Source organism: Rosa chinensis, chromosome 4, assembly GCF_002994745.2.
Source record: "Rosa chinensis cultivar Old Blush chromosome 4, RchiOBHm-V2, whole genome shotgun sequence".
NCBI classification, from domain to species: Eukaryota; Viridiplantae; Streptophyta; class Magnoliopsida; order Rosales; family Rosaceae; genus Rosa; species Rosa chinensis.
In genome coordinates this window covers 5,557,488-5,629,204 of record NC_037091.1, presented here as the reverse complement: position 1 = coordinate 5,629,204, position 71,717 = coordinate 5,557,488, and the positions used below count along the sequence as shown (strand labels likewise).

General features: G+C 41.0%; 5 protein-coding genes across 6 annotated transcripts; 4 read left to right on the top strand and 1 right to left on the bottom strand.

Moving 5' to 3' along the window:
- Positions 1–18,202: 18,202 nt before the first annotated feature.
- Positions 18,203–20,394, bottom strand: LOC112197976 (transcription factor bHLH92). The gene is made up of 3 exons (XM_024338960.2): positions 19,992–20,394; positions 19,622–19,906; positions 18,203–18,457 (listed from the first exon to the last, which is right to left on the bottom strand). Exons 1-3 carry the CDS (start codon positions 20,319–20,321, stop codon positions 18,371–18,373), a joined length of 702 nt encoding a protein of 233 aa, XP_024194728.1. The 5' UTR covers positions 20,322–20,394; the 3' UTR covers positions 18,203–18,370.
- Positions 20,395–51,339: 30,945 nt separating this feature from the next.
- On the top strand, positions 51,340–53,361 carry LOC112197833 (DNA-directed RNA polymerase subunit 7-like protein). Of its 2 annotated transcripts, none has more exons than XM_024338719.2 (2): positions 51,340–51,514; positions 52,511–53,361. In XM_024338719.2, exon 2 carries the CDS (start codon positions 52,699–52,701, stop codon positions 53,263–53,265), a length of 567 nt encoding a protein of 188 aa, XP_024194487.1. In that variant the 5' UTR covers positions 51,340–51,514; positions 52,511–52,698; the 3' UTR covers positions 53,266–53,361. The 2 variants fall into 2 exon arrangements, with proteins under 2 accessions (XP_024194487.1, XP_024194488.1); XM_024338720.2 differs by lacking the exon at positions 51,340–51,514 and adding an exon at positions 51,540–52,140.
- A 7,891-nt stretch (positions 53,362–61,252) lies between these two features.
- LOC112196071 (DNA-directed RNA polymerase V subunit 7) lies at positions 61,253–63,447 on the top strand. The gene is made up of 2 exons (XM_024336354.2): positions 61,253–61,436; positions 62,674–63,447. Exon 2 carries the CDS (start codon positions 62,688–62,690, stop codon positions 63,216–63,218), a length of 531 nt encoding a protein of 176 aa, XP_024192122.1. The 5' UTR covers positions 61,253–61,436; positions 62,674–62,687; the 3' UTR covers positions 63,219–63,447.
- A 1,187-nt stretch (positions 63,448–64,634) lies between these two features.
- LOC112196730 (DNA-directed RNA polymerase V subunit 7) lies at positions 64,635–65,272 on the top strand. The gene has a single exon (XM_024337137.2). The coding sequence runs from the start codon at positions 64,742–64,744 to the stop codon at positions 65,270–65,272; it is 531 nt and encodes a 176-aa protein (XP_024192905.1). The 5' UTR covers positions 64,635–64,741.
- A 1,226-nt stretch (positions 65,273–66,498) lies between these two features.
- Positions 66,499–68,235, top strand: LOC112200824 (UPF0481 protein At3g47200). Its single transcript, XM_024341833.2, has 2 exons — positions 66,499–66,635; positions 66,729–68,235. Exon 2 carries the CDS (start codon positions 67,002–67,004, stop codon positions 68,154–68,156), a length of 1,155 nt encoding a protein of 384 aa, XP_024197601.1. The 5' UTR covers positions 66,499–66,635; positions 66,729–67,001; the 3' UTR covers positions 68,157–68,235.
- The last annotated feature ends 3,482 nt before the right edge of the window (positions 68,236–71,717 follow it).

Below are 71,717 nucleotides of genomic sequence, written 5' to 3'. Positions count from 1 at the left end.
TAAATGAAAGCTCAAAACGACGTCGTTTTGAGTTGCTATCGGGAAAGAAAAAAAAAATCACGTTGCACGATCTTCTTCTTCCCCAGATTCATCTGGTTTGCACTTTTCTGCCATTTTGAAGTGGCTTCCTTCAGCCAACATATATAAATTAAGGTAAAGAAGAAAAACCCAGTCTAGGCAAGTACCTAAGCTCGCCTATATGTGGATCCGCCCCTGCACACATTTAGTGAAAAAGTGATCGGCACTCAAAAGAAGCCATCTTGCCAAAACCTAAATTTAGTAAAAAAAAAACTAATTCGCCTTCAAAGAACCAATCTTGAATCCCATACATGAAAAACCCAACCAAAACCCTAGTGAAAAATTGCATTCCAGCCAAATGGAAGTCTCTAGTCGTCTTCGAAAACCTGCTGGCAGCGACGGCGGCAGTGGTGACGGTAAATCCATGGAATTGGGAAAACTGAGAGATTGGGAAACAGATTTAGGAACACTCGAGAGAGTTTGGGAAATGGGAAGCGGATGCTGAGCGAGGGTTTGATAAATCTCAGAGTCTTGGAAATTTGGAATACAGAATGTTTCGCGTTAATTGTGAGCCGGCTTTTACTGCCTTTTTTTTTTTTCAATAATAGAAATTTCATTTAATCTCTTTAATTTTAAATTTTTAAGCAATTTAATATGTCGTTATACAATTTTCTCTATTACTTACACGTGTGCAAGTTAGTTGCACCTAAAAACTTAAAACTCACCGCTTCCCTCATCTTTTAGTTCAAGTTTCTCCCACATTATTCCACAGCAGAGTCTAATCAATCTATCAATTCTTTCTCCAGCCATTGATGCGTTCATCATAGGCACCAAGTTTACCAAGCCTTATTTTGGAGCCACTGCTTACCAAGAAAGGTAGTTCTTCTTATTCTTGCTCTGTATGCTTTTGAATCTGTGTATTGTTTTTGTTCTGTATATCGTTTTGCTCTGTATGCTTTTGAATCTGTGTATTGTTTCTGTTCTGTATATCGTTTCACTGTTCATTCAACAATACCCCTTCCCATTTTGCTTTACTACGTATAGATATAAGTAGATGAACAGATAATTCTCGCCTTCAAATCCTTTAAAATCTTCCATCAAATTTCGTTGCTTTTGTTAAGGTTTGAAATGTTGGAATCTATTTTTGAAATGAGCAGCAACTGAGGGAAGATGTATATATTGAAGTGATAAAACATATCATATCACTTACAAATAGCTAATATTGAGCAAAATTGTTTTCTTTTTTTTCTTTTTAAAAAAAAGGATCAAAGGGTTTCATTCCTGCCCTCATGGTGACTCGAACCCATGACTTCGTACATAGGTAGTGGGTGCTCTAACCACTGAGCTAACAACACTTTGTTAATATTGAGCAAAATTGTTATATCAATAGCCATATTTCATAACTTTCCGAAAATTTTCAATACATGTATAGGAATTTCGGAAAGTTATGAATTTTTTTTTTTTTTCAATGTTTTACAAGATAATAATTTACAAAGAAAATATTCATCAATCATGCATCATTGTACGATTTTTAAGTAACTTTTATTGGGTGAACTTCAACTAATAAGCATAATGAACGCTAACTTATCAGCCTGGCATGTATAACTCCCTTTTTTATTTAATTTCAAACTAGACTCCCCAAGCCATGTAAAAGTTTTTTTTTTTTTTTTTTTTTTTGAGTAAAATGAGGTCAACCTTTTATTGAAATTGAAAGATTACAACGATATGATGCAAAAATGCATCAACAATGAAAATAAACAATATGAAGGGAAAAGATGCAAAAGTTGCATCAAAAATACAATAAAATATTAATAAAGCAAGAGCAGCAACGTCAAAATGCATAGCTGATTTTACACCACGGATTGCAGCCGTGTAATGAATTAAGTAGTCAGTGATTTGACTACCAATGCGCAAATTGACAAAAGTCAATTCGGCGCAGAACTAAGGGCAATCTTCCACCTAAAGATCAATGCCGGCCAAGATTGTCAGAACATGGCCGTGTTGGCAGATGATCTTTCACGAACAAATACCAAGGACTTGGGTCTCGAATCCAATACCAGTAGCGCCTCGGGGTCCGAAGCCATTCTAGTAAATAACAAGCAACCCAACAAAAATAGTGGGTCACAGTCCAAACCCCACCTAGATCCCCAGATCCGGATCCGTCTGTGCAGTCCATGCCAGAATCGGACCTTCATGGCAACCACTTCATTTCGACCTTCGTTTCCTCTGCCTACGACGCACCACCTGACCACCATACGACTTATCATCCCACATCACTGATCCGGGAAAGTCGATGGCCTGACACAAGCACCACCATCCATATATACTGCTACTGCGTCGGAGATCATCAATTCATCTGAGAAAGTCACACAGCACGAACCTGCAATCTGGCAGCAACAGTGATGGATCCTAACGATCCGGTTGGAAGACAACCTCCTCCATGATCATTTGCCAACCAAATGAGCCCCTGTCTTGCCGGTAAGCCCACACCAAAACAACCTCCGCCGTTTAAGAGCAGCATCCCCTTGAAACCCAAACACAACACTAACCTATCACCATCGAAAAAGGCGAGGGCAAATAGAAATAGGCCAAAGCCTGAAGGAATCTCTATGAATGGAGGAGGTTGATAAGAGCATTTTTATGCGATGTTTTAATAATTATTTCCTCATATTTTACTTAGTTATTTCCTTAAATAAATAAATTTTAATTTAGTTTTTATTTTCTAGGTACATTGGAATAAATGGAGAAGAAATGAGCTTAAATGAAAACACATGGCGAAAAGAGAGGAGTCCTAATGGCACTAGGAAACCACATGGCTTGAAGATGACGTTGGAGATATTATTGGGGGATTAAATCTGATTTTGCCATGGGAAATTATGGAGTTAATGTCAAAAATCAAGAGAGGATCAAGGATAATGATGTCATGGAGAAATTTAAGGGAGAAAATGTCCAAAATGAGTCCGGATACATTGTCTAGGTTCATGCGTAGATATTTGGCCGAAAATTGTGAATAAAATCAGATTAAATCATGGGAAATTTGGCAACAATATATTAGGGATTGATTTTGGAGCTTTTTGATTGGTTGGATGACACAACAGAGCTGACGTGGCGCTACGTGATTGGTCGAAGCTATGTGGTGCAACCAGAAAATTCTTTGGAAATTAAATTCATAAAGCCTTGCCTTCCAGCCTCCTCTCTATACGTTTTAGACAACACCGACAACACCACGACACCACCACAACACACTACAATACCACCACACCATCACACCACAACAACACCTCTCTCCCTCAATAAATAAACATCAGAAAAATTCTCTCCATTCTCTAGTCTTCAGAAGCTCTGCATCTCAACCAATGAGGAGGAGAAGTCATGCAATACATCAAGATCCAATCTGCCATCCACCCTTGGGTCGTCCCTAGAAGGTTGCTTGCTTTCAAGGATCTTCGAGTTCTTCGTCTCAAGGTCATGTCATCCATCTTTCACGGTGTATTTCATACTTTCTTTTGTTTTCCTTTGTTTGATTTTGTAGAGTTATGAATTCTAGTTAACATGACGTTAAGGGCAAAGTTTAAGCCCGTTTATATGTTTTGAAATAAAATTTTGATTTCTATATGTTGATTTATATGTTGCTTATGTGAGATTGCTTGATTGATTTTGTTTTACAGAAAACTTTTATATGTATGCGTTCTTTGGTGGCCAACTTAGGATATATGCATGTAATTGGAGCTAATTTAAGTAGTGAAAGCTTTGGACAAAAGTCGAAATCAATTAAAGAGGATTGCAAATAGGTGAACTTATTCATAACTAGGTTGTGCACTTTGGTTGACATCCTTTCTTTGTTCTTAATGCGCTGAATGTGTTCTTGATTAGCTAGCTTTCTAGACTATGATTGCATGTTCAATAGGATTGATTTAGGTGCTTTCACTTAGATTAATTATTCAAGGAAAGTAAAAAATGGGAAATCGTTTGCTTTCTAACGTTTCACATGGTCAACTTGTTTCTCATGACAGATCAACTATAAGAATTGTGATTGGATTTCTTGCATATGATTGTGGTTTTGATCTTTATTCCTTGTGTTCCACCCTTGTATATGTGTTTTTTTATTTTCTTTCTTTTATTTATTTTAATTTTCAATACTCTAATTCTTAAATCCCCCTTTTATTTAGTTATTTGTATATATTTTGTAAATATTATACTTTGTATTTATTTTGATTCTTTATTTGTTTTATAATGACAGGTGTACCCTCAATCTCTGGAATAGAACGATCCCTATTTACCGTATACTAACGATGACATTTTCAGGGTTAAATTATACGCTTACTTTTAGCGTATCAGAGGTATAGGACGACGGAGCCAAGAACGGCGCCGCTCCACAAACCCTAGCACATAGGGCTTTAAAGGAGTTAATTTAATAACGCTAGGTAAACAGAATAAAGAAAACGGTTATTGAAGAGAGAAGATAATGGAAGAGAAAAATGGGGTGTAAGATTTTTTTTGTTTATGTTTCTTAATAGAAATATATTTTGTAATTGTCATAATTTCCCTTTTAGTTTAATTAACACTCAATTTTTTTAATTTTTTAAGATCATAATTGCCTTAATTTAGTTTTGACTAACAACATCTCTTCTCTTAATAATAGTATAGATTCATACATCCAAAATGGAACATGCATGAGAATTTCAAGTATTTGTCACACCCTTTCTTTGTGCTCAATTCGAGTATAATAGGTATGTGAAGCATGAAAATATGTACGGAGGGTGTATTGTATTTGAATTTGTGCAGACTTTTTTTAAATGACAGACTTTTTGAAAAGTCCACAGACTCTTTAAAAAGTTGATAGACTGTTATGGATTTCTTAAAACCATTGATTTTAGCAATAGACTTTTATTGATTCATGAAAATCTATATACTTGTGAGGGTTCTTTTTGAATTAAGCATTGACTAGGCCAAAATCAGCCCAATAATTGATTAATGGGGGGATTTTTGTGTGTGATTCAGATAATGAACAGAGCTTGCAGCGTGAAGCGTGGTGTGGGAGCTAGAAACACACTGCGGTGAGAGAATTTGGGGATTTTTGAATTTGGTTTTCTGGGAGATAAGCTTGTAAGGGAGGTTTGGGAGAGAAAAGGGGCTAAGAGCAGGGTTTTGTGTTTGGGGGCTTGGAAGCTTGAAGAATTGGGGGTTTTTGATGCTTCTAAGTTTTCTGGGTTGTTGCTTGATGATCATTTCAGTTCCTGATCTCTCCTTTTATAGGCTCAATTGGAGGGGTATTATGGTGGCTCAAGTCCTTTGGTTTTCTGGGTAAGATGCTTCTCCTTTAGCTCATGCAGGATTTCTGCCTTAAAATTTGGGATATCAGAGCTTACTTGAGATATGGAGTCTTGGAAAAAGGGGAAGATCGTTCCAGCCGCGCGCAAAGATTGCAGCAGAAACAGCTGCGGTGACAGAAAATCTGGAACGAGGTTGAAGGGGAAGCTAGGGAGTTGTGAGCTCATCGCTCAAGGGGGAAGGAGGAAGGGGGAAGGGGGAAGGGGATATTCACTTACCGGTTGGAAAGTTTCCTTCTTGCCAATTGACAGGGAAGATCGATGTTTCTCCTGGATCATAGGGTCGAGTAGTGTATTTTAAGAGCTGCGGGAAAAGGAAAGGAAGCTAGAAGAAAGACGGGGAAGGATGGACTATCTTGTTTCTTTTGGGTTTGGGCTTTTCTTTGGGCTTTGAGTTTTTGAGGGAAAAAGGTTGACCCAAATTCTACATTCACCAATTCGCTATTGATTTAAATTACCGGGCTTGGATCTCGAGCCCAAGACCGAGACCACCGATGACATTAAATCAATAGACGAGCACTATATGTTTCCGTGACCTTCCACACCATACCCACTTCTGCAAGCCCCAAAAAATGCGCGGATGTGGCTTGGGTCCACGTCTAGGGTGCGTTTGCTTGGCGAATCTAAAGTCGAGGGACGGATATAAAATTCTATAGTTTTACAGAATTTTATACAAATTGCGTGTTTATGCTAAAATATGTCGCGATGACATATTTATTTGTCGTGTGATTTTTCAAGTACCAACATTAGCCCCCTTGATTATGTGGGCTGCTTGAAGCGTGAAGCGGGCCGCATAATCAAAATGTGGAAAAATCAGCCCCGCCTACAATTTATAAGGTGGGTTAGCATGAGAGGCCTGCTCTTTCCTTTTCCTTTTCTTTTCTCTTCTCTTCTTCTTTGAACAATAACGTGTAAAGGCTCCACAGTTTCGCCTCTCTTCCCGCTTAAGGAGGTGTTGAACTCTTCGCGTCCTGCTTGACACTTTGAGCTCGCATTCTTCAAAGATTCCAGAGATTCTTGAACCCACTGAGCTTTCGGATTCGAGGTATTCATTTCCCCTCTTTCGAAACCCTAAAATTCTTCTCTTTGTCTTCTTTTCTTTTCTACAGCGTGTAACTTTTGCTTTCCTCCTCCTACTGCGGGGAATCACGATTCTTTTTCTGCTGTAGGGGATAGATTTTACACTTCTTCCAATTCGTGGATTTGATTGCATGATCCTTTTCACCTAAGGTAATCTTGAATCATTGGGACTGTTGAATTGGGTAAAATTTTTGTTGAATGGCCTATGCATGTAGATGGGTTATGGGTCATTGGGATGTCTTGTGATGGCTTGAACTAATTTCGGTATTGAATCGATCTTCACTCTTGCTGCAGCTTGTGTTCAATTCCTCCTTGCGGTGATTGACTCTGTTTTTTTTTTATTATTTTTTTTTATTGCTGCTTGTTTGTGCCCAGCCTTCCTCTAACGTGACCTTGGATTGACCTCACTTGAGCTTTTTTATTTTGCCATCTGATCCTATCAACTTGATGAGCTGCGATTTTGTTTCATGGGTAGTGATGCAATGCTGCAGAAGGCTTCACAATTGACTTAAAACAGCAATTTATCTTTCCCCCTTTTTTTGTGTGTTGCGTTTGGTTGCATAGCGTCTCACCTTTACCGGAATTACCGCAGCTGAATATCTCATAGGAAGATTTATGGTCCGCCTGCGTTACGAACCCTCTTGTCTTCTTTCTTGGATTTAGTTTCCTTAAGATCACCGCAGCTAACTCTCTCTGTAAATACATATGTATAAGTATATCGTGCCTGTGAAGCTCGTATTATAAAAAAAAAGGTGTGTGGTTTTGGCTTGAACGTTTATGTGTGTCAAACATTGCTTGAGATTGCTAGATAAGTGAATATGTGCCTGGAGTTTTTTTTTTTTGAAAACACAGTTTCTCTATCATTCATCTCTCCTTGTTTTTGTTTAGTCACATCAGTCGATCAAACCCTTCTTTTTGTTTTTGTTTTTTATTTTTTGTGTTGCTTGCGTATATTTGTATGCGCGCATCATGTGTCTGAGGTTGATACTATGAAGGGAAAAAGGTATTTGCAGCTTTACCTTGGGATAGGCATGTTTATGCTTGGAGCTGATCAAGAATAGCACTCTATTGTCTGTTCGTTTTGTCTTTTTTTTTTTTTTCCTCTTGCATGGGCTAGCTTATTAGGATACATCAGTTTTGAGCAAGGCGTGAATATGTCACATTTTGGCTTGGCTTGTGTATTGCTTGGCTGCCATCTTTCTTTTTGCATTTCGATTTGTTTCCTGCTTTAGATGTTCCCATTCTATTTTTTTTTAATTGGGGGAAGTAGCTGCATGCATCGGTGTGCGGGGTTGTGTTTGCTTGGTTGTTATAATTTGCTTGAAAGCGATGCACCGATGATGAATTTACCACGATATATTACAGTGATGTGACATATTTTGGCATGGTGTTGCATGTTTCGTTAGTGTATGATTATGCTTGGCATTCTGCTTGCTTGTTGGTGTCGGATAGGGGTTGCCATGTATTAGAAAACCAATTGCCATTGCTCACAGGTGTTACACTTTTTATTTTGCAGGAAGGCTTTCTTTTGTTTGCAATGGCTCAAGCGTCTGAGTCTTCTCAACCTGTCGAACTTCATGACCGCCACTTCTCTTTGGAGGATGGTCTAGTTCCTACTTCCACCGCGAGGAATTGTGAAGGTAGCCCAGAGGAGGTATCTCGTGAATTTTCTGGGCACTTTGTTTCTCCCAAGTTCATATCCAGGTTGCTCATTGAGAGGGGAGAGTACCCTGCAGTGCCTATATGTTTCCAGTATCCTTCGAGGACCACTACTGGTTGGCCGGAATGGGTCAGCTTTGAGGTACAACAGGAAGAGTTTGAAGAGGCCCTTATTGGTGCTGGAGTGAAGATTTCACTGTTTATTTCTGGCTTTTGTGAGGTTTACAAAGATGACATTTGCCTTCGCCATGTGGTACGAAGATGGAGCCCTGAGACTCACACGTTCATCTGTTCTTGGGAGGAATTTACTCCTTCTCTGGAAGATGTCTGCAATATTATGAGAATCCCGATCATTGGAAATGGTAATCCCTTCAGGATAGAGCTGAATAAGGTGCAGAAGAAGAAGTTGCAGATTCTGGAAAAGGGTGCTCATGACTTTAAAGAAGTGTTCCGTTTTTGTAACTGGGTGAGACACTTTTGGGGCTCGACGGATGGAGGCAAGTTTAGGCATGGTGCAGGCTTTGAATCTGGCTGCCGGGTGGAGGCCATGTTTGCTTACTAGTTGAGCAGGTTCATCTTTGCGGATTTTCCCTATGAGAACGTGCAGCAGCGAGTCTTCCCATTGGCCATTATGCTAGCAGCCGGTACTTGTTTCCCTCTTGCTCCTCTCTTCCTTGGTCATCTATATAGGAAGCTTGATCAAATTTCTAAGGATGACAAAGAAGGTGCGGGGCAGTATGGCATTGACTCTTTAGTATCTAGCTTCTTCCTTCAAGTGTTTGTATGGGAGAGATTCGAAGGTTCGGCTGTGGAACCTGTAACTCCTGAGTCCCTTCATCAACTTGAGGGAGGTAAAAGAGACTTCAATCTAGTAGGATTCCCGTTGTGTTGTAGATGGTTCAGAAGGAAGGCCAAGAAGGGTGCATTTAGGCCTGCTGTTTTGGATGACATTAGGCAGTTCAATTTCAGACCATATTTTACTGCTCATGGCTTCCAGGCATTTCCTTTCTTTTATCCAGAGGGTAATTCATCACCGTTCTTGGAATCGGTTGAGTTGCGTCTTGCCACTAGTGCGCAGTCCATAATAGCATGTGGCGATTTCTTTGACCCTGTGATGGAGAAGTATTCCCCTCATAGAGTTAAGAGGCAGTTTGGCATCGACCAGGATGTGCCATTGCATCTATCTCACGATGGACATCTTGGGGACTGCATCATGGGTTTCACTCGGATAGATGGTATTTCTTGTAGGGTTATGCTCTCAGATAGTCTCGGGAAGAAGGACTGTGTTGGCTCCCCTACATCAACGTTCTTGAGGTTTTGGGAGTTGCAGCGGTGCGAGTTCAGGAGGTTTATTCAGACTGGTGGGACTAGGTTGTGTCCGAAAGCCAATAGTGAGAACAAGAGACTACTTCATAGTAGCACTGTCATGGGTGTCATGTCTAGACTTATCCTTCCATATACTGAGGTATACTCGAATGACATAGAACCTATGGTTGGTCATCTTAAAGGTAGGGATGATTTAGAGGTGGACTTGACAAGAACAGAGGAGGGTGACAAGTGTGCAACAAAAGGCAAAGTCAGGCCTTCCGAGAATAGAGAAGAAAGTAAAAAGAAGGTTTGCCGCTTCAAACCTAAGGTGGCAAAGGATCGCATCCCTCCTCCAGTAGTCAAAAGTGCCTTTGGTGTTAGAGTGATACTGCCGTCGAGTTTAGCTGATGGAAAAGGGAAGAAAAGGAAAGCCGCTTCTTGCTCAAGACCTAGTGGAGCTACTAAGCAAAAGGTTACAGTTGATGCCTCACCTGCTGTCCGCAGGCGGAGCTCTCGCGTTGCTAACATGAGTTTTTCTAAACCTAAACTGTTGTCTAAGGGTGCTGCTCATGTTGATCTTAGTGACGCGCCAAGTGACGACATCGAAGGTAGCCCGCTTAGTGATAATGTCAGTACACATGAGGAGAATGAATCTGATACTTATGAGGGAGAGACCTGCGATGACAGTAGTTAGGTATCCTTTTCTGGCACGATCTTCTTCTTCTTCTATTTTTTTGGCTGCATGACGTGCGATTTACTTGGTGTTTTCCTTTCCTAATAGGCGGAATCCCTTGGAGATGAGGATGATCAGGTGAGTTTATATGCTTGGGAATTATGTGTAATTTTGTGTGAGGATACTTGCTTCTTTGCATGTTGCATGTTGCTACATGACCTTGGTATTTGCTCTTGGTGTGGTCTCTATGCTTGAATAATAACTTGTTGCTTTGCAGGGTAATCCAACCGTAGCTTTAATGGAAGAGGATAGCTGCGGTGATAACTAAGTATGCTACCAAACTTAGGCCTCTGTACTCTTGCATGAGTTATTATTTTTTGTTTGTGTAGAGGTTGAGTTGTTGCCTTGCAGGGAGCTCATGCTACTATCTCGATGGAGAATCACGAGCATAATGTTAGTGGGATACGTGACCAAGGCTTTCTGCATGTTTTCTCTTCTTCTTCTTCTCTGTTTTTTTTTTTTTTTGGTAAACATTTCCCTTGCAAGTGCCTTGTTAGGTAGCTGGTGTTAGTGCTCTAATGAAGGAATCTGCTGTAAATGTCTGTCCTTGTGCAGATAATCGTAACAAGCAGGGAGGAGAGTTTTTCTCTCAACCCTAGTTTGTCTACGGCCTCCTTGCCTCCCTCAACAATTTCTTCGTCCCCTTCTCTTCTCGTCTACTTTCTCATTGACTATGGCCTCCATTGATGCAGTAACAGCGAGCTTTGCAGCCTCGCTTGCTCTTGCTGAAGGGGGTCGTGCCCCAGATCTGGGGAAGATTGGTGGAGGTCCTGTACGCAAGTCCACCGTGACCGCGACAAAGGGTAGCGCGCTGCCCTTATACCATCAATTCGACAAACGATCAGATGGATCTATTTTCTTTCACCGGGATCAAGCGAGCGTTGATCGCTGTTTGGGCAGGGTTGTCAGCTCAAGGGATCTAATATAGCTCTGGGATCCGGGTCCTAGATGGTGGCTTCGCTGTTTCCTTGCGGCCCTGTCATTGATGGGGATGGTAGTGGTGTGGGGCTGTGCACACGTGAGGCTGACGACGGAGGATATGCTGTGTGTCGTGACGGGGTTTGGTGGTCGGCTAGCGTGGTGGTTGACCACGGCGCCGTTCAGTGAGGCTACGTCGGAGACGCAGACGAGGTCAGTGCTGATGGCCGCGCAGAGATGGCGTGATTGGATGCCAAACAGAAGTTGGGTGTCCAGATCAAATCTAGCAAAGGCTTTGGGTTGCTGTTGGGTTCAGATCAGAATCCATTCAATAGGCTTAACCTCTCCAGGGGGATGGATTTGGGACCCAGGAGATGCGATGATGTTGTTCAATTCTCCTGTTTTCTTTTCACTGGGGATGCTGGTTTTACTTTCCGGTAGACTGTTCCTTTCTACATTCTATAAAGAGTCTCAGTACATTCACGCTGTGAGTACCACAATTGCGTGCCTTGGCGAGCAGTGTGTTTTAGGCTGGGACGAGTCTAGATTTGATTGGTTGACCGATTTCTAGCATGCTCAGATTGCAGATTCTAATGGGTTGATCTACAAATCTCAAGGTCGTGACAATAGTTATATTGTTGGTAATTATCTTGAGGAGGCTGAGGATTTACCTTTAGTTTCTGCTAGGTTTCCTATAAGTGTTTCAGAGTAATGTTCTATTGTACATGGACAAGTTATTGGTGTAGTACACCTTCTAATTTGTTCTACTTTAGCTCTAGGGTTAAGTCTTTCTTGGCCTTTGTATGCTCCCCATTGGGATGCCCTCATGAGCGATTTCTATCGCTAGTTCAATGAATTTCCTTTCCTCAAAAAAAAAAAAAAAAAAATCGTAACAAGTAGGTGCGCAAAGTTGTGAGTTGGTATAGCATTATTTGGTGTTGATTGTAGTGAGTTTAGTATTGCATTTTTTTTTGACATTCTGCTTGTATGTGATTTGTTAGGACATCGGTATAAATGATTTGGTGAAAGAATCTGCTGTCGACGATAGTCTTTGCGAGGATGACCATAATGAGCGGATACATAGTGTTCTAAATTGTTATTGCACTACTTGGCACTGACTGTGGTGCCTTTAGCCCCCATGATTATGTGGAGTATGGGAAGAGATAGACAGTGGAGTATGGGAAGAGATAAACAGAGTCCACATAATCAAGTTTTGCTGCGCGTTTCTTGTGAATCTTTCACTCTTCTTTTTTTTTTTTGTAGGGTGGATCATTTTTGTTGATAGTTGGAGGGACATCATTTTAGCCCCATCTCCCTGAGACAGCACTGGGGGACGAAGGCGTTACTGCTGCAATCCTGGTTAGTATAGGGGTTCCGCTGTGCATTGCCTCCGCTTGTTCTCTCGCTCTTTGACACTGAGGATCGCTTGAGTATCACTATTGATGATATTGCGCTCCCATTGAGCCGTATCCGATCTTCATTTGAGGGTGGGAAAGTTCCTTCAGTTCATGGTTCCACTCAAGTTTGCTGAAAGGTATGGTGGAGGCAGCTTCTCTAGCTTGTTTTAGAAGGAAAGAGCTCTCGTCAGAAACAAAAATTGATTAAGGAGTTTGGTTATGTATTGCATAGCATGGAGATTGATGAGCAATTCGAACAGAAGATTAGACTATGCTTTGGTGTTTTCAAATCAATCCCTTGCTTGAGATTCATTGTTCGACTAAAACTTCTGGTTAGCCTCTATAAGTACACTTGCTTGTATCCATCGATTGCATTGAATAATTAGGATTCTTTTTGTTAATTGTATATGGCATGACTCATGAAGTGGTCTCAATATCTCTCCATGAGCTGGTTTGTGACTAGTTGCTTTACTTCGTTCTACTCATGACTTGATTGCAAGAACCATGCTATTTGCAATAACACTAGTTCCAGCTACAGTGACTTGTAGACTTGTGAATTCTATGGGTGCATAAATGAATTCTTTGAGTATGAAAATGCCTTTTGCTTAATATTTAGCATATGAGCATAGATCTTTGCTTGCCTAATTCACTGCATAGACACTCTGTTTAAGAGCAATTTTGTAATTTTGTTGTGGGTGGCAATTGAAGACAAAACATAGCAAGTGTAGGGTAATATTTGTGGAAAACTGCGGAAAAAGGTTCTGAGATTGAGTTAAAACTCTTAAATTCTGGAGTTTGGACATGGATTTGGTAAAGTTTAAGCTGGGTTCTGATGATAAATATGTATGTGTTCACCACCGCAGTAAACATAGTAAAAAGCCTTGGTTCAAGGAAAGGTTTAAATGTCAATTTTGGGTTTGAGTTGATATGGTATGCTGTTGAAAAACATTGTGTCTAAAGGATTGAATTTGTGGATCTCATATTTTGTTACTTGAAGTGGTGACTTCTCCATGGTAGAGGACATAATTAAGTCATTGAAAATGGCAAATGCCATGCATGAACTTGACTACTGGTAAGTGTACTAGCATGACTACAAGGATAAGACTCTAGTATAATATAGAATTTGTGTATAGGGGTTTTGTTCGGTGTGGTAGTAAAATTTTGGGTATAATACTAATTATTATGGTTTGATAAGACCTGCAATAATGATCTTGGTTTGGCATCATGCCTTATTTTGTATAGAGTTGAGTGTTGTGATCAATGTTAAGGTTTAGGTTCTTGAGTAGAATGGTTACTGCAGTGGAAGTTTTGGCTATGGTAGGAAGCTTTCTATCGTGGTAATGAAAATCTTAGACATGACTGGGAGTTGCTAGGAGAAAGAATAATCAAGAATACAGATCATAGTATTAAGACTAGCATTGGTTCTTTGGCTCGGGGAAAGACTTGGAATACAAATGTCATCTTGACATTAGGATCACTTAGCCATGGTGGAAAACATTGACCATGGCATATCCATGAGTCTGGCTAACATAATAGCTTGAGAGAGATATCAGCTTGTTGATATTATGTCTACCACACAAAAGAGGGGCATTAATTCTGAGGTGTTGGTTTAAAAAAGATATGGAACTACAATATATGATGATCACATGAATATATTGGGGACTAAAACTTCATAATAACCCTGAACAAGATCACCATTAGTTAGCCCCCAAGTGTCATAGCATATTATTTTGAGATACTGATTGTTTTCGACTGTGATGATGATCAATACTGTCTTTTGCTTGGAGTTGGCTTGATTGAGTATTGATTCCTCGCTCTAATGGTCTTGGCTTGATTGAGTATTGCTTGTTGCTTGATTGAGTACTTTTCGACTGAGTATTCCCCGCATGCTTTAATCGTTTAATGTGTTTAGTATGTGAAATCAGCATAGTCTAGCCGATAAGCTTTGGGAAGGAGCATGAATGGTTTGACTAGTTCTTTATCCTTTGCATTTTTTTTCTTTTCCCTATTCAGTATACTACTGCATCAGTACGAGAACCTTTCCCTCATGAACTCCTTTTCTTTTTGTTTCATATCCTGAAGAATAACAAAGTGATTGGGGGGGGGGGGGGGGGGGGTGTTCATTTTGCTTGATTAGAAATACAAATTAATTTGGCATGAAGCATGTATATATGATTGGCTTTATTGGATCCATACTATGCATCTACTTGGTACTAAAATAAGTGGATAATGAAGCGCTTTCATCAGAGAGCTGGTATTTTGCTACAATACTAGTGGAATGAAAAATATGGTTTGAAAACGAATTGCGGTGTAAAGTGAATATTAGAAAACAAAAATATCTGTAGCAGTAAGACAAACTTGAAACATGGATTTATCCTAACATAAAGTGATGTGGCTATGGCAGGTGAGGCTATGGTTTATTGAAGCTTTTGGTGGGCAAAGAAGGAATGGATTTTAGCTTTTGAAATTTGGTTGGAGATCTTCTGAAGTCAAGAACATCACTGAAGTGATGGAGGAGTAAAAATAGGGATCTAAACCAGCCTCCAATAGAGTTGATCACACTCTGGGATCTAAACCCAAGGATGTAAATCATAAATTGAGAACTTCCTATCCAGTACATCCCTTACACTTAAAGGGATAGATAAAATTAGTGACAAAATTCATTGGCTTGTATAAAGAAATTTGGTTTGACGCCCAAAATATCTCTCCTTGGTTATTGTAGTGAAAACTTGTACTATGCAATAAAGTTAGTTTAATAAAGCCTTGAAATAGTTGGCCTGTTTGATTTGATATCAAGCTTATTTTAGTTTGAGCTTGAATGGTTTGATTACTGCAAGTAAGGTTTTGGCAACTGCGGTGAGAGCTTTAACTCTGATGGTTGATGTTTTAGTTGGAGTTTTGACATCAAGCTTATTTAGGTAAAAAAAAAAGGAGGAGGTTTTGGTTACTGCAATGGGAGTTTTAGCTGTGGCATAATCTGCTTTGGCTTGAGGAGGCTTGTAATAAGGATTTTGCAAACTATAGTGGAAGTTGTTACTATAGCTTGATTTTGGTAATGGAATGAAATATTTAACTGTAGTTGTGAATACTTGAATACTTCCTTTTGGGAATGCTAGAATGCAGAAAATCATGAATGGATTAAGTCTTCGCTTTGGCATGAACATAAATTGATGGTTGTGGTGATCAAAAACTGAACCTTCTTCTAGATTTATTCAAAAAAGGCATGTATCTATAGACCACAAGCATGTTTGCTTGTCTATATATATTGAGTATAATAGTTTAACAAGTGGCCTTGCTAATTGCACAGAACATGGTCAAGCATGGATTCAAATAGCCTTGATTTTGAAAATCAAAGACTACTTGCTACAGTGCCTGGCCACCAATATAAATTCTTGTTTCCAGCTTCCATAGTTAAATTCTCGAGTCTTCAACTGAATATGTAATTGTACTGAGTACAACATATTAACAGGGAACCTCTGCCAATTGCATCGAACAATAATTGTGAATAACAAGAGCATACTTCGATTGAAGAGTTGCAGGACAAACATATTATCTGAATCACAACCTAGTCCCCAGTGGAGTCGCCAAAATGTGAGGGTTATTTTTGAATTAAGCATTGACTAGGCCAAAATCAGCCCAATAATTTATTAATGGGGGGATTTTTGTGTGTGATTCAGATAATGAACAGAGCTTGCAGCGTGAAGCGTGGTGTGGGAGCTAGAAACACACTGCGGTGAGAGAATTTGGGGATTTTTGAATTTGGTTTTCTGGGAGATAAGCTTGTAAGGGAGGTTTGGGAGAGAAAAGGGGCTAAGAGCTGAGTTTTGTGTTTGGGGGCCTGGAAGCTTGAAGAATTGGGGGTTTTTTATGCTTCTAAGTTTTCTGGATTGTTGCTTGATGATCATTTCAGTTCCTGATCTCTCCTTTTATAGGCTCAATTGGAGGGGTATTATGGTGGCTCAAGCCCTTTGGTTTTCTGGGTAAGATGCTTCTCCTTTAGCTCATGCAGGATTTCTGCCTTAAAATTTGGGATATCAGAGCTTACTTGAGATATGGAGTCTTGGAAAAAGGGGAAGATCGTTCCAGCCGTGCGCAAAGATTGCAGCAGAAACAGCTGCGGTGACAGAAAATCTGGAACGAGGTTGAAGGGGAAGCTAGGGAGTTGTGAGCTCATCGTTCAAGGGGGAAGGGGGAAGGGGATATTCGCTTACCGGTTGGAAAGTTTCCTTCTTGCCAATTGACAGGGAAGATCGATGTTTCTCCTGGATCTTAGGGTCGAGCAGTGTATTTTAAGAGCTGCGGGGAAAGGAAAGGAAGCTAGAAGAAAGACGGGGAAGGATGGACTATCTTGTTTCTTTTGGGTTTGGGCTTTTCTTTGGGCTTTGAGTTTTTGAGGGAAAAAGGTTGACCCAAATTCTACATTCACCAATTCGCTATTGATTTAAATTACCGGGCTTGGATCTCGAGCCCAAGACCGAGACCACCGATGACAGTAAATCAATAGACGAGCACTATATGTTTCCGTGACCTTCCACACCATACCCACTTCTGCAAGCCCCAAAAAATGCGCGGATGTGGCTTGGGTCCACATCTAGGGTGCGTTTGCTTGGCGAATCTAAAGTTGAGAGACGGATATAAAATTCTATAGTTTTATAGAATTTTATACAAATTGCGTGTTTATGCTAAAATATGTCGCGACGACATATTTATTTGTCGTGTGATTTTTCAAGTACCAACAATACTTTATTATGAATGACTTCTACAGATTTCTTAGGATGTACAAAATATAAACAAAAAACAAAGCCCAAACACAAAACAAAATAATAACTTGTTGTCTCTTTAATGCTCCAGTATCTTCTAATAGAAATTGACTCAAATAAATAATTGTTAGTCTGTCTAGGAGTTTGTTCTCATTCCTAATCTCCCAACAACATAAATATACAATATAGATCACTTGATGTTTATGGTTAATTATTCTCATCAATTTTGTTTTCGCCGATTAACATATATTGTAGCAATATTGGTCAATGTCTTGATCTATAATCAATCAATTGAAATTCAATTGTTCAACCTTTTTTTGAACCATAATATAAATTCAAATTAATGAGAATAATTAATTAATAGGATAAAATTTAATATGGTTCAAGATCTTAGGGTTAGACCACAATACTTGAGTTTTAGGTTTTCATAAATCATTTTTATTGCTATTAGGGTTCGAAGTGTCACAATTGAAAAAAAAAAAAACAAAGCAAAACAAAAATCACATTCAACAACTACAATGAACATGTTGGGTATAAAAAAGGTTGATATCATAAAAGATTAGAGAAAAGACAAAAAATTAGGAAACAGAGATGATGAAGGAAACAGAGAGAAGAACTTTGATAGACTTTTTTTTTTTTTTTTTGGAAGAGGAAACTTTGATAGACTTTTTGAAATCTTTGGTTTGGAGGCTGGAAAATTATTGGAGTTTGGTATGTATAGTTAACACTACAAAGTCTATGATTATCCATGATTTTCTAATTTCATAAGTATGAATGATATTTTGAATACCTCTGTACTTTTATTCATTTTTAAAAGTACTAATTGAATACCCCTAGATTTTGGTGGAATTTATGAAGTCTTTAAAAATCATAATTGAATACCTCAAGACTTTCATGGACTGTTAAAAGTCTATATTGAATACACCCAGACTTTTAAATTCCATAAATTTCTTTAAAACTTCCACTAATTTCATATACAATACACCCCGTAGATACTAGTCAAGTCAAATTCGTGGCATTAATATAGTTGAAAATCGTCAACCTAGGAGAAACAATTTGACCCATTTATTTTCCAAAGGACAGATATGCTCGTTCGACCTTTATACATTTTTCAACGTGGTGCCAAAGAAGCTGTCTAGCAGACTAGCACAATAGCCCTCTTCTCCTTTACCTTCCTGGAACTGAAGAAAGAAGTTTCCTCTCAACTTCATATAGTGTTTCTTGCATCGCGGCTTCTAGCACTGTGGCTCCGATCTGTCAACATTGAAAGAGACTTTTAGTATTCTTTACAAGAAAGCTAGTGAAGGACCTAGCGTTTTTTTGTTTTAAGTATATTCAATTGGGATTAAGACTTGTTCTCTTAGTATACATCTAATCCATGCAGACACCATTCTTTAGTTGTCATTCTTGGCCAAGACATAAATATGGTCCATCCCAAATTAAATAAGGAAGTCCGTACCATTTGAAAATTTTGGGATTTTGGTTTTATTCATTTGATTTAGGGTGATATATTCAAATTTTTTGGTTGCGACTACTAGTCGATCTTGACCTAATCCTCCCTTGAACTGTTTGTTCATTTGTTTTTGTTGAATTCTCAATCATATTGAGATCTAACTCATGAGAAAGACAAATAAAGTTAAACCCCCGATAATTGATGAAATTAAGAATGGATCTGCTCATATGAGGAGAAATGTAAGAAACTGAAACTTAAAGAATATACACACACACACATACAGATTCTATACAGAGTGGAGCTCCGCTTTGAAATTAACGTGTGAAGTTCGAGCTTGGGTCACTTTTAAGTCGTATATCCACATCTCGACCGTTCAGTTTTTAGTTACTAGTGTATAGATCATCTATGCAAATTTTCAACCAAATTGATAATCGTTAAGGCATTGATAACTGCTTTAAAGCTAATACGGTTCAGGTTGACAGATTCAATCTGTCCATTGGTTTAAGCGAGTTAGATACCTTAACGATCATCAATTTGGCTGAAAATTTGCAGAGAGGATCTATACAGTAGTACCTAAAAACTGAACGGTCGAGATGTGGATATGCGATCGAAAAGTGACCGAAAACTTGAACTTCACATGTTAATTTCAAAGCGGAGCTCCGCTCCGATCTAGATAAAATATGTATATGTGTGTGTCTATATATATATATATATATATATATATATATATATATATTTAGTTAGAGGGCACAACAATTAACTGGTCTTAGGATTTTTATTGTACGGAAATTCTGATTTTCGAGTTCACGTCATCTGTTCCTAAATATGACTCCTCCATTTTGTTCTAGCATGCACTACAAAGAACAAGAACCAAGAAAAAAACAAATACAGAAAGTGTGAATTAAGCTACTATATAAATGGGTTATGCTTGTGCGTATGTGTGTGGAGGGAGAAAGAGATGAGACCTTAGATTCAATTTCCACTTCTGCAGAAAACTCATACGGAGAGAAAAATGATTGAATATTTCTGGTCTTTAATCCCAAACTTTTCAAGCACTTAAGAACCTCCAGCATAGAATCAACTCCTGAAGTAGGATTGGCTACCCTCAATCTAATCCTTCTCCACGTCACTGATCTCTTCTTGCCCAAAATCGATTCGAGCTCCATGTTCCACTTTCTCAGCTCCTCCTTTTGCCTCTCCAGCTGCTGAATGTTCCTGGTCGCCATTTGCACAATCCAATTCTTATCACTCTGCGAAAGAAATCAACCCAAAAAAAAATTGAATTTCCTGTCGTAATTAAACCTCTTTCATTTTCTAATGCAATTGCTTACATACCTTGGTTCCATTAGGCAGCAAAGAATGCAAGGCAAAATAGCTCTGCTTCTGCTTCTCCCTCCTCATTCGCTCATTGATCATGTGGCGAAAACCCTTGTCCTTGCCGTGCTCCTTCTCTCCGATTTCGATCCTAGCCGTCGAAGGTGGATAACTCTTCCTCAAGAACCGCACCATCCTCTTGTTCATGTTCATGGAATTAGACCCAGAATTAGTAGGCTTGCCTGACTCAGGAGCTTCAGTGTAAGGCACAAAGGCGCTTGGATTCAGTACTGGAGGATTTTCATACCATAAGGAATCACCCTCCAATGCCTCCAAAATAAACCGGTCCATCTTCTTGTTCTTGGTTTCTCTACTGCGCTGTGCTCTCCGTGTGTGCGGGAATTTCAAATTCCAGAATGTGCGGTTACTATATATATACATATGGTGATATAGCTGTCTTCACGAACTGGGTTTTCGTATGGTCTGATTAAACAAAATGCATTTAACACGTGGTCAAATACCTGCATTTTGGTCAGAGGGACTTCCCAGTCATCAGACTCGGTTAGTCGGTTGGGTGCTGCAAAGGCTACACGATGCGAGTGGGACATGGTCTCTTTGGATTCCTATGTCCGTCAATTTAATATCGACCTCTTTTGTTTTTTTCCTCTCGATATTATTTGTGGCACTTGATAGATCAATAAATGAGTGGTTCATAATTTTTGTATCAAAAATTAAATTATTGAGAAGACCAACTCTTCTTCAGTATCAAAATCTATGCATGACGACCTAGTGTAAAAGTTTCCTTTATCATTTGTGATTGTGACAATACTAATTTTTTTGTTTGATATTAATATGGGTATTTTTTTTTTATTAATTTGAGAAATGCTAAAAAAAGAAAGTTGGATTTTACAATCGTTGTTGAGATGGTATTTACATATATTTCATAGGTATAAGGAAAGTGAAATATCCCTTAAATATTCACGATCAGTGAGATGTAAAGTCAAATAAGATCGAATATCAAAAGTCAACAATGCCACAAAGAAATTATATTTGGACATTTAGAAGAAATGTTAAATATCAAAATTTCAAACATAAGAACAGAAATGTCAGAGCTCTCCTTACCATATAAAAAGAATCAACAACTGTCAATATAGAGAAAAAAACAAATTATATGATGAAACTGGAGTGAAATGGAAAATTGTCAAGAGGAATGAGTGTAACTAATTACCTATGCTTGTTCCAACTAAGAACAATGGAGCCTTGGGATGTCTACGATGATGATGATTACTGACTTCTCGTACATCATCATTCATTAGTCCATCAACAATTATAAGTGATGAAGTCCGAACTCAGTGATTGGAACTCCACCAAGTCCTATATGGTTGCTAGCAAGTAGCAACTGCATTCCAACCCAACTTGGATGCGTTAAGAGTAATTGACTTGTCTTCTATGAGGAGAGTTAGAATCACTAGTAGTTGGTCCCGGAAACTTCAAGAATTGGAGTCGCATCATCTTTAGGCATAGAGCTGACTACCCAATGTCAAGCAATAGTCACTACTAGCAAAACAACAATTACCCACGGATTTTAATCTGTGGGTAATAAGACTTTTACACACGAACATCAGTGTGTGATAGCCTTTACACACAGTACACGCACAGATTGGTGTTACCGTGCGGTTTGGAGGGGGGGTAATGCTTATCTCACACGGATTATGTTGTCCGTGTGAAATACTAACGTGGGCCCCACTATAATTCCATAAATCTAAATTACCGGAATGGAACGCAATCCGTGTGAACAACTATTCTGTGGCAAATGTGTAAACTGTATTTCACACGGATTACTGTGCGGGATATAACTCACACTGATTTCTGTGTCAAAACTTATAACTATTGCCACGGATTTCCGTGTGAAATTCTTATACCCTAACTCTCACTGATTTCTGTGTGTAAAAGTAACAGCATATTAAAAAAAAAAAAATTCTGCAATAAATATACCACAAATATTTACAATAAAATGAACAAATCCACAACTCAATCGAAAATATTAAAACTTTACATTCATAACAAGATATTCTTTACATTTCACAAATGCACAAATATATGAAACTCCACAATTCACACAAAATTACATAAAGAAAGAAAATCAAAACTACATATTTCACAGTTTAACCCCAAAATCCGATCAAGGTTAGGCCTTTTCATCCATCCCAATTGTACATTTGAAGAGATTATTGCCCAAAGCTCCTACTCTGTTCTAAAGGAATCATCTCTGAAACTTTGTGCACCAGGTAGCACATCTGCTTAAAGAGGTTGGCCATTTCCTCACAGTGCCACGAGTTAAGGCAGTGAAAGGAGAAGTACTTCTGCATTTGATGACTGTCACTTATCAAATCCTTGCTTGACAACAAAAAGCCCATTACTTAAAAAAGAATACCACGGTTCACAAGAGACTTGAAAAAAGAAAATCAGAACAAAGATCAAGGACTCATCATACTAAAGAAGTATCAGAAGCTATTTAATAGCTATTAAAGGGTATGCTACAGTTCATAGAGTTGACAATTCGACCATGATTTGAGAATGAAGGCAACAATCACTCTTTACTCAAGTAATGCCAACACTAGCATACAGTCAAATTAAAGATGAATTAGAAGTAATCTCAGGCAACCAAAACTAAACAAAAGTTCCATACATGCGTCTGAGAGTTTTGAATAAATCATTGTCACTTCACTGTTTTCAAGTCAAAACGTTAACCAACTATGAAGGCACTAACTAATATAGTAAGGCAAACTCGTAATGAGAGAATCGGGCATTAACAATTTCGTTCTCACACTGTTTTCACTAGAGGAGGAGGAGGTCGGAGGAGGTCATCGCATTTTCGTAATGAGACCGGATGATGCACTTTCATAACTAACAGAATCACCAAGATAAGCCAGTAGAGCATGCAAGAACTGAAGAGGCACTGCCTGCACAATACACCTTCAAGAATTAGGAAGGAATCATCAGTAATAAGAGAGCGTATGCCTCGGAAAGTAGCATGAGAAGAAAACAAATTTAAGTAAAATAAAGGCAATAGATGGCATTGAAACTCATACAGAGGTAGTACAGGAAGACAATTGGGCAATGCCACATAAATGGAAAAACCGAGTGCGAATGACATACTTTCATATCCATATACCAGCTTTTGGCAAATAAAAGTAAGTGCAAACAAACACTATTTTATAGCTCTTGTCGTGTTCCAGGCAATCATCCATTTTCTTTCATAACACATAATCTATGCATTACAATGAATCATACAACAAAATGGAATAGGAAACATAAAGCCCCAATTGGTTGGTGGAAAAATTTGGCAATTTTCAAAGGGCAGATAAATCGAAAGGAAACACAAGCACAAGATAACAACCTGTATCTACCCCTTAATAGACTCCAAAATCATCACCAGGAAGGTCATGAACTTTTTCCTGCATTCAAACATGAACTTTATAAGTTACCGAGACATATGAGATAACAAGTAAAAGCAGGACACTTCTACCTCTACAATATCACAAAAACAAACTCATCTATAGTTACATAATATCAACCAACGTTTAAAATTCCTATAATCCTCCTATCATCCAACTTTACTGAAAGTGTGAAAAAGTGGCCAGCAAGATCTGACCCTTGATACGCTTTGAGCAAGCGCATAATTTAACCCTGAAATGTCATTAGTAGTACGTAATAAATAGGGATCGTTCTATTCCGGGGATTGAGGGTACACGTGTCATTGTCAAACAATTAAACAATTAAAATTAAAACAAAGTATAATATTCACAAAGATATTCACAACTATAAACATTGTACACGAAAAAGGGGGGATTTTGTTTTTGGGTTTTCGAAAATAAAACTAAGTTAACAAAACAATTAAAATGCAAAAACATAAAAATACGAATGGAATGAGAGAACAAAGATCAAAATCGAAACATATGATTAAAATTGACTCAAACCCTAATATTGTTCATCTAAGTCATGAGAAAGGAGTTGATCATGTGAAACATTCGAAAGCAAATGAATTCCCATTTTTTACTTTTCAATGCTAATTAACCTAAGCGAAAGCACCTAGATTAATCCTATCAAACATGCAATCAAACCCTAGAAAGCTAGTCAATCATGTCATGTTTAACGCATTACACATAGAGAAAGGCTATCAACTCAAGTGTACAACTTAGTATGGAAAAGTCCACCTAATTGCAATTCTCTTTAATTAAATTCGATCTTTATACAAAACCTTTACTACTTTGATTCAAGTTTACACAAAACGAAAAGTCGATTTCATGTTCTTAAACCTAGCACCAATTATATCGAAACCCTAAGTGTTTGCAACCACATAAGATTAAAATACAAAAGTTATCTATAACGCAAATTTAATTAAACAAACCCACATACGCAACTCTCGAATCACAATAATATGAATCTGAAAATTCTCAATTAATCATAAAAATTCCAGAAATTAATATTTGTTCAAACACATATGTCAACTAGTTCATAACCAACGAAATTCAAAGCAAAGGTTACAAAGGAGAATCGGATTACACCGTGAGATGGAGATGGTGATGAACGATTGATGTGGTGGTCTCTTGAATCTCGAAAGCAAGCTTCAAGGTTGGAGATGGATGATGGATGCTCACGGCTATGCTTCTTCTCCCTTGGCCTTGCTTGAACTCGTGGAGATGACTAGAGGATGGAGAAACTCACAGCTATGCTAAGAAGATTTTCTGATTTTTTTCTAAAGTGTAAATTGTATGGGGGAGAGGAACCCTTCTCAACGTCAAAGAGGTGGGTATATATAGGAGCACGGCTAGGGTTCACAAAGCAATCAGAAATTTCCACATAGCTTCCACCAATAGGAATTCGCCAAGTAAGCTTTGTGATGTGGTCCAACCAATCATAGAATGCCAAGTAAGCCTTGTGATGTGTTCCAACCAATCATAATTCTCTAAAATACCTCCCTAATATTTAATTGCTGAATTTCCTTGAAATTATTCTGATTTTCTTCATGAATTTCGGCCAACATTCCTTTAGGGAATTTAGGGATGAATCTGGACGCCTTTTGAGCTTTTCCTTGGTGCACACATATTTTCCTTCCATAAATATCTCCCTTGAATCTCTCTTTGCGTCATCTCCTTGATTATTTCTGATTTTCATGTTGGCAATCACACCAATTTACTCCTCCAACAATATTTCTTTCCATAAAAATCTCCCAAGAAAATCTCCTTTGATTTATTCCACGTGAAATTCTCAATCAATCACCTTAATTCCCACGTTGTCACCTTGTTTTTCCTTAAGTATTACATGGCAAATTTAATCCCCAAGGAAAATATATTTTCCTTTTTTTAAAACAACTCTTCCTTGATTCTCTCCTTGCCATGTCATCTTCATGAAGCTTCTCGTTCCATTTATGAACTCAATTCAGCTTATTTATTCCAAAAACCTGAAAATAGAAGCTTTCTAAAATAAGAAATGGAAACTTTCTTAAACTAAAATGGAAACTTTCTAAAAATGGAAAATAGAAACTACAAAACGGAAACTTTCTACAATTAGGAACTTTCCCATTCGAAGAATGGAAACTTTCCTAAACAGAGTTTTATTAAGGAAATAACACAGAAAATATAGGGAAATAACAGTTAAAATGTCGCATTAAAATGCTCCTATCAAATTCCCCCACACTTAGCTTTTGCTAGTCCCTTAGCAAAATCACAAAAAGACTCAACTAAGACTCAACGAAAATTTAAAGACTCTACACAAACAATGACTCTATTGCCCTTCAACTTTTTGTCTCAACAATCTCTTACTTTCACAACACCAAGATTAGCACTCCACCAAGAATCAATGTTTAAGCATTCGAGAGTTAATTGAAACACATAATTTACATATTGAAACACATAATTTACATATACACAAGTAGGACTTGGTTGGAACAATGGTGATGGTTTCTGTTAAGCATGCTTCAAACAAGTATGATTCATATCCTCACAAGGTATATCCACTCTTTCTTCTCTCAGAATTCAAGGCAATGCTTAAAAGCTTATAATCACTCAATTATATGTGGGAGAAAATATTTTGAGGCAATCAAATAGCTCACATATATAAGAAATGAAAAGCACTTTGTGAATATAATTTTTTTTTTTTCAAAAGATCTCATGAAGGATATCAACTACTTGCACTGATGGACCCAAGCCATAGGTTCAACTCTTATAATTCATCTCCACAGATCAAAGGCTGTCCCATCTTAAGGATCAAGAAGGTCTTATCAGAGGTTGTAATGGGGCTAAGGCTCAAGGTTTTAAGAAATGAAAGGTAAGGATTTAACAAAGTGCCCTAAAAACCTAGCAGAGCTCATGCTGATGTAGAGACTTCTAGAAATCCACCAAGATATATCAAAACGTCCCATCCCATAGAGGTAATGTAAAGAGGCCAGATGTCTTCATTTTGGGCCCTAACTTCACTCTAAACTTCCTTTGAACTCTGGTGAATTGGACAAAGGCCAAATTTTTCATTAGTGGGCCTTCAATTCAAAACAATCTCCAAACTCACCAAGTATGGGGGACTAAAATCCATAGATATATTTTTCTTTTTCTTTTCTAGCCGTACACATTTTCCTTTTTCTTCTTTTTTTCACGGCTTTCACATATTTTTCTCTGTATGGACAAGTCTACCCCCACACTTGAACATTCACCTCTTCTCAATCTTCATTCTCAATGCCAAATCCTTAAGTAATGTCCCAAAAGATAGCTCCACTAAGTTTTTAGAACAAAGGGTAGGAGTGTAGCTATACTAAGGTTTAGGGTTAAGGATTTTAAGGGTAATGAAAGAAAAAGCTTAATGTAGGCTCAAAAGGGTTAAACTAGGGGAGTCCCACGACGGGCACAAAAGGGGACACATGATTATTTGGCAATGGTGGTAATTCCTAGGGTGCCTCTATCATTTCCAGAATCAGGGTCATATATTGACAAACGTCTCAACATGTACAAGAGTGAATTCTAGCATTCTCTAGTCCATCAAACTTAATCTATGGCAAGTAATCAATCAAATGAAAGAATAATGAGATCATCAAAACATCGCTAAGAAAATAAGAATATATTTTTCATTTATCACTCCAAGAAAAAGGACATGGGCTCAATATCTCACATGGGCTTTTATGAATCAAAACTCATCTTAACATGCTCATATTCTGTACCAAGGTTACGAAATCCATATCCACTACTCATGCACACATTTTTCATATATCTCAATTAACCAAAGAATACCATGTTAAAATCATCTCAACATTGTGATCCTCTTTTAGCCATAATTTCGGAGATATAAGCTCATCCTAGACAGTTGAAAGGGCATCCTAAGACTCAAAAATAAAAACAAAGGACTAAGACTCAATAAATAAAAGCAACGAAATTTTTTTTTTTTTGACATTTTTTGATTTTTTTGTATTTTCCAATATATATGACTCAAAATAAAAAAACGAAAGTATAAATCCCTTCCCCCACACTTAAATATTGCATTGTCCTCAATGTAATCAATCATAAGCATGCAATGAAACAATTAAGCATAGATAGAAGACATTCACGAAAACAAATCCTAAAACAAAACAAAGAAGAAAAATTAAAAATATAAAAAGAAATAGGGAAAGAGAAAGCAAATCTGCGTTTGAAGACTCATTCACAGCTGCTTCTGAATTGGGTTGCCTCCCAAGCAGCGCTTGAGTTTAACGTCTTTCAGCCAGACGGAATAGAAATTAAAAAGTTAGTAACTATAATTAACAAATATTTAGAAAATATATAAACAAGTAACTATGAATTACAAAATACAAGTATAATTAACAAGTACATTGTACATACGACACAAGTTAGGTATACAAGTGAGTAAAAAAAGAAAAGCACGAAAAATATTTACACAAGTGTTTTTTTTTTACCTTAGTGTATCACAACATTTTGTTACATTTTCTTTTGTCATAAATATTATTGATATCAAATCTAATTCCAAGCGGTAAATCAAGTTGGACATGCGGCCCAAGTATAGTCGTCTAGACACAAAGTCCCTCTTACATCCTTTGGGCAACCTTACTGAAATGGCCAGGTGGGGGAGGACGAACACGAGAGGAAAAATCCATTTTGGCATGAGCTACTCCCACATAGTGGTTTAGGCCCATTTGTAAGCACTTCTGGATTCAAAAACCCGTCATGAACGTTGTCCCCTTTCTAGACACCATTCCACATAGGCTATACTTACTAAGATGAAAAAGGTCCTAAGTGTGAAGACAGTTCAACAAGTGTTAATAAAGGCTGCCCTCAACCTTAAGGGACCTGAACTAGGCACCAATAAGGGGTTAAGGCCAATATTAACAAAAGAGACTTCACCTATTCCATTCAATTTACAACTTACAATTAAAAACTCGTGTTCAACAATATAAAAAAACAACCAAGTTAATTTTAAACTAAGTTTCAACAATTTATATACAATAATTATAAACAAAAACAAGTGATTTTTCAATCCCCGGCAACGGCGCCAAAAATTGATACGCTTTGAGCAAGCGCATAATTTAACCCTGAAATGTCATTAGTAGTACGTAATAAATAGGGATCGTTCTATTCCGGGGATTGAGGGTACACGTGTCATTGTCAAACAATTAAACAATTAAAATTAAAACAAAGTATAATATTCACAAAGATATTCACAACTATAAACATTGTACACGAAAAAGGGGGATTTTGTTTTTGGGTTTTCGAAAATAAAACTAAGTTAACAAAACAATTAAAATGCAAAAACATAAAAATACGAATGGAATGAGAGAACAAAGATCAAAATCGAAACATATGATTAAAATTGACTCAAACCCTAATATTGTTCATCTAAGTCATGAGAAAGGAGTTGATCATGTGAAACATTCGAAAGCAAATGAATTCCCATTTTTTACTTTTCAATGCTAATTAACCTAAGCGAAAGCACCTAGATTAATCCTATCAAACATGCAATCAAACCCTAGAAAGCTAGTCAATCATGTCATGTTTAACGCATTACACATAGAGAAAGGCTATCAACTCAAGTGTACAACTTAGTATGGAAAAGTCCACCTAATTGCAATTCTCTTTAATTAAATTCGATCTTTATACAAAACCTTTACTACTTTGATTCAAGTTTACACAAAACGAAAAGTCGATTTCATGTTCTTAAACCTAGCACCAATTATATCGAAACCCTAAGTGTTTGCAACCACATAAGATTAAAATACAAAAGTTATCTATAACGCAAATTTAATTAAACAAACCCACACAAGCAACTCTCGAATCACAATAATATGAATCTGAAAATTCTCAATTAATCATAAAAATTCCAGAAATTAATATTTGTTCAAACACATATGTCAACTAGTTCATAACCAATGAAATTCAAAGCAAAGGTTACAAAGGAGAATCGGATTACACCGTGAGATGGAGATGGTGATTAACGATTGATGTGGTGGTCTCTTGAATCTCGAAAGCAAGCTTCAAGGTTGGAGATGGATGATGGATGCTCACGGCTATGCTTCTTCTCCCTTGGCCTTGCTTGAACTCGTGGAGATGACTAGAGGATGGAGAAACTCACAGCTATGCTAAGAAGATTTTCTGATTTTTTTCTAAAGTGTAAATTGTATGGGGGAGAGGAACCCTTCTCAACGTCAAAGAGGTGGGTATATATAGGAGCACGGTTAGGGTTCACAAAGCAATCAGAAATTTCCACATAGCTTCCACCAATAGAAATTCGCCAAGTAAGCTTTGTGATGTGGTCCAACCAATCATAGAATGCCAAGTAAGCCTTGTGATGTGTTCCAACCAATCATAATTCTCTAAAATACCTCCCTAATATTTAATTGCTGAATTTCCTTGAAATTATTCTGATTTTCTTCATGAATTTCGGCCAACGAATCCTTTAGGGAATTTAGGGATGAATCTGGACGCCTTTTGAGCTTTTCCTTGGTGCACACATATTTTCCTTCCATAAATATCTCCCTTGAATCTCTCTTTGCGTCATCTCCTTGATTATTTCTGATTTTCATGTTGGCAATCACACCAATTTACTCCTCCAACAATATTTCTTTCCATAAAAATCTCCCAAGAAAATCTCCTTTGATTTATTCCACGTGAAATTCTCAATCAATCACCTTAATTCCCACGTTGTCACCTTGTTTTTCCTTAAGTATTGCATGGCAAATTTAATCCCCAAGGAAAATATATTTTCCTTTTTTTAAAAAAACTCTTCCTTGATTCTCTCCTTGCCATGTCATCTTCATGAAGCTTCTCGTTCCATTTATGAACTCAATTCAGCTTATTTATTCCAAAAACCTGAAAATAGAAGCTTTCTAAAATAAGAAATGGAAACTTTCTTAAACTAAAATAGAAACTTTCTAAAAATGGAAAATAGAAACTACAAAACGGAAACTTTCTACAATTAGGAACTTTCCCATTCGAAGAATGGAAACTTTCCTAAATAGAGTTTTATTAAGGAAATAACGCAGAAAATATAGGGAAATAACAGTTAAAACGTCGCATTAAAATGCTCCTATCAACCCTCATGAAAATGAAACTCAATTGGATTTTGTGCATTTCCAAACGTTCAAACAATTGATCCTATATATATACAGAGGGAGACTAGCTATTATTTGCAGAGGCTCAGATTAGAACTGAAACTCAATTAACATATACATACAAGATAAGTTCATATTAGAACTGAAACAAATTGAGAGGAAAATCAAACTCCAGGAGCTCCTCAGGTGTCAACTTCGATCCAAAACGTTCTGCACAAACAAGTCACAATAACAGTATTAGTGAATTGGACAAAATGGGTGATTCATGATTCAATCAGATTAAGAAGAAGAAGGTAATAAGAGAAGAAGAAGAAGAAGAGGAAGAGGAGGAGAAGAAGACGGAGAGGGAGACTGGAAGAGAGAGATACCTGGAGGTCGGGGACGGGAGACCGGATAGGCGGGGACGGAGAGAGTCAGAGACGGCGGAGTTGAGCCCTACCAAGCCTGTGGCTGGATCCGCCCCTGAACTCAATGACGTCGCCGTAGTAGTCGTTGACGAAGTACTCGAGGTCATCGTTCTGGAAATACGCCATTGAAACCTAGACACACAAACCTTCCAATTTCTCAAAATTCACAGAGAGAGGGGGAGCTGGGGGTGGAGGAGCAGAGAGAGGGGAGGCGGAGAAGAGGGTGGGGGAGGGGGCAGTGGGTGGAAGAGATGAGAGAGAGGGAGACAGAGGAGAATTCGATTCGGAGGAGGCTTTTCAATTTACCCAATCTGGTTTTAAGCAGCAGTGATGCACGGAAATCTGTGTGTTTATAATATTTCACACAAATATCCGTGTGAAATACATTTACATTTGTTACAGATATCTGTGTGAATTTACTTCAATAACTCAATAGCTTCAGATTTGGATCAATTTGCTGGTTATAAGAGGAATTTCCACGGAAATCCGTGTGAAATACATTTATCTTTACCACTATTATCCGTGTGTATGTACCTCAGTAATCCACGGAAATCCGTGTGTAATACTATTAGGGGAGGGAAATTGAATTTGTTCCAAAAAAGTGAGCGGGAAAAAATTTGCCACGAAAATCCGTGTGAGATACATATATATTTACCACTGATATATATCTTGGTAATATATAACTAGTCATGTTAATTATTGTTTATACTGAATTCTGTCTCTATTCTATTTTTTCACACATAATTTAGTAGCTAATTTTTCTTTTCACACAGATATCCGTGTCTACATTTCACACAGATATTTGTGTGTTGCTCATTTCACATAGAATTCTGTATTAAAAACTTATTGTAACGGAATTCTGTAGCTAATATAGTTTTTCACACGGAATTCTGTAGCTAATGGTTCTTTTCACACGGATTTTCGTGTTAACATTTCACACAGATATCCGTGTGTGTTACTCATTTCACACAGATGTCTGTACCAAAAACCGGTCAACCCTTTAAACGAGTCTACTTCCCTAAGGGGAGCCGATCCTTGAGGAGATAAAATTTCAGAAAATTTTACATTAGTTGATATAGCTTCTACCCATGAGAGCATGAGAGTTTACAAATCAAAAAAATAAGTTACGAGCGATCGGTTATGAGCATATTAGTTTTATGTAGTATTTAAGGTTTATGGTTGACCTACTAGATCGAAACCCAAACGACGACGAAAATTGCTGAAATTTTGAACACAACCATTTATTCTTATCATGATAACATCCTACGATCGATTTTGATAAAGTCTATTTCCTATGCATTGTTGCTTATGGAATGTATACTTTTCATTATAACTAATAAACTAGTTATACCACATTAGTAGACATATAAGAATTTTGTGCAATCCAAAAAATAAAAATTGAAAATTGATAAATTTGACATTACCCATATATTTATAGCGTATTAATAGGTATAGTGTAAAAAAATTAACTCAATCCGTCGTTATTTCAATATCAAATAAAGTGGTTAACCTTATATACACCTATACTTGCCTAAGGGGAGTAAAACCACGAGGAGATAAACTTTTCAAAATTTTTACATTATTTGGTATACCACATATTCATGAGAGTATGAGAGCTGACAGATCAAAAAAATAAGTTGCGAATGAGCGGTTATGAGCATATTAGTTTTATGTGGTATTTAGTGTTCATGGTTGATCTAGTAGATTGAGACCTAAACGATAACAAAAATAGCAGAAATTTTGACCATAACTATTTATTCTAATCATGACAACATCCAACGGTCGATTTTGATAAAGTCTATTTCCTCCACATTGTTGCTCATGGAAGGTATACTTTTCTTTACTAAAAACTTATTGTAACGGAATTCTGTAGCTAATAGAGTTCTTCACACGGAATTCTGTAGCTAATATAGTTTTTCACACGAAATTCTGTAGCTAATGATTCTTTTCACACGGATTTCCGTGTTAACATTTCACACAGATATCTGTGTGTGTTACTCATTTCACACAGATGTCTGTACCAAAAACCGGTCAACCCTTTAAACGGTTCTACTTCCCTAAGGGGAGCCGACCCTTGAGGAGATAAAATTTCAGAAATTTTTACATTAGTTGATATAGCTTCTACCCATGAGAGCATGAGAGTTTACAGATCAAAAAAATAAGTTACGAGTGAGCGGTTATGAGCATATTAGTTTTATGTAGTATTTAAAGTTTAGGGTTGACCTACTAGATCGAAACCCAAACGACGACGAAAATAGCTGAAATTTTGAACACAACCATTTATTCTAATCATGATAACATCCTACGGTCGATTTTGATAAAGTCTATTTCCTACGCGTTGTTACTTATGGAAGGTATACTTTTCATTATAACTAATAAACTAGTTATACCACATTAGTAGACATATAAGAATTTTGTGCAATCCAAAAAATAAAAATAAAAAATTATAAATTTGACATTACTCATCTATTTATAGTGTATTAATAGGTATGGTGTAAAAAAATTAACTCAATCTACCGTTCTTTCAATATCAAATAAGTGGTTAACCTTATATACATATATACTTTTTCACACGGAATTTTGTAGCTAATTGTTCTATTCACACGGATATCCGTGTGAAAAGGTTTTAGTTTTTACACAGACATTAGTTATTGTTGTTTATTCACACGGATTTCTGTGTGTAGTCTCATTTTCACACGGAAATCCGTGTGTATTACTCATTTCGCACATAAATCTGTATCAAATACTTATTATAACGGAAATCTGTCCCTTCGTAATTCACATAACAAACAAAATTAATGATCCCGAAATAAACTAATTTCCGATTTTCACACAGAAATCAGTGTGAATTGATCTGCACACAGATATCCGTGTAAAAATATTTTATCATTTACACAGACATCTGTTACTATTGTTTATTCACACGGATTTCCGTCGATATTGTTATTGTATAAATCACTGTGGGGGTCAATTATGTTCTTTTCACACAGATATCTGTATCAAATACTTATTGTAACGGAAATCCGTCCCTCGGTAATTCACATAACATAAAAAATTAATTATTTCGAAATAAACAAATTTATAATACGTACAGAAATCAGTGTGAATTGATTTTCACACAAATATCAGTGTGAAAATGTTTTAGTTTTTACACAGATATCTATGACTGTTGTTTATTCACACGGATTTCCGTTGATATTGTTATTGTATAAAATATTGTGGGCCCCATTATGCTCATTTCACACGGATTTCTGTCAGTATTTCTATTTCACACGGATATCTGTGGCTTTTAACTACAGTAAATCCGTGTGTGTTGTTATTTTGCTAGTAGTGAGTACCTGTGTACCACCGTCGGCTAGAAGAAATAGTCTTCTTCGTTACGTAACAAATATGGATTCAGCTTCTCTACTAGAATTCATTTTGCTAGGATCTGCTTGGATAACACTCTCAGCTCGCCACGTGTTACTGATTCAATCTAAGGGCTATAATGCTTACAACACAGAAAGCCATAACTTCACTAACGATCTCCAAATAGTTCTTTAACGTCAACACTGAATCGAACAAGAAGCTCCTCGCATCTCCCTCTCTCTCTTCACCCAATTTCCTCCTTCCCCTTATCGGACCCCCCTCATCATCTAGTCGTGAACTGAAGCCGAGTCCGATCTCTCGACTCCTCACATCTCCCTCTCTCTCTTGGCCCAATTTCCTCCTTCCCCTCATCATCTAATTGTGATGAATCGAACACGATCTCTCGACTCCTCACATCTCCCTCTCTCTCTTGGCCCAATTTCCTCCTTCCCCTCATCATCTAATCGTGATGAATTGAACACGATCTCTCGACTCCTCACATCTCCCTCTCTCTCTTGGCCCAATTTCCTCCTTCCCCTCACCATCTAGTCTTGAAAAATTTAAGAATAAGTTATTGTGTCAATGACTTGTTAGGAGGTGGCGATCCAAGTTTTCGTTTCTTGTGTTATGTTGTTCGTTTGATTTGGGTGTATTTCAATTTATTGGATTTGGGCGTGTTTTGTTGGAGGTTGTAGGAATGAATTCTAAATTGTTTTGCTGATGCAATAGATCGAATTTGAAGATGACTACTTTGTTGATGTGTTTTCTCAGGTCTGTTATGATTACCCTTTTGTTTGTTCTGCATATTGTTAGTATTTTCCATCTGTATTAAGCATTTTATCATCTGAGTTGGTATGTTTTGAGGGAGTTTCATTGTTGATTGATGGGTAGAGTGTGGGAAAAATTATGCATTTGTACGCCCTAAGCTTTGATTTGGAGTAGGAGGGTATCATTGGTGTGAAGTAGAGGAAAGATTGGAAATTTATAAGGATTTGGTACAGATGTTGTAATTTTACCAATTTTGAAACTTTTGGTCAGACTAAGAGAGAAAATGCTGAAATTGGTTTGTAAGTTATGGAGCTAATGTTATTCATCTTCACCTTCAAGCTATGAAGCTAATGTTGTCTTGCATTTAAAAATCATGAAGTCTATAAAGCTAATGTTACTCATCTTCCCGTTATCAGGTTTATCATGCTCATGTTGTCAATGACAATTTGTACAAGAAGCCATGTTGTTGCAGGACTCGCATTGATCTGTACAATGAAAGATCCCGTGAAGGAATGAAAATTAGAGCACCACATCTTGGTTAGGATAGGGGAGTGGAGTTGATGATGTTAACAAATTGGAGCTAATGTTATTGTTGAAGGCTGTTGGGTTTTGGTGAAGGTGTAAAACTTTTACTTTTGGCCATGACTCCTATTTGGAGTAAATTGTTAAGTTCCTATGTATGAAAAGGTTGTGCAGGACTCCAATTTGGAGTGACTTAATATGAAAAGTTTCTATGTATGAAGAAATTCTGCAGAGTATATGAGAATTTCATTTTTTTTATCTTAACTTGGCAAATGACGAGCCATGTTATTCAAAGTTCTCAAGCTTCTTTAAGTAAAGTACTTAGCTTTGTCAATTGGTGTACCAAAGCAGCAGGTTTGAAGAACAAAAATTCCAGTTTTAAGTGATTGCCTCCTTGTTAAGCTACTGAATATGAACACTTTGAAACTCAAAAGTGGCTAACCAAAACTCCCATACATACACAACAAATTGAGCAGAAAACTAAAAACTGATGGTCAAATTACTCAAGTTCTGCAACTTTCTGCAGAAAACTAAAACTTGTACAATTCATTATCCAACTCCCTAAACTAAAACTTGTACAGTTCATTATCAAACTTGTATAGTTCTGAACTTTCTGCAAAAAACTAAAACTTGCACAGTTCATTATCAAATAGGTAATGCTTAAACTATAAAAGCACAAAGTTAAATAACAGTTCCACAAACAAGCATCTTTGTTCCACAAACTGATGAAGAGCAAAAACAGTTCCACAAACTGATGAAACTCCTGTTTGTCTCCAAAACCAGTTGGCGTGCAAATTGTCTCCTTAGAGCTTGTGCGCGGGCGTGCCAGCACCTTGGGGTGCAGTCGTCGGGGGAGTCCCTTGACCTGACTTCTTCTTCAAGTGTTGTGGACGAGGAGAGCACCAACCTCGCCACAAGGTTCTTCTCTAGCCTTCCGAGAAAGGACTTCTTGCCTTACTGATAAGGACTTTGGATGTGATCTCTTCGCATCACCGAATCGATACTCAATGTTGTAGGCTGAGCAGAGCAATTACTGGGAAGTTTGGAGAAAGCACGGGTTTTGCTAAAGCGTGACTTTAGCTTCGCTGGATTGCAAGGGCGTTACCCTTGCTTCGCTGGTTGAGAGAGTCTCGGTGGCAATGGTATTGGCAGTCGGCTCTTGGAGAGACTAGGACTGGAAGTACGGTCACCGGGTTGATCTGGTGATGCTGACAATCGGCTCTTGGAGAGACTAGGACTGGCGCGCGGTCAACGGGTTTCAACGAGGTTGAAGGTTTGCTCCAGGGAGGCTTTGTAATCGCTGGGATTGATTGATTTGAGAGCGGTCTTTTCTTTGTCCTTGAAACCTGGTATTTATACCTAGGGTTTGGACTGTTCCTTGCTATAGAAGGATTATTGATTGAAGTTTCATATTCAATCTCTACTAGATTCCAATAAGGTTTCGTTTTCCTTATGGATCACGGAATGGGCGAAGCTGTAACCCAAACCCAAGTAGGCTTATTTTTGGGCTGCAGGTATCGGCCCGCTGTGCTAAATCCACTAAATGATCTTGCCAAAATTACTTTTGGGCTCAAACATTGCCCCCCAGGCCTCGAAATCAGGCCCGCGAAGATGTAACTGATTGAAGGGGACTAAAACGACACGTCGATTGCTTGAAACGATATCATTAATGAAGGTTGCGTCCTTTCGCTTGCGAAAATGCCTTTCTGTCGTATCGTTTCCCTCACAAAATTTCTTATTTAAACCCGCAGCCACTTCAGACCTGTCACATCAGAAACTCTTTTAGTCTCCTTGTTAATGCTCAAGTCCGGCGGTAGCCGACTCTTCGTTTAACGAGGGTTCAGTGGGCGGACCGCTACTCCTAGGATTATATGACTTCCGCTTGCTGCAACACAAGAGACAGAGCGTCAGAGGGAGACCGCGTTGGGAGGTCTTCACTTCTCCGATGCCTAAGTCAGTCAATGCATGTTGGCAGCATAACAATAAATGAGTAGTAAATGCGTAATTAATGAGGAGAGAGGAGAGAACCTTTTATAGGTGAGGAGAAGGTTGATCTTCTTCTTGTGTCCGATGTGAGACTGATGTGCTTCGATTCTCAGCGTCTAGAGCTTCTGATGCTATCTTGACGCGGCGAGTGGCGGCGCGTTAGCGGTGATCTGGGGGCGATCCAGGGCTCGAGCGGTAGCCCGCCTGGCCGTGCCTTCGCAAGTCACCCCTTTGGTGGGAGTCGGTACCTCTGGCGATACAATGAGCGTGGCTCATTATAGCTAATTATGCTCGTTCTGGCACATGTAGGTACAAGTCCCCCAAGTCCACAGTCAAGGAGGGCAATCTTGGTTGGGGAGTTGATCGGCGGTGTGAAGCGTTACTTCCGCTAGACTTGCAACAGCATAATTAGCGTCAGTGCGTTGTCAACCATGGATTTACTGAGCGAACGCTTTATACCCTTTCGGGTGGGCCCCTGCTAGGCCCGCCAGGGAGTCCCCCACTCCCTAGCCAAGACGGGCCTCCGGATGGTCGGCAAATTGTTTGTTGAGGGGAAGCTGCGTGGAGCAGAGGGTGTTGGGTAGCGAGCCCAATCTTAGTACCCGAGTGACTGGGGTCAACGTACCTGATCAGGGTCGTCGTAGACTGTTGACAAGTCCCCGTGTCCCGTAACGCCGCGTGGCTGTCCTTGTCAGAGTGAGGCGTAGCCTCGGGATTCGCCTCTGGCGGATACCCCCCGCTGGATGTAGCAGGAAACAGCATCGCGTAGACGTGTTTGGCGGTAGTTATTGAGCGGAGTTGCTCTCAGCAACGCACGGGGTTTGCAAGATGGAGGGGGCTCTGCCAGCAGTGTCGCGTGTAGCTGAGGCTGGCTCTTGTAAGTTGACGAGTGGAAGTTCTGCTAGCGGGGATTCGCTCATAGGAGACTTCGACACTCAGAAGGTGACAAGTGAGAAGTTCCACTGGCAGGGTTTCGCTCAGCGGTGACTTCGACACTTGGAAGATGACAAGGGGGAAGTTCCGCTAGTGGGGTTTCGCTTAGCGGACTTCGACACTTGGAAAGTGACAAGGGGGAAGTTCCGCTAGCGGGGTTTCGCTCAGCGGACTTTGACACTTGGAAAGTGACAAGTGAGAAGTTCCGCTAGCGGGGATTCGCTCAGCGGACTTTGACACTTGAAAAGTGACAAGTGAGAAGTTCCGCTAGCGGGGTTTCGCTCAGCGGATACCGCGGACGATTGGCGCCTTCTTCCCAAAAGTGGTAGCTTCCATTAGACGCTTCATCTGATGGCGGTTGACACGTGGCGAACCCCTAGAGGGTTAGCGTGCGGAGGCGTGTCTCCTCCGCCTAGCCGTCTCCTCGCCATTAATGCTAAGTAATGATGGATTTTGTAACTGAGGCGACGCCTTGGTTAATTTGGAGAGTAATTGGAGTCGTGGGACACGTGTACGGCTGACACTTGATGTCGTTTTTCAGTGGACGGCCTAGAACTGTTTGACGTTGACATAAAAGGGGGGGGGGGAAGTTAGCGATATTTGACACTTTGCTCTAAACTTTGAACTATACTCGTCGTCTTCAAGCTTTCTGCGTCTGAGATCGGAGAAGAAGGCCGAGGCGATATCGCTGAGTCACCATACGTGGAAAAACCGACGATTTCCGGCCTCGAAGACAAGTGCTCGAACTCATACCAGAGACTCCATCGTTGAGGTTGGTACTCTGATCTGTATCCCTGTTTCATTGAATGTCTGTCATGGCGAGTTTCTAGGTTTTGGGTATCTGTTGTTCGTTGACGTGCTGTGAGGGTGTGAGAGTGGGTTTGGGGATGGGTTGCTGTGTTTGACAGAGTTGGGGCTTTTAGGGGTTTGCTAGATGGTCGAATATGGGTTTGAGTGCTTGTTCTTGTTTTGTATTTTCTGGGTAACTGTTCTTGATGTTCTTGGGTACTAACTGATATAGGTATAGGTTAGATCTTGTGTGAGCTAACTGATTTGGGTTTTAGGGTTTTGGGATGGCCGACGTCATAGAAATTTCGAGCAGTGAGGATTCCGGATCTGAAGTGTCGTTCAGCGCGGCGGATAGAAATTTTATTGACTCGTTGCGTCCGTCTGCCCGTGCAGGAACCTCACTGCCAGAACCGCTAGAGGTTGAGCCGTTACAGACCATACCGTGGGACGTAGCTATGGGTCGTGCACCGCGTCCAGAGAGTTGTAGGGTGGGGGAGGCTGCAGCTGCCCACACTATGCACGAAGAGCGCTTAGAAAGCAATAGTGCAGCGAGCGGTTCCGCTGGGGGGGGAGGTGTAGCGGGAGAGGATACCGAGTCGGCGTGGGTGTTCGAGGACGACACCCCCATTGATGAGGCGGGAGGTTGGATGACTGCTGTTGCCGTCAACCGGCTGAAGCGGGTGTTCCAGTTGCCCGGCGTGGTGAAGCTGCGTTCGCCGACGGTGGAGGAGAAGGCCTCGATCCTGCCAGCGGGCCACGCTGCCGTGCACGAGGCTATATTCCGCGAGGGAGTGACCTTCCCGCTGGTGCCAAACCTTCAGATCTTGGTGTGCGAGTTTGGCATTGCCTTTGGGCAGGTCTGCCCCAACATGTGGTGGTTGCTGCTGGCGTTGAACTCGTTGTGGCGGTTGTCCGGTTGTGAAGGACCGACCGTGGCGGAGATACTACACTTCTACGAATTGGTGTATGTGAAGCGCCAGGGTTGCAGAGGGCAAGTAAACCTTAGTCGTCGCCAAGGAGAGCCCAAGCTGATCGAGAACCTGAGGGACTCAATGTCGTATTGGCGGGGGACCTTCTGTGTTGCCACGACGGGGTGGGAGTACCAAGCGGGGTCCAACAAAGGGGAGCCGACGTTTAGGATTAAGTCGGAGTTTCAGCCTATCCGAGGTTGTTTGTCGGTCTCCGCAGAATATGTCTGGCGGGGTTTTTTTTTTTTTTTTTACACTGCCTTGTACTCTGTACTGATAATGACCTTTTTGTGCAGCGGGGTTGCGGTACAACCTGACTCGTGAGGAAGAGTGCCACGTGGCACTCATCAGAGGTTGCTGGCGGAATCGCAACTTGCTGGACTTCCGTCTCCTTACAGGCTGGGAGTTGTTGGTGGATCAACAACTGACTCGTGCAGTTGGTAAGTACTCTCCGCTGTATCGTACCTTTACAGAGATTGTTCCATGCTGACCGTCGTTTTTTTTTTTTTAGAAACTCCGCTGGGGAACAAAGCAAGCAGTGATGCCTTCGCGAAAGCCATGGACCGTGCCGAGATCGACAACTTCTTGGAGGCCATGTACGCTTCTGGTCTGGCGGCGCAGAAGACAGTGCTGGACCCAGAGACGCTGGCGCTGAGCCCGTCCGAGGTTCCCGTGATGCTGCCAATGCCGCACCACTCTCATCTTGGTGGTGACGGGCTGCCTGCTGTTCAGGCGGGGACCGGCGTGGTGAGCGAGGTGGCGCCGCGGAAAGAGAGAGCAGTGCGCCCAACGGAGGGTGTCACCATAGTGGGGTTGAAGCCGCCGACCAGGGGTTCGAGGCCTGCCGTCGCTGGAAGCACGCGGGTGCTTCAGCGAAAACGCCGTCAACCAGACTCGGGCGGGGAAGAGGAGGAAGTGGAGATAACTGGGGCCCGCGAGCAGCGGAAGAAGTCAAGGCAGGCTCCGCCCGAGGCTCCCGCTGATGTGGCGAAAACGAAGGGTACGAGCGGCCTGGACTCATTTGCCGCTTACGCCGAGTTCCTGAATGACGGTGAACGGGAGTTCCTGTATCACCTCTGCGAGCGGTTGGGGTTTGGCGGCCTAGAGGGGATTGTACGGTCGACCGCTGTTAACGAATCGCCCTTCAACACAGCATTTGGGCACATCGCCGTTGGGATACATGAGATGTTCCAGGCGGCGTCAAAACAACCCCTAGTTGAGCGGGAGCTCAGGGAGGAGGTGGCGGGCCTACAGAGGGACTTGGGAGAGGCCCAGGAAAAGTTGGCTGTTGTCGAGCGACGCTTGACAAAGGCCGACTGTGATGCGGCAGACGCCCGTGGCAAGCTGGCCGTTGCCATTGAGCGGCACTTGGAGCGGAACGAACAGTTCTCCAAGTTGCAGCAAGACATGTCCCTGCTGCGGGATCGGGTGGCCGCCAAGGATAAGAAGGTTGAGATCCTTCAGCGGGAGTCCGCCGCCAGACAGGCCGAGGTTAAGCGGCTAGAGGGTGAAGTCGCTCGCCTGGAGGCTGAGGGGAGCAGCGCTGCGGCCGCCGCTGTTGAGTCATACAAGCAGTCGGCGGAGTACAAGAAGGCGCTGACCTAAGCAGTGAAGGCCGGTGCTCTGGCCAATGTGGAAATGCTGAGGCAGAAGGGCGCCATTGACTGGGCGAAGGCGTCCATGCCTGTAGTGCCGCTAACGAGGGAAGCTCCGTCGGTAAAGGGTGATGGGCCCTCTTAGATTGATGGTACCCGCTCGGGTAGCGGGGAAAGTGGCGCTTGTCTGGCGGATGACTCCCAGCGGACCCCTACCCAGTCAGAGGCATCCCGTACCGGGTTTTTGGCGGCTCATACCCGGGCGGATGGTACCATAGAGACCCCCAGTCCCACAGCCCGCGGATCTGACCAGACAAGCCGCCAACAACCGCCGCCGGACGCAGAACGTGGAAATGCCGAAGGCAGCTAAGCCAACCTTGCAAACCCCTGAAGACAGAAGTGCCCATTTTGTAGCCGCTAAGGCGTATTTAACTGATGTAATGAACATGCGTAAAGTTAATGAAATTTCGGCATTTGGTTTTTCTTTCTATGATGTTTGTTCCGCTAGAGTTTTGACAATTTTGTTTTTGGCCAGGAATGAAACATTAAAGGAATTAAAATTGGTCCAAGTGCACAATGTAGCGGACGTAGTCCGCTGACTGGCATTGCCAGTTGCCCCTAGTGCTAGACTTGGTAACAATGGTTTGAATAATTCCTCGTTTCATTGATAGCTGTCTGAACAGCGTTTACAAAAGCGGGGTCGTACCCGTTGGGTAGCTTCCCTTAGCTAAATATTGAACAAAAATTTAGCTAAGTCAAGATGCTCTTGGGTAGCGGCATGACTATTTGTAGTAATATCGAAGGTGTTCGGTATTCCAAGGGTGGATCGTTGTGACGCCATCCTTGTCCATTAAGTAGAAGGTGCCTGGGCTAACGACTTCTACAATTTTGTATGGACCTTCCCAAGTTGGGCGGAGTTTTGTTGGTGGTGGTATGACTTCCTTCATTACCCAGTCCCCCAGTTGGAGGTTGCGGGCCTTGACCCTGGCGTTGTAGAAACGCGATACCCGTCGCTTGTTCTGGAGGTTGCGCAAATGGGTTGCGTCTCGTTTTTCCTCTAGGAGATCCCTGTCGAGGTTGATGCCGTCGCTGTTGGTCTCGGGGCAGTAGCCTTCGACCCTAGCGGTTGGTTGGGTTACCTCGATAGGTAGGACAACCTCAGTTCCGAACATCATACAAAAGGGGGTTTTGCCTGTGGCCGAAGTTGGGGTTGTTCTGATGGCCCATAGAACTTCCGGGAGCTTTTCTGGCCACAAACCCTTGGCCTTATCGAGCTTCTTCTGTAACAGCTTCTTGATTATCTTGTTTGCCGCTTCGACCTGGCCGTTGGTTTGGGGGTGAGCGACTGATGTGAAACGCATCTTGGTGCCCAGGTTGCCAGTGAAAGAGATGAGTTCCTTATTGTTGAACTGTGTGCCGTTGTCTGTGATGATTGCATGAGGGGCACCGTAGCAGCAGTAGATGTTCTTCCAGAGGAAGTGAATTACCTTGGCTGTAGTTATTGCCGTCAGGGGCTCCGCCTCTATCCATTTGCTATTGTAGTCGATGGCGACAATGATGTATTTGAACTGACCTTTGGCGGTTTGGAATTTTCCCATCAAGTCTAGGCCCCACGTTGAGTGAATCCAGGGACCGACGATAACCGACAGAGGTTCCGCCGGGGCATGTGGAAGATCAGCATATTGTTGGCATTTGTGACAAGATTTTGATATCCACCGGGCGTCATCACCAAGCGTAGGCCAAAAGTAGCCTTATCGCATTGTGCGATTAGCCAAGGATCTGGCGCCTGAATGATTTCCTCATTCTCCGCCATGTATTGTTGCCAGCACGACCTTTCCCTCCTCTGGGGTTAGACAGCGGAGGTTGGGGTGAGTGAATCCCTGGCGGTAAAGTTTGCCGCTCTGCATGTTGTAGCGGGTTGCTCTCCGCTGGAGTTGTCGCGCTTTGACCTTGTCTTCTGGCAATGTCCCGTTGCGCTTGTACATAATAATTTCATCCATCCAGCTAGGATTGGCCTCAATGTTGAAGATCTCCGCCAGGGTTTTTGTGATACTTGGCTTGTCCAGACACTCTACCCTTGTGTCCGCTGGACTCTAGTGTGGCTGGGCGGTTGCTAGTCTCGCCAGTGAATCAGCCTTGGCGTTCCTTTCCCTGGGGATCTGTGTGATGGTGTGGAACTTGAATTTTCTGAGCAGTGTCTTGGCGTACCCTAAGTATGCCGCTAACTGCTAGTCCTTGGCCTGAAAGCTGTTGTTGACCTAGTTAACGACCAACTGAGAGTCGCTGAAGATGTTGACACTGTCCGCCCCTGAATCGATGGTGAGGAGTAGGCCGGCAATGAGTGCTTCATATTCCGCCATATTGTTCGAGGCCTTGAAGTTGAATTTCAATGCGTACTCGACGCTAAGCCCCCTGGTCCTGTTAAGATGATTCCGGCGCCACTGGCCTTGGCGCTAGCGGAGCCGTCCACGTGTAGGTTCCAGTCTGATTGTTGGGGAGCCGGCTCCTCGGCTGTCACTATTTCCGTTCCTGGCGGTACATCGATCTTGGATTCGGGCTAACGCTCGGTGAGCTCAGCAATGAACTCTGCCACCGCCTGGCCCTTCATGGCGGTTCTTGGTTTGTAATCTATGTCAAACTCGCTGAGCTCAATGGCCCACTTGCTGAGGCGCCCCGAATGTTCAGGGTTCTTCATTACCTGTCTCAGCGGTTGATTGGTTAACACATGGATTGTATGGGCTTGGAAGTACTAGCGGAGGCGTCTGGCGGCAACGATGAGTGCGAGAGCAAGCTGCTCCAAGGGAGGATACCGTGTTTCTGTTCCGTTCATGCCCCTACCGGCATAGAACACTGGGAGCTCGTCCTGGCCTTCCCACCAGACGATGGCGCAACTCACCGCTGACTGTGATACCGCTAGGTAAATGTACAATGTTTCTTTTGGGTGGGGTAGTGGGAAACTATCTTTTGGGCACGCCTTGTTAAGATTTTTGAAGTCGACGCACATCCTCCACCTGCCGCTAGCCTTTTTGACCATAACCAGGTTGGAAATCCATTGGGGATAGATGACTTGGCGGATGAACCCAATGCCCTACAGCTTGGCAACCTCCTCCCCTATAGCACGGTACTTCTCTTCGTCGAAGGCTCTGTGTTTCTGTTTGATAGGGTAGAAGGATGGTTTGATGCTCAACTTGTGTGTGATGATTTCAGGGGAGATACCTGGCATGTCTGCATATGACCAGGCAAAGACCGTAGCGTTGTCACGTAGGAACTGAGTGAGCTCCGCCGCCAGCTCTGGGTCTAATTGAGCGTCTATGCGGACTGTCCGCTCGGGGTGCTCGTCAGAGATGCTGACGACTCTTAATGATGTTTCCGGGTTGACCAGCTCCTTCCTTACTTACTTCTTTTCGTCTTCCCTGGGGTCCTCAAAAATATTTGGTGGCGGTGCCTAACTGCCTACCACTAGGATCTCATAGCGGCGGGTTGATTGTGCTATAGTAGTAGAATAACACTCGCGTGCCAACTGTTGACTTCCCTTGACACAGCCTGTGCCTTTGGGTGTGGGGAACTTCATGAGCAGCATGTACCCGGCGATGATGCACTTAAGTTTGTTGAGCGCTGGCCGACCAATGATGGCGTTATATGAGCTGAAACAATCGACAATTATGAACTCCGTATGTATTTCAGCCATACATGGACTAGTACCGATAACTAGCCGCATATAGTCAGAACCCAGCGGTTGCGCGACGTCACCGGAGAAGCTGAGCAGTGGTTCATGATCTTGGAGTAATTTTCTGTTCCGCTTAAGGTCGTTGTAACAACCACTAAATATAACGTTGACAGCGGACCCGCTATGAACTAGGATTCTTCCCACTGACATTTTGCCGAGAATGGCGTCGATCAAGAAAGGATCGTCATGGGGCAGATGTACTCCGCGTTCCTCCTCCTCTGAGAAGGTAATAGGCTCCCAACCTGACTTTGGGAGTTTGGCGGATCTTTCGTAGCGGATGTTGCAGACTTCCTGTGGGTGATTAGCTCGCGCATAACGCTTTCTAGCTCTGTGAGACATGTTGGTGATTGGAGCACCTCCGTCGATGGTGTTGATGCGGCCTATGGGCTCAATGTCGGCGATTACAGGTGGCGGTTGGCACACCTTGAATTGCTCCAGCTTGCCATCACGGTACAAGGTCTCAATGGCCGTTTTGAGAGCGTTGCAGTTGTTGGTATTGTGACCGCTGTCCTCGTGGTATTTGCACCACCTGCCGGTGTTTCTTGGCTTTCCTGTTTTTGGGTATTTTCCCGGGGGCGGCGGTGGGATCTGATCCTTGCACTGATTGTATATTTCTTCATACGAGGCCGTGAGGACTGTAAATACTGCATACCGCTGGGAAGACTCCGTACGTTTATTGCGGTTGTCCCCATGGGATGGGCGGTTCCCCTTGTAGTGTTGGTCCTTCTGCCGCTTGTTCTGGTACTGGACCTGCTGCCTCTCCCTCTTTTTGTCAGTTGGCGGTGTGTTGGAGGTTTTGTTAGCGGTCCCCTGCTGACTGGAGGAGGGTTGCGTCGACTTTGCTAGTGTTGCTGGTGGCGGTGGGGTTTCTCCATATGTGATGAATTCTGCTTGGGCATGAATGACCGCCTCACTCATGAGGTGGTCGTATACCGCATTTGGATGATTGTAGTTGAGGTGATAGAGGAATGGCCCTTTGAGGAGTCCCTCCTTAAAAGCCGCCGAAGCCATTGTTTTATCAAGATCACGGCATTGGGATGCTGCTGCTCGCCACCTTGTGAAGAATGCCTTCAGTGTTTCCTCCGTACCCTGCTTGACGTTGAACAGTTGGCTTGTATTATGGTGCCCAGCGGATAGTAGGATGAACCGAGAAAGGAAAGCGTGCGACAATGCCTGGAATGAGTCAATGGATCCCGGCGGGCATTCGAAGAACCAATTCATTGCTTCATTGTCCAGCGTTTCGCTGAACAAGTGGCATAGGGTGGCGTCATCGAATCCCTTGTTGTTGGTGACTTTCTTGAAAGTGTCCATATGGACGAAGGGATCAATCTTACCGCTGTAATGTGACATTTTTGGAGTCTTTGCGTACGCCGGTCTAACGGCCAGCAAAATTGCAGCGGTAAATGGTCCTGGCCTGGACGCGAAAAGTGGATTTGAAGCTGGCGCTGGGGTGCCTGATTCCGCCCGGATTAACCTTTGTTCCAACTGCTGCATCCTTTCCAGTATTTGAGCGGTTGCATCGCCGACGGGGTCTAGCCGGGTACTCCGCTGAACTGATCCTCGCCTGGGAGTGGGTAGGTTTCCCTCGGTTCTTGCCCTAGGTCTCGAGCGGTGAGTGTGCAGTGATGACTCTGCCTCCTGTTCCAGCATTAGCTGGGGTACAGGGGGCGGCCCCATTCCCGCTAGCTCTGGTGGGTGCAGCGGGACCTGCATATGCACGACTGGTGCCGGTATCAATGCCCCGGTACCAGGTCGGCTGTGCCTGGTGCTCCGTGACTGCTCGCTTCGTACCGGGTTGGCGGTTGCTTCCAGCGTTCTCTTTAGCTCATCAAAGCGTGACACAAGCGTGGCCACTTGCTTTTGGGCCTGGGCCTTTTCCTTTCGTTCTTGTTCACGTTCTCTGTTTGCTTTGTGAAGATCCGCCAGTGCTAGCTCATATAGAGAGGCAAGGTCTTGGCCTGGCGGGCGGCTGCTACTTGGGTTTGTCTCACCGTCGGGGTTTACCGGGGTGGTGAATAACGCGCGATTGATGCCTGCTGCTGGGTTGGTGGGTTGGGGAATGGCGGACTGATCTGCCTGCTCGTCAGCGTATTCCCCGCTACCGTTAGTCATGGTGGTGGTGGGGTGACCTTTTGTTCAAGGCTTCCCACAGACGGCGCCAATGTTAATGCTCAAGTCCGGCGGTAGCCGACTCTTCGTTTAACGCGGGTCCGGTGGGCGGACCACTACTCCGAGGATTATATGACTTCCGCTTGCTGCAACACGAGAGACAGAGCGTCAGAGGGAGACCGCGTTACTAACTAAGTAACTGACCATGTCACATTACATGTCATTGACAATGTCACTAACTAAGTAACTGACCATGTCACTAACCAAGTAACTGTCAGTAGCCAAGTCACAAGTTGATAGCCAAGTCACTGTTAATCACATGTCACTAACTAAGTAACTGACCATATAACTAACCAAGTAACTGTCAGTAGCCAAGTCACAAGTTGATAGCCAAGTCACTGTTAATCACATGTTACTAACTAAGTAACTGACCATGTCACATTACATGTCACTGACAATGTCACTAACTAAGTAACTGACCATGTCACATTACATGTCACTGACAATGTCACTAACTAAGTAACTGACCATGTCACTAACCAAGTAACTGTCAGTAGCCAAGTCACAAGTTGATAGTCAAGTCACTATTAATCACATGTCACTAACTAAGTAACTGACCATGTCACCACCAAGTAACTGTCAGTAGCCAAGTCACAAGTTAATAGCCAAGTCACTGTTAATCACATGTTATTAACTAAGTAACTGACCATGTCACATTACATGTCACTAACCAAGTAACTGTCAGTAGCCAAGTGACATAATCTGGATAAACTTCTGATTTGTAATCAAACAATCAGTTCTTGAATATAAACAAAACTGAGACCAAGTTGGCACAATAAACCAATCCAAACATCCAAAACTACCATGAACCAAACTAACATACAGACCAACATGCCACACTAGAAATTCAATAATTAAAGAAGGGCAAAAAAAAAAAAAGACACTGAAAGAAAAGAGAGCTGTCTAACTTTGCCACACTTCTGTGTCATGCCCAGTGAAAACAACAAATCCATGGACATATTCTGTATTTTTCAGCATCTGTTGCAAGGAAAGTGGGTGTTCTCTACCGTTATAGAACAAAGTCCCAACAAATGAATATAGAATTTTATTTGGGTCCTCACACTTGATCACTGCCCTAAATCTTTCCAAGGAATTTTCATCATGAAGATGGGATCTCGCCTCCAGTGCATGGTTCAATTTTAAATTTGTTTCTCCATCAAGGTTCATAGTTTCCACATAGCAAATGCCATCCTCATAGCTTGATGAAAGCAAAAGCAGATCAGCAAGAAAGTATTCATCCTTGTGCACCTTGACAAGATCACAAACTCTGAGCTTCTTCCATCTGGTCTCAATGAATGTATAATTCCTACCATACACTTTCACCTTTCGATTGTTTGCCTCCACATCCTGAAACCATTTCAAATATTAGCCAACTCTTTCGCACAGAGCAAACAAATAAATGACATCGAAATATCAATTGGAAGGAATTTCCCAGTAACGTGGTTCTTTCCATTTGTACTGCATCCAGTGCAGATATAGAGGGCAAACACCAATCAGTATGAAATGTATAAAGAGACCTCTTTCTTTTTCAACCTTTTAAGGGCCTCTTCTATAAAGCGTTCCATAAACAAGAGTACAAAGAGACCACAATCATAGTCATTTTTCTATTGCGGGAACTGGGGGAAAATGAAAGATGTAAGCTTTAAACCAAGTAAACCCAACAAATCATGGCATTTCGAGTTACCTGAGTATGTTATAGCTCTTAACAGAATTCCAACTTATTAGCAGTACGAAATTGAAGTTCAAGAGCTTTATGATTTTAATTAAAGTTGACAACTATGACTAAGGCAAATGTGAGTGAACTAATGATGATTCCATAATATAGGATGTGTAACATATGGCATTGAGGACGGAAATTACCACAAGTTTTTCTCCTCAATATGGTCAGGAAGTCGTTTCCAACAGTCTGAAACTGTTAGATCTAAAATATCAACTTCTTTTCCAGATAGCACCATTCTTCTTTAAAAAGCTGCATACCAAATTAGCATTAAACTCGTCAATGATAAATGACTGAAACCCCTAACAGAGTAAATATAAGATATGATCATTGCTTAATGAATCAACAAGGACATCTTTATCTAACCTTTTAATAATTCAAAAAATTGATTTGCTACAATGGAGTCCTAATGAGTCTAAATGAAGAACAAGCGGTCCTGATTCTTCTTCCTTGTCAGGTATACAGATAATGACTAGACTCCAATGAACGCTATCTGGAACTTCAGGTGCGTGATCTAGAACTTCAGGTTTCATTGGGACAGTGCCCACAGTAATTAATACAAAAACATAGAACAAAAGGTCCAAATCTAATCGATCACAACTGGAGTAATAATACCGAACATGCTCAAACAAATTACCATATGCAGCAACACCATAACTACACTTCGAAAAAAACTCAACCACACAGTAGATCCAGACACCATAACTGAACCAACAGCTACTTTTTAGAATATTAATCATTCTCAATTATTATGTCAAATGCAACTGAGAAACATCCAATGCACGAAATAAAAAAATATGGAATATGAATAGCTCGAGATGCACGCAGCCATAATCAAAGAACTTGATGCTGAAAGAAAACAAAAATGAACTACTCCAAAGTATACTTAAACGCTTCAGATCAGTAATCTTCTACCTAAAATTCGATCTACATGGATCAAATCCTTTGTATAAACAAATTGAATTACTGAGTAAACAAGTGCAAAAACGAAAGCGCGGAAGCACCTTTGGAGGTCCAGGACTAATTGGAGGGTTTGGAGGAGAGGAGATCGTCGGGGAGATCGAGCTTGCCTTCCGCCATAGAAAAAGGTCGACGAGTGACGAAGGAGATGGATCAAGGAGGCGGCGGCGACGAGGATTCTGAAGCTGCTAGTGGTGTGCGAGGTCGCAGTGTACAAAATCTTGCCGTGGTCGACATCTGGCGGGTACAATTGCGGCGAGTGGCTCTAGTCCGACAAGATCTGGACGAGTCGTAATCAAAATTGGAGAGAGAAGCTCCAATCAAAATCGATTTGAGCTCTGGGATTTTTGAATATAAAGTTATAAGCATGTAAGGGTAGAATGGGAATTAAAATAATTAAAAACTGACTTTTTTTAACATCATTTTATTATTTATAAGGACTAAATTAATATTACTAACAATTCATTATGGACCTTTTTATCAAGTGGGAAACTAGGTGACATTTTTATCATTTCACACTCTAATATGACATTTTCCATCATTTCCCTTAAAAAAATTCTAAATTTATTAGTTTTTTTTTTATTTTTGAAATTCTAATAAAAAAGGATTTTATTTTAATTTAAATATAATTTGAAAAAAAAATTTCCAGAATTTTTTCTTTAAAGTTAAAAATGCATTTTTTTTAGTGTTTAGACAAATATACCATCAATTTTAATGACTTTTAATGGTAAAATTAATGACAATGTGTTAAATGAAAGATGGATGTAAAAGTGAGTGAGTTAAGTAATATCGAATAGGTCATAATTCATTGATCATTTATGATATTTTCTCTAAAAATAAATCCTAAATATAATTCGCAGCTTGAAAAGGAAACTAAACAGTCTAAACTTACCCAACCGGTACTGCGCTCTCTCTCTCTCTCTCTCTCTCTCTCATCCAAATTGCTTGAGCACTGTGCATATTGCGCAACCCACCACCATTCTCCTCATTTCCTTGTGGATCTCTCTCTCTCTCTCTCAGAGCCCCAGTAGGTTTTCTCTCCTGGGTTTCCCTCCAATTGTAACCAGGTTCTTTCTCTTGACCCCTCTTTCTTATAATTCGCAGAGTCTAAGTTTATCAGATTTCAGTTTCAGTTGTATCATACATCCTTGAAATTTTGCTTCTTTAAGTTTAAAGTCAGATGCTTTCAAGTAGTTTTGAGCTCTTTGTTGTTGGGTTTTGAGTAAAATGACTTTAATTCTTGAATAATGCTTTGTTTCAACTAGGCTTCATCAGTGTATCATCAAATTCATCATTTCTCATATCTCATATACACACATATAAGATAGGAGAGATGATGAACTTGTAGAGTATATTGAAGCTTAGCTTGATTAGAGATAACATATATAGATGACAGATGTTATTCGGTTGTCTGTATAGTAAGGATGCCCAGAGGAATTTGGTTTCTATTGTCCCACTCATGTAGAATTGAAATTCCAAATATAATTATAACTGGTATTGTTTAAACAAATGAAAGGGATTAAAGAAATGAAAGCAAACAAACTGAGTGGTTACGTGTTTGACTATTGATTAGCATTGCCAACGAGGAAGAGATGCATTCTACGAATTGATGTAGAGGTGTTCTTTAAGGTTCAGATTAGAGCCCAGAGAAGCCTTGTGTACTTCCTTGTGAGATGGTCTGTTGCAAACAAAGGTGTGATAGTGAATGATTGGTAATAAGTATGATAACTACAGTATATGGCTGTGGAAGCACCACACTTTTTTCATATCGTATAATTCTCGGGTGTGATATGTATCATTTTCCCAATTTGTGAGATGACTTTTGATACCATGGGAAGGTCACAGGTGTTCCCTTCCAAATTCCTTTTCCCAGACTTATTTGGTTGATTTGGAAATTTTAATTTCTAATTGCACATTGCGTTGTTATCTAGCATGTTTTTATTGCGGTTGCAGTTTCATGGTTAGTTGTTAGGGAGGGATGCTCCTTTTTGTTGCTTATAAAACTGTAAAAGCCTTTTATTTAACTGTTAACGTTAAATATATACATGTGTTTGTATATGCAGATTTCAAATATGGTTGTCCCAAGTAAATCATAACTAATTGTATCTTGTCTGGCTAACATGGAAGTATGGAGAAGTTCACAGAAGAGTTGAGCTGATTGGTGCTTTTGTTTTCTGAGCTGGTTGATGGATTTGGCTAAACTTTGGTTATAATCTTGTTTTCTTTGGTATCTTGAGAAGTAGATCTGGACATGTTTTCTGAAGTGGAACTGGTTAGGGGTGTAGTTGTCCTTGCTGAAAAGCTAGACAAAGACAGTGCGGTTACTTCAAGATCCGTTATAACAACACAGCTTTTGGAGGACTTGTTAAGAGAGAAGGCCAGCAAGGATCATGGCTACTTCCTTAAAGTCACTGCCTTGAAGATGATAGGAAAAGGACAGATTTCAGACGACTCAAGAAAGATGTTGTTCCCTGTAGCTTTTAGCTGTCGCACGTTCATACCGTGCCAGGGGGAGATTTTGGAGGGAGTCGTTCGTCATGTGCATAACCTTGGGGTGATCATTAGATGTGGACCTCTTAACTATGCTTTTCTGTCAGCTCGAAAAATGCCAAATTACCACTATGTCGATGGGATGAATCCTTTCTTCTTGAGGGATGACCTTGCAAAGATAGACAAAGAAGTTGTGGTTCGGTTCAGGGTGCTTCAGGCTAAATGGATAGAGAAGAGTAGAGAGATGAGGAAGGAGTTTGTGATGGTTGTTAGTATAGTTGGTGATTCACTCGGCCCTGTTTGTGGTCCTCATGAATCAGATTTGTAACTATTCAAACCAAATGAAGGCTTCTGTAAATTTAAATGTTAGGAATATGAATTCAGTCTACCTTTAATCAAGTGATTATGAGACGTGACATCTAAATTCTCTGTGCTGTGGACAAGAGTTTTCAAAATTCATTTGTTGCACATAGTTTATTGACATATTTGTAGAAGAGCTATATTAGTAATTGGGTTATATGCTACCTTTGCCTCATATCGGTTGGATTGTCTTCACTCTTTGTGAGCAGTACAGGAAGGAATGGAATGTGTTACTAGTGCTGCAAGAGTGCAAGGTGTATGGTCAAATTGGTGCTAGTATGAGTAAATTGGTCCACTATGTCAGTTGAATCACTTATCCATATTAATGAAGAATCAACCATTGCCTGAAAATCTTGGTCCGTTAAATGTCTAGTGTGCCTCCCATACCAGTGGATTACTCCCTATTTTCTTTTTGGCTAACATTTTGTAGGGAATGTTTACGACTATCCGTAAAGTATGGCAACGTATATATGCAATGACCACACAACAAAGATAATCTTACATTCTCGAATTAGAGGAAAGAAAAAAAAAAAAACTATTTTAAAACTATGTTTACATAACCTAAAAATGATTAATTAAACATGAAAGAGAGCTAATTTTATAAATTGTGAAATAAAAAGAAAGCTCTTAATCTCATACTATAAGGTTTCGGTCTATTATTATTTCGAGAGTGATCTATCACTAATGTATCGATACAAAAATGTCTCGAAAAAAGAACAAATTGTTTTAGAGAAACTGAATTTGAGAGGAATTTGCTGTGTATTCTCATTGATAATAGGGGCCTCTTTATATAGAGGATTACAATACATAGAATCTCAATCGTACAAGGAAAGTAATCGTACATTGAATAGGAATCTAGATCCTTCTAATCTAACCCTATTACTACTAGGTCAAGTAACCTAGAGTTTGGGCCAAACACAAATAGAGATATCCTTAAACATTCCCCCTTGTGTTGTCCAAACGTGGTGCTTCTCTCGTTGCCTCATTAAAAACCTTGCCGAGTAACAAAAACCCAGTGGGACAAAAATAACCTCGGTCGAAGGGGAAAAAGAGCACAACACACCCTTCACGTTTCGAGCCGATCATGTAGATATCTCCCCCTGATGTCTGCGCCTCCCCCTGATGACTACGATCATGGGAGTTCAGATAATTTCCGCAAGCCAATTCTTGCCACATGTTTCTCGAACGTGGATTTGGGCAATGACTTAGTAAATAAGTCTGCCTCATTGTCCTCAGATCGAACCTGGTTTACTTTGATCTTGAGGAGCTTCTGTTGTTGCTGATTGTAGAAGAATTTAGGCGATATATGCTTGGTGTTGTCGCCTTTGATGTAGCCTTGCTTCATTTGTTCAATGCAAGCAGCATTATCCTCATAAATGCTCGTTGGCTCATCTGTGGTAGACTTCAAACCACAATTGCTTCGAATATGCGTAACTATGGATCGAAGCCATATATATTCACGAACTGCTTCGTGAAGAGCAATAATCTCTGCATGATTCGAAGAGGTAGCGACTAAGGTCTGCTTTGTAGACCTCCAAGATATCGCGGTTTTTCCCATGGTGAAAACATAACCATTTTGGGAGCGACCTTTGTGTGGGTCAGAGAGGTACCCAGCATCAGCAAAACCTTCCAAAACACTTATATCGTTTTGGGATGGGGAGAGGGAACTCAGTCCACCATGTGTGGCGTTCCTGGCACTTGATGGGTCCGAATCCATCTTCTTTCTGTAGGGATAGAACAAGCCCATATCGATCGTACCACTTAGGTATCGAAAGATATCTTTAACACCAATCCAATGGCGTCGTGTAGGCGCAGAGCTATATCTAGCTAGCAAGTTCACAGCGAATGAGATATCCGGTCTTGTGCATTGTGCTAAGTACAATAATGCGCCTATTGCATTTAGGTAGGGCACTTCTGCCTCTAGCACTTCTTCATCGTCATCTTTTGGACGAAATTGATCTTTCTTTGGATCAAGACTACGGACGACCATTGGGGTGCTTGAAGGCTTAATCTTATCAGTGTTGAAACGCATAAGCATCTTTTGGGTATAAGCTGATTGATGAATCAGGATACCATCTCTACGGTGCTCAAGTTCTAAACCGAGGCAAAACCGTGTTTTCCCAAGATCTTTCATCTCAAATTCGGATTTCAAGTGTTCAGCGGTTTCCCTTAACTCTTTAAGGGTGCCAATTATGTTCATGTCATCGACATAAACCGCTACTATTGCAAATCCGGAACTTGTCCCTTTTATGAACACACATGGGCATAGTTCATTGTTGACATATCCCTTTCCAATCAAGTAGTCACTTAGACGGTTATACCACATCCGTCCGGATTGTTTCAATCCATATAGTGAGCGTTTCAATCTAATTGCAAACGCGCTCCGTGGTTTAGAGCCACTTGATTTGGGTAACTGAATTCCGTCTGGAATCTTCATGTATATTTCTGTATCTAGATCCCCATATAGATACGCAGTAACCACATCCATAAGCTGCATGTTCAGTTTTTCGGAAACCACCAAACTGACAAGGTAGCGGAACGTTATGACGTCCATTACGGGAGAATATGTCTCCTCGTAGTCGATTCCAGGGCGTTGTGAGAAACCTTGCGCCACAAGGCGAGCTTTGTACCTTACAATCTCGTTTTTCTCATTACGCTTTCTAACGAATACCCATTTGTGACCAACTGGTTTGGTGTTGGGCGGTATTGGCATAACTGGTCCGAATACCTTTCTTTTCGCTAGAGAATCAAGTTCTGCCTGGATCGCATCTTTCCACTTTGGCCAATCGGCTCTACGTTGGCATTCATCAACGGAGCGTGGTTCGATGTCATCGGTCTCAATAATCTCACGCGCCACTGAATACGCGAATACATCATCAATGATGATGGAGTTTCTTTCCCACGTCCCATGTACACTAGTGTAATTAACAGAGATCTCTACGTTCTCAGGGATAGGTTCTGACAATGAGGCGTCCCCCAAAGATGTCTCTTGGACATAACCATAATCCGGAACATTGTCATAGGACGGATTTTGAGTATCGATGATCAAAGGATTTGTTTGTGCCTCGTTCGCTCTCTTTCTAGGGCGAGTATCCTTCGAACCAATCGGTCTACCGCGCTTTCTTGCGGGACCTACGGCCATAGATGCCACATCATTGCCATGTTGGGCAATGGCGCCATCTCCTGGTGTCACAGGAGAGGCGTGATATCCATTATTTGGGACATCGATCCTTGCAGGCACGTTTGCAGCAGGTATGTGTGATCTCGTCACTTTGGCAACATCAGAAAACGCATCAGGCAGAGTGTCTGCTACGTTCTGGAGCTCGATTATTCTTCGCACTTCAAGTTCGGACTGTGCGGTACGGGGATCGAGATGAGACATAGTGGGGACAGACCACGACAATTCCTGTCGTTCCTGTTGAACATATGTGTTCTTATCTCCCCCTAACGATGGGAAGACTGTCTCATCAAAGTGACAATCCGCAAATCTAGCGGTAAAGAGATCGCCTGTCAAGGGTTCAAGGTAGCGGACTATCGCTGGAGATTCATATCCAACATAAATGCCCATTCGTCGTTGTGGACCCATCTTAGTACGCTGTGGCGGCGTAATAGGCACATAAATGGCACACCCAAAGATGCGTAAGTGCGAGATATCAGGCTCGTATCCAGTCACTAGCTGTAACGCAGAGTAAGATTGGGTGGTAGTGGGTCGTAGACGAATTAGCGTCGCTGCATGCAATATTGCATATCCCCAAGCAGAAACAGGGAGATTGGTGCGCATAACCAATGTCCGTGCTATCATTTGTAGTCGTTTGATAGCGGCTTCTGCGAGACCATTTTGGGTATGAACATGGGGAACTGGATGTTCTACATCAATCCCCAGTGACATGCAATAGTCATCGAATGTCTTTGATGTAAACTCCCCAGCATTATCAAGTCGAATTGACTTAATAGGATGGTCAGGGTAGTGAGCCCGTAGACGGATAATCTGGGCGAGGAGTTTAGCATAAGCAGCATTTCGAGTGGACAGTAGCGCGACATGTGACCAGCGTGTCGATGCATCAACCAATACCATAAAATATTTAAAAAAGGTCCGCATGGTGGTTGAATTGGTCCACAGATATCCCCTTGGATCCTCTGTAAGAACGGAATGAGTATTTTGGGATCCTTTGCGTAGGACGGTCTCGGTCCTAATTTCCCGAAGGAACAGGCTTTGCAGAAAGAGCGAGGGGCCTTAGAAGCAATCAATGAGGATTTTGGTTGGGCCTGAGCGTCTGTAGCGCTATTAGAAGCAAAGTGTGTGACTACATCTCCCATTATGGCGTTAGAGCCATGGAAATTGGTGTGTGTGGCGTCATGGCCACTAGGAGGAATAACCATGGCGTTATGCTCATGGTTGGCGCCATTAATGGCGTCACCACATGGGACTTGGGCGGCCCTATGGCGCCCCAAGACGGCTGCAGCTCCAGATGCTGCAATTGTTGCGGTCTTGCTAAGTCCTGGAATCAATTTTCGATTCTTGCTTCTTCTCACTCTAAAGAATGGATGTCCGTGTGAAGTCTTTAGTATACGGAGCATCATATCACGACCAGGATGTCCTAGTCGGTCATGCCAAAGCCAATATGTGTCTGAATCCAAGAGATCTTCTCTTATGACATTATTGGATTCAATAGGTCGAATTGTAGTGACATAAAGTCCACTAGATTGACACATAAGCTTCTCTAAGATGCGCTTTCTTCCGCAATCATTAGAGGTAATGCAAAGGAATTCTATTCCGTTCTCACTATGCGTTTCCGCATGGAATCCGTTGGCTCTAATATCTTTGAAGCTCAATAAGGTTCGATTCGCCTTAGGAGCGTAGAGAGCTTCAGTGACTTTAATCAAGGTGCCATTGGGCAAAAGGAATTGGGCCATTCCATGTCCTTGAACTAAACTTGATGGCCCAGCCATCGTAGTCACAGATGAATATGTAGGCAACATCTCCAAGAATAATTGCCTATGTCGTAGAATGGTGTGCGTAGTCGCACTATCCGCAAGACATTGAAGTTCATCCATTCCTAAAAGAAAAGCTCGTAATTAAAAAAAGGAGTCATAAAGAAAAGAACTCAACTTTTATTAATAAGCCAAACGGAATTACATCATCGTTTCTTTAACCAAAGGAAATCTAATCCAATAAACTAGTTAATGCAAAACAATGGTAGTCGTCTAACTCCTTTCGGTAATTCCAATGTAAATGTGACCAGGTGAGTAGAGAGATGTCGGTGGAGCGAGGCTCACTTAAGTACCACTGATCTCAAAACCTTCCTAGACATCACACTCACATTGGATGCGCCTACTTTGAAGAAAGACTAATAGCATTGGCATCTACTACAAAAATAATATGGCAATTGCCTACATCTCTTGGAAATAGAAAGACTTAATCAAAATCGCCAGTTTCTGGGTCTTGATCCTTGTAGTCTTCCACCCTTAGATCGAGATCTCCATCTTGACCTTCTTGTTCCATGTAATGTGCCTCCCTTGCTTCACGATACATCTTGTATGCGTTTGCAACATTCTGGGATGCAGTACACTTCTTTGCCCAATGTCCACTTAATCCACATCTGAGACAAGCATCATTATGGTCAGATTCCCTTGATCGAGGCGCTCTGGGGGCGTTTTGTAGACGGTTATTGCCTTTGGTGGCGTTACTACCATAACCGGAGGCTTGGCCTCTCTCTCTCTTTACACGTTTACCTCCACGGTTCCGTGTACGCCTATCTTGGCGATTTCCTTCCTCTTTAGGGCGAGAATATGGACCAGAACGTCCAGAATTATCCCTATTCTTAGGGTTTCGCTCCTTGCGTCCTCCCTTGGGGGCGCGACTATAATTAGACTCCGGAATTGACTTGGTTCCCACGGGTCTAGAGTTATAGTTCTTCACAAGTATGTTGTCGTGCTTTTCAGCTACGTTCATGGTGCCAATTAGCTCATGAAATCTTGTGATGCGTCTAGCATTGACATCAATTCGATAGTTTTTGGCTATCATCAATGCAGAGACGGGGAAGGTGGAGAGAGTCTTCTCGATCAACATCGTATCAGTGATGTTCTGCCCACAGAATTCCATCATAGATTTGATACGAAGTGCTTCTGAATTGTAGTCAAGTACAGACTTGAAATCACAGAAGCGGAGGCTATGCCATCTCACTTCTAAGTCTGGAAGCAGGGAATCACGGACGTTGCCAAAACGCTGCTCGAGTTCCACCCATAGTTTTCTTGGGTCTTCCTCATTGAGGTACTCATTTTTGGAGCGCGTCATTCATGTGCCTTGTCATGAGAATGATGGCTTTAGCTTCATTCGCCTCTCTCGCAGCTCTATTTGCTTCAAAAGCAGCAGCTTGTTGAGGAGTACGTACGTCCTGACTTGGCTCTTGGATCGTACTTAGGATCCCATCAGCCTTAAGATGCTGGCGCACATCACGGACCCACTTGTGGTATCCTGCGCCCGTTGTCTCTAGTGGAGCGAAGCTCAACTTGTTCAGGTTATTCATCCTGAAAAACAACAAGAAAATAGGGTTAGTTTCGGAGCGAAGAAGGCTACCACGAAAAACTATATAATTTCTTAGCGTAGTCGCTTCCAAGAAATTAGGGATTTTTCTGAGCGTAGTCGCTTCCAAGAAAATCCGATTCCAAGAGGGGTTTTGGATTAGATCGAAACGACGATGTATGTGGTCGATCGTTTTCTTCTCAACAAACTCTAAGTTTGGAGGACTCTACAAGCTCCAAGCTTGGAGTGAGCACGAACCCCCACAGTTCGGCTATTAGTCTCCCCTATGAAGAAGAAAGGGGGGTAGAAGAAGGGATGTTGGAAGTCCCCGAGAAAAGAAGAGGAAATTAAAAAAACTTCAAAAAATGGGAACTTTTAGAAAAGTTTACCTTGAAAAATAGCCGGAAATCTTGACCGGGAAAAAACTACTGTAGATGGCCGGAAAAAGGTCACCGGAGGTCGCCGGAAAAGTGGCCGGAAATTGGTGGCCGGCGGTGGTGGCCGGAGCTAGGCCGGGCTGTGCAGGGGCGCTGCAGGGGGTATGCGGAGGCTGTGCAGCAGCTGTGCGGAGGTTGTGCAGGGCTCGTGCAGGGGCTGTCGGCAGATGTCGCAGGGGGGTCTGCAGGGGCTTCGGCAGAGATCGGCAGGTCTCGGCAGGTGCTTGCAGGGGCTGTCGGCAGCTCTCGACAGATGCTTGCAGGGGCTTTCGGCAGGTCTCGGCAGATGCAGGCACAAGGCTCGGCAGATCTCGGCAGCTGCTCGGCAGGGCTCGCAGGAGGCTTGCAGGGGCTGTCGGCAGGTCTCGGCAGATGCAGGCACAAGGCTCGGCAGATCTCGGCAGCTGCTCGGCAGGGCTCGCAGGGGCAGGCACAGGGCAGGCACAGGGCAGGGGCCGGTTCGATTTTTCCGACGGCCGGTTCAGGGGTTTTCCGGCCGGTTCCGGTGGTTCCGCCGCCGGTTCTGGGCTCCTTGGGATTAGGGCTTCGATATGTGGGGCGGTGGTTGCAGGATTTTGAGGGCTACGAAATTAGGGTTTCAGGGTTAGAGGCTCGTGCTGATAACGTGTTTTAGAGAAACTGAATGTGAGAGGAATTTGCTGTATATTCTCATTGATAATAGGGGCCTCTTTATATAGAGGATTACAATACATAGAATCTCAATCGTACAAGGAAAGTAATCGTACATTGAATAGGAATCTAGATCCTTCTAATCTAACCCTATTACTACTAGGTCAAGTAACCTAGAGTTTGGGCCAAACACAAATAGAGATATCCTTAAACACAAATAATATTGAAAGAAAATTTTATTTCGAATCCTCTACTTCGCTCTATCCATACCTGTCTCTCCCTCTCTAATTCTAACCGTCCATGTAAATAGTTTCATTGGAATTCGAGCCAAGTCACATAAGAACCAAAACCCATTAAAAACCAAACAAAAAGGTCGTCTCTTTCCTCACAGTGCCACTAACCCAGTGAGCGTTACGCAGCTAGAGCCTAGAGGGAGTACCAAGCCACCTCGACTCAGTGAGTCAATTGGAGCTTCTTCATCAGCTCCACCGGGTCAAGCCTTCGACTCTCTTCCGCTCTCTCTCAGGCTAAGCTTGCTTTTCTGAAAAGGTTACACCTTTTTCTGCATACCCTAATCTTTCATATGTTTTGCTTCTCTACTTCGTTGTTTGGTTGGTTTGGTTTAATATAGCTTGAGAAATTTGATTTGGGTTTGTGAATTTGTGGTTTGTTATTAGAATCCAAATGAAATTTGCTTGGGTAATTTGGGTTTCTGTTGTTGGTTCAAATGGGGCTGTGTCATACTGACCAAAGATTGGTTCTTGGATTCTTGAGTTTGTGAAAGAGTAAAGATTGATTCTTTTCTTATGTAAATGGAGGGGATTGATGGGAAGTTGAAGAAATGGGGTTTCTGTTGTTAGTTAAAATGGGCTCTGTGTCTGGCTGACAAAGATTGAGTCTTTTTCTCATGGAAATTGCGAGGCTTGAAGGGAATTTGAAGATATAGAACAGCTATATGTTGTATTGTGGTTTCCGAATTTGGTCTGTTTTTAGAGTTGAGTTAGTGAAATTTGTTTATTGTTGGAGTATGGTTTTCTGTGGTTTGGTAATGGGGACGTGTTTGACTGACGAAAGAGTAGCATTTCTACTGAAATTGAGAGGCTTGAAGGGAATTAAAGAAATTAGCGGCTATTTGTGCTGACCGAACTTATTTTGCCTTAGAAATGGGGATAGTAAGATCATGGGGGGCATGAGAATTTGGGGATTATGGTTTAGGCTATTACATATTCCATTTTGTTGTTTCTCTGCTATGAAGGGATAAATATTGATTAGTGAGGGAGACCAGCTCTTTTTGTCGAGGAGGTAGTGTTTTGAAGAATCATTCAGGGGATTTTTGGAAGTGCTGTCATTAAATAGTTAGCTGTATTGAGTTTTGGATACACTGGTTTCTTGATGGGGTTAATAGTTCTTGTTCATGTTTGCATATGTGTCAAAACTTATTGTTTACTCTCTCTTTACACAGAGTTTGGATACATTTGTGTGGATATGTACTGCTGCCTTTCCTCTATTTAAGCTAGAAAGACTCATAGGACAACTTAGTTTTTGGTAACAGTAACTAAACTGTTCTGCTGCCTACCCTGTAAATCTAAATTGTAAATTAAGTAAAAGGGTTAGCATAGGAGGATGTTAAAGTGGTTATTTATCTCCGTGAACAATCTGGTTTTGGCTCTTGATCTATGTGAATGATTTGGCCTACACTGGGCAAGCAAGTACACTGTTTGAGAAGAATTTTGATCCCTGAACTAATGCACAATTGGTTGCTGCTTCATTCTTTATTTTCTGACAGGTAAACAGAAAAAAATGTTTCTCAAAACTGAGTTGCAGTGGAATGTTGTAATCCCTGCTGAAAGCTTGGATGCGAAGGGATTGATGCTCCAAAAGGCAATTGTTATCCGGCTGCTGGATGATTTTTCTAAGAGAAAGGCCACAAAGGATCTCGGATACCTTCTTGCTCTCACAACTGTGGAGAAAATAGGAGAGGGAAAAGTCAGGCAGCATACTGGGGATGTGCTTTTTCCAGTCACCTTTAGCGCCATCTCCTTTAAGCTTTTCAGAGGAGAGATCTTAGAGGGAGTAGTGCACAAGGTGCTGAAGCAGGGAGTTATATTGAGATGCGGTCCCATTGAGAATGTATATCTCTCTTCTTCGAAAATGCCCGATTACAACTATGTTCCAGGGGAGAATCCTATCTTCTTGAATGACAAGATGTCTAAGATTGAAAAAGGTGTCACGCTGCGTTTCATTGTCATTGGAGCTAAGTGGCTTGAGGCAGAAAGGGAATTTCAGGCATTGGTTGGCTTACATGCTGATTATCTAGGACCAGTTTCTTAGTGTGATTCCCTTCTACTTCTGTGATCTGGAAGGATGCTTCCATTTTTCGAACCTAGTTTAACCAAGCTGGCTGTTGGTGGCTGTATTTTGTGTTGAATTACTACTTCTAAGTTATCTTGTTGGCCTTGACAGTCTGCAATTGTTATGTTAATATGGTGTCAATGACTTCTGTTCTTCCTTATTCATGACTAATGGTATCCCTCTGCTTAATCGAGTTTGCTGTTACATATACAGTTGGTTACATGATTGATCGGTCCTTTACACAGACTGGATGTTTGTTTCTAGCATTGTAGCATAGAACTCATTCTTGCTTCTGAGCTTATTGTGGTCTTTATTTTGTATTACGTTTCCATAGAAACTGGTTCATCGATTTTGCAATAGTGCCTTGATTGTTTTGTCTCCAAGTATTCTGTGGAAATATATATTAGCATTTTATGACGTGGGACTGCAGAATGTATGACTATTGATGTAAATGTTCAAATTACATTCTAGTATTTTTTTCCCTCCCTGTTTCTGTTCTCAAGAGGCACATAAGCTATACCATTATCTTTTTCTCCTCTGGGTGGAAATTTACTCGTCCAATTGGCGCGAACAGATTCTGGTAGCTAGTAGCTCTTTATGTAATGATATTTCTCTTCTTAATCCTGCATTTTCCCTTTCACAAATACACCACCTGCTTTGAAGGAGGCTAACTGCCGATGATGCCAAGGTAATAAGTTGACAGAGCTAGCCGCCGGCAATTTCGCTTGCTGATAGAGATACTGCAGCTTCATCTTCATGAAGCACTGCAAAGGGTAAGAGTGGATCTAACACTACTTGCCGAGGGTCGGGCATGCTCTGTATTCTATTCTTTCATTTCCATTGGAGATCTTATCTTAGGTCATATTTTTGTATTTGAAATACTAAATATAGGAGATGTAATGTGTTGTTACACATCGAACTGCGTTCTTATTTAGTGGAATTCTGTCACTTCATATGTGAACTAGCAAGATCTCACATTCTCCACTTTGAAAACAAGAAGTTCATAAATTTTTATTTTTCGAAAAGCAAGAAGTTCATAAGTTAAAAATTGGTAATTCTGCTGTGAGAAATTATTCATAGCACCGCCGTGCACTTGCACCAACATAAATGAATGGTTAGATTGCATTAAATACATTTTTTATTTATTAAAAATAAAGTTGATAATAAATATCAAGGGTTGAGATTATTTTATAAGGGTTGGGTCGGTGCATAGAATAATTTCTATTCTGCTGTTAATCTTTTATCTTTTATACATATGCATTGAACGAGAAATCTCTGTATTTGTCATTAAATGCTACACCTAATAGCATTTAACACACACTCCCCCCATGGAAGCTACCCTTCTAAATTCCACATTACATATTTAGCCTCTGAGAGGTAGAGAACTTATGCAAATCATTTTAATCTCATATGTTTTGAATCTTTTGATCACTGCCTCTTTGCAATAGTTATTTCAAATCCCTTCAAACTTAACTTCATCTAAATTACGGAAGTTAAGAGCTATGTTTCTCAAAGTGGAATTGCCCTGGAATGTAGTAATCCCGCCTGCAAACCTGGTTGCAAAAGGATTGATGCTTAAAAAATCAATCAGTCTGCGATTGCTCAAAGGCTTTGCTGCAAATAAGGCAACCAAAGATCATGGGTACTTTCTTGCGATCACAACCGTGGAAAGCATAGGAGAGGGGAAAGTCAGGCGCTCCGGGGATGTGGTGTATCCAGTTGTGTTTAGTTGCATCACTTTTAAGCTTTTCAGGGGGGAGATCATAGAGGGGGTTGTTCACCATGTGCTGAGAAATGGAGTTTTGATGAACTGCGGCCCTGTTGAAAACATATTTCTATATAAGGACTTAATGCCTGATTACCGATATGTCCCCGGAGAGAATCCCATTTTCTTGAACGAAAAGACGGGTTCTAAGATTGTGAAAGATGTATTGGTTCGTTGTGTTGTTCTTGGGACTAAGTGGCTTGAAGAAGAAAGGGAGTTTCGGGGACTGGTTAGCTTGGAGGGTGATTATCTAGGACCAGTTTCATAATTACTCTGGTTGTGTTCTGATCAATAGAATGACTTGGAAATGAATCAAGTATGATTCTATGTTTTGTACTTTCTTTAACTTGATATTCTTTGTTGTTCATGGTATTTTGCTGGATTTATGTTTACTATCTTGTGTGATCAAATTACAAATGTATGCTTACCAACAAAATGGAAAAGAAAGCATATTTTGATTCCTAGTATCTCTTGTATCGTAAGTTCTACTCGTTTTCTGCCTATGTGTGAGACATATTTTTTCGACCGATAGGCTAAACTCTTTTAAGATGAGATTGCGGTTACATGGTGCATGCACCCTTTTGGAAGTAAGTCACTATTTCACTACCTTTCATTCACAGTTTCACACACAGCTCAATTATAATCGCAGAGGACTATCAGACATTGGAGGATATGTCGAGATCATGAGTTTGCGGTTTAACACTTTAACTTGAAATTCAGACAACTTACTCCCTTTGATGGAAGGAACATGGCTAGCAACAATAGTTCAAACTTTTAGTTCTGAAATATATGGCTCCTTAGGTGAAGCCTTGTATGGTAAACAATGCACAACTCCTATTTGTTGGGATGAGCTTGGAGGAGACACCGAACTCTTACAACAAAAGGGGTCCGCTTGAGATTCAAGTACTTCCTGAAGACCCTAAGGAGAAACCATGAAACCGATCCTGAGTGAAGACCTCAGAGGAAGCTACTTGGAAGTAGGAGGAGCAAAGCTGTAACATCTTGTTTCAAGTAATCAAATATTCTGACCTAAATAAAATAAAAGACTTTTCGGTCTAAATTTCATGCATTTGTTTACTGTCACCTTGTACTGGAACTTATGCGTCACTATATGCATGTGCAAACATAATACACGTTTGGCAAATGCTTTAAGAAATTAATTTGGTCAATTTGGCTAACAACTAAGACTGGTGTGAACTCGATTATAAATATAAAACATACCATAAGAAGAGTATGGTCATGTTCCTACATGTGCATGTACGTACATATATTGAGCTGCAGTAATTAATACTTTCAATTAAGGGTTGGTGTATGCAATTAAAAAAAGAGTAATTTTCGAAGACGAATGGATTAAAGAAACTATTAGAAGCGGACTTTAATTCTCGAGGTCATCGCTATCTGAGTACAGCAACTGATCGATCAATTAACTTGATCGATAATCAATGCGTTCTGACTATAAAAGAACCAGTGGTTAAAACAAATTTCTGCACCCCTTAATTGCTTCAAGACATATAACTTTGCTGCAAAAGCCCTCCCAAAAACTAGATCAATCTCTACAAATATTCTGTCTTCTTTGTCTTGATCGACATCTACCACGATTTTGAGCTTTAACTGACTCAGCCCTCCCTCAGGTACAATATTATATGAATGTGAAATTTCATTTACTTGATTGTTTCTTTTTATTAGATAACTTGAGTAATGTTATTCACTTGCAACTTGTTCAGAACTCATGGCGATGCATCATACTTCTATTGGTATGGAATTCCATGATTGCACGAAATGCAAGAAATTATGCAAGAAATGCATCTTCATAGTTCCTAAGGTGCTCCGGAGACAAAACTCTGAAGCATATACGCCTGACATAGTCTCAATTGGACCTTTCCATCGTCGAGGAAAGGGAAGCAAGGGAGTCAGAGAATGCGAGGAATGCAAGGAATGCAAATTATGCGAAAAAAGGCAAGAAAGTCAAGGAAGGCAATGAAGAAGAATTTTAACTCATGGAACGAGTGAAAGAGAGCTATTTAAATGATGTGCTTGAAGGCATGATGATTCCAACCGAAACGTTGATGGCAAAGGTTATTGATCTTTCAGATCAAAAGAATGAAGGCACTATTGGGTTTGAGCAACGTGCCCGTGGCTTCTATGCAGAGCCACTACTTGATATTCCCTCAGAAGAATTCATCAAGATGATGATAGTTGACGGTTGCTTCCTCGTTCAACTATTTCGGAAGTGTAATGATCCGACACTCAGGGATATCGAAGATCCGGTATTCAACATGGATTGCATGTTCCATTTCCTATGTCATGACCTTTTGCTCCTAGAAAATCAACTACCTTGGTTTGTTCTTGAGAGTTTATACAGCCTTATCCTTGGAAATGGCTGCAGTCATCAACCCTCCCTCGCTTTTGTCATCCTCGAAGCCTTCATCACATTACCATCACTAAAGCGTAGTTGCAATTCCTATAAACAACATCTTAGTTCATGTCACGGTAACAATGTTGATGATGTTTTGCACATACTTGATCTGGTAAGATCTTCGATTGTTATTCCATCAAAGGTCAAAGCCCGGAAAGAAAACAAAGTTCACGAGGCTATGTTTGACCCAGAGATACATGAAATGCATACGGTGACGGCTCTCTCAAAGGCCGGGATCAAATTCAAAGGTGTCAAAAGTGAAAGCATGATGGACATACAATTCAAAAACGGAGTTTTTACTTTTCCACAGCTATACATTGGTACGCTGGCCGACTCATTGTTCAGGAACCTCATTGCTTTTGAGCAGTGCTACAATGGTTATTCAAACGAAATTACATCTTATGCCATTTTAATGGATAACCTTATCTCTTCCAAGGAAGACATGGAATTACTTTGCAAGGCAAAAGTAATAGGTAACTGGCTAAGCGAGGAAGATGGTTGCAAGTTCTTCAACAACCTTTACAAGGGCATCCCGCACAACAAGTTCTACTATGTCCATCTCTGCAAGCAAGTCAACGAGCATTACAGAATCAGATGGCATAAATATCTGGCTTCGTTGAAGATTGAAAAGTTCTCTAACCCCTGGAAAATTATTGCTTTCTTCGTAGCTATTGTCCTTCTGGGTCTTAGCATATGGACCTCCACGAATAACATTCGGACCTTCATGCAGAAATGAGACTGTCTAGAGTTCCACATCTATTGAAGATCGATATAATCTCCAATGGTTTCTCCTCGTCACTGTCGTTTTATTTAATTTATGCTCAGCTTATTTTTCATAATTAGCAATGTATTTTGATAGTTTGGGAAAGTCGTTTGTTTTATCTTAATTGGATAATAATATTCAGTTTAATTATCTTAGCATTTTTTTGGTCGAATTAGCATTAATTATCTTAGCATATATCGCATATATTTTGATGGTTCTATTTATTTGGTTTGGCGGATTTATCTTAGCCAATTACCATGACGGACGATTAATCAGGATTATTTTGAGTTAATTAGTTCCATAATTAGGTGTTACTACTTACCATGTGTGCATACATCTATCTGTAACCTTACATCACGCCATCCCTGAGATGAATGAGCCACTAGACGTTTGACACTTTGACTGGTAGAAGAGCAATAAGCTCTTGACCTGACCAAGAAATTCACTCAAATTCCCAAAACACTTCCAATAACTAGGGAAGAAAAAACAATTCAAAGTTGTTGAAAAATCCAACTCGTCACTGACAACAAGAGAACACAATGACATAAGCCGGCCAGCTCAGAGGATGAGAAGACGGGAATTACAAACTCCCAGTCCCCGGTCTCCCGCTCGCCACCACAAAGGTAGGTCACTGTTCCTCAGACCTAGGCCTGGCAACGTGCGGGTATAGTGAGGGTACGGTAAAAACCCGACCCGGTAAGAACCCGTTAGCTTAACGGGTTTGCGGGTTTTCCGTTGGAACCCGTTAAAAGCCGTAAACATTTTTTAAATTTTTTTTTTTTACTTTTTATCAAAGCAATTAAAACCAATTAAGACTTATATATATCCCCCTCATTTGCCATTTTCTCTATATGAACTTTTTTAGTTTTCTATTTTGAAATTTTTTATTTTCTATCTTTTTAGATTTTTTTTCCTTTTCTTTTTTGACAAAAAATAATTCACAAATCACAATTATACGACGATCCAACGGTCGGACCCTCACAGATCACCAAGAGGATTATCTTTACCAATTTATACGATGATCCAACGGTCGGATCACCTAGAGGATCATCTTTACCGATTTATACGATGATCCAACGGTCAGATCCTCACGGATTGCCCTTAGTTTCATCCTCTCAAAATTATACGACGATCCAACGGTTAGATCCTCACGGATCACCTAGATGATCATCTTTACCAATTTATTCGATGATCCAACGGTCAGATCCTCACGGATCGCCCTTAGGTTCATCCTCTCAAAATTATACAACGATCCAACGGTCAGATCCTTACGGATCACCTAGATGATCATCTTTACCGATTTATACTATAATCCAACGGTCAGATCCTTACGGATCGCCCTTAGATTCATCCTTTCAAAATTGTACGAAGATCCAACGATTGGATCGTCCCGGATCGCCCTTAGAATCATCCTCACAAAATTATATGACGATCCAACGGTCGGATCCTCATGGATCGCCTTTTGAATCATCTTTGCACAATTATATGAAGATCCAACGGTTGGATCGTCCCAGATCGCCTTTAGAATCATCCTCACAAAATTATACGACAATCCAACGGTCGAATCCTCACGGATCTCCTTTTGAATAGTCTTTTCACAATTATATGAAGATCCAACTGTCGGATCCTCATGGGGAATAAGAAAAATTATAAAATGCCTTGGTTGAAAAAAAAAAAAAAAAAAAAAAAAGGGACCCGTATGGGTAATGGGAAATGGGTTTTTGGGAAAGATTTTTAGTTAACGGGTTCCAATGGGTTTAGCCAGCAAAACCTGTTAATTTGCGGGTTTTTTGAGTGCGGGCTTTTTTTAGCCCGGATTAATAAACGGGCGGGTTTTTGCGGATTTTTAGCGTACGGGTATAGTGCGGGTTTGCGGGTTTCGGGTTTAAATGCCAGGCCTACTGAGACCTATGCTTTGGATAGATTGACCAAAGATTCTTTGTTTACAAGGTACTGGTTAGCAAAGGAAAATGACATAATCTCATGTAGCTAGAGCCTAGAGGAGGGATTTGAGTAATAATATCAATGATGAATTCTACTATATCCGAGATTATTCTCGCCCTATCTTTTGGCCAATGATTATCCCCATCCTACGTACTACTTCTAGAAATCATGATGTCGTCTAAACATCTATAGCTAGCGTTGAAACTGAAGTAATCACACCAAGAAATGCAATTCTCTTAATGACGGCCTAGTGGAAAAACCATGAAACTAATTGGAGTCCAAGGATCAATAGTTCTTTAGAAAATGTAGTAGATCAATTTCGTAAATTATTAGATTCTTTTGTTTCAGAGATGATTTGGATCTTTCTAATTTAGTCTTAGATGATTTTATTTTCGACATTGAGAGTCATGTTCTCTTTTTTTTTTTTTTTTTTTTTTTTGAAATAAGGGTTGGTGCAGCTACCCTTAAGCCTTCATTAATGAAACTACTGAATACAGGGGGGGGGATGTAAAGCCTAAACCCCAAACAATTAGTAACGAGAGAACATCCTGAATAATAACAGAAGCTCCCACTAATCCTATGTATTCAAGCATGCACCAACTAGTAAGGGTTGACATACTAGATAACTGGGCAACTCCATTTGCTTCACAATAGTGACATACCGGAAAGACAAAGCTTATATAAAGCCATAAAACATTAAAACCTGCTTTCCCACTATGATGTAGACGAGGACCACCGACGACACTTTGTTTCGTCCTGCCACTAGGAGGATGCGTCCATTTGATAAAGATTCGCCTCCTCTCTAGGACAAACAAGGCACTGAGAGTGCACACCCGGACAAATAGCCCAACCCGCCCTACTATTTTAGAGTAGGGATTTATTACTAACATAAAGCAGTAAATTAAAGACAAGAAATAAACAACACAAAAGAAAACCCGAGTAGCCCTCCAATACGGGCCCAACAACACAGGCCCAACCCAAACTTCCGTCCCCTCTACAGTGAAGACCAGCAACCATCCCGAGCGCCACCAGATCGAAACCACCACCATATCACCATGCTGCGCCTTGCGTGTAACTCCGGCTAACAACGACCATCTGACCACAAACCACACCTGATCCAAATCGGATCCAGATCGATCCACAGGTCGATATGTCGACCACTCGTCAGAACTCCATGGATCCCTCCTAACAATGAGAGAGAAGATTGCAGCAAAACTCCATACCGGCGGAAACCAACCCCCGCACCGGTGATCAACCACCAACCAACCCTCTGTACAAAAGCTCAACCGCAACCCTGGCCCAGATCTAGAGCGATCTGAATCTCCCGTCACCGATAGCCCAACACTTCCATCCCATTGCCTATGTCGATCGACCCCTTCGGCGAAATAGTGAACCATATAGGCTTGTCCGACGATGTCACAAGGACGCGTCGCCGGACGGAACATCACCTCCCTTGAAAACCCCGCCCTTTTGTGTGTGTGTGTGTGTGTTTTTTTTTTTGTTTTTTTGTTTTTTTTGTGAGTTGTTCTCTTATCTATTAGTGATTAATTTGTTTTTGAGAATGGTGGGATATTGCATGTTCCCCTTCTC

Coding starts and splice junctions, on each gene's coding strand:
- LOC112197976 (XM_024338960.2), bottom strand. CDS start 20,321: ATGGACCGGTTTATTTTGGAGGCATTGGAGGGTGATTCCTTATGGTAT. Junction 19,907..19,991: donor TGCTGCCTAATGGAACCAAG/GTATGTAAGCAA, acceptor TTTCTTTCGCAG/AGTGATAAGAATTGGATTGT. Junction 18,458..19,621: donor AAGTGGAAATTGAATCTAAG/GTCTCATCTCTT, acceptor CAATGTTGACAG/ATCGGAGCCACAGTGCTAGA.
- LOC112197833 (XM_024338719.2), top strand. CDS start 52,699: ATGTTTTCTGAAGTGGAACTGGTTAGGGGTGTAGTTGTCCTTGCTGAA.
- LOC112196071 (XM_024336354.2), top strand. CDS start 62,688: ATGTTTCTCAAAACTGAGTTGCAGTGGAATGTTGTAATCCCTGCTGAA.
- LOC112196730 (XM_024337137.2), top strand. CDS start 64,742: ATGTTTCTCAAAGTGGAATTGCCCTGGAATGTAGTAATCCCGCCTGCA.
- LOC112200824 (XM_024341833.2), top strand. CDS start 67,002: ATGGAACGAGTGAAAGAGAGCTATTTAAATGATGTGCTTGAAGGCATG.